Source organism: Anastrepha obliqua, chromosome 2 (assembly GCF_027943255.1).
Source record: "Anastrepha obliqua isolate idAnaObli1 chromosome 2, idAnaObli1_1.0, whole genome shotgun sequence".
Lineage (NCBI taxonomy): Eukaryota > Metazoa > Arthropoda > Insecta > Diptera > Tephritidae > Anastrepha > Anastrepha obliqua.
The window spans coordinates 54,238,898-54,292,919 of NC_072893.1; the positions used below are offsets into that span (position 1 = coordinate 54,238,898).

General features: G+C 39.5%; 6 protein-coding genes across 6 annotated transcripts in view; 5 read left to right on the plus strand and 1 right to left on the minus strand.

The window, feature by feature from the left end:
• LOC129238146 (skin secretory protein xP2-like) overlaps nucleotides 1–8 on the plus strand; it is a 5,150-nt gene extending 5,142 nt beyond the window's left edge. The window contains exon 4 of the mRNA XM_054873182.1: nucleotides 1–8. This exon is cut by the window's left edge and continues 146 nt beyond it. Within this exon, the coding sequence (XP_054729157.1) occupies nucleotides 1–8 (8 nt within the window).
• Nucleotides 9–2,443: 2,435 nt separating this feature from the next.
• LOC129238147 (skin secretory protein xP2-like) lies at nucleotides 2,444–6,410 on the plus strand. The gene is made up of 2 exons (XM_054873183.1): nucleotides 2,444–2,467; nucleotides 4,938–6,410. The coding sequence occupies exons 1-2, from the start codon at nucleotides 2,444–2,446 to the stop codon at nucleotides 6,408–6,410; spliced, it is 1,497 nt and encodes a 498-aa protein (XP_054729158.1).
• Nucleotides 6,411–9,994: 3,584 nt separating this feature from the next.
• On the plus strand, nucleotides 9,995–11,590 carry LOC129238148 (loricrin-like). The gene is made up of 3 exons (XM_054873184.1): nucleotides 9,995–10,024; nucleotides 10,265–10,565; nucleotides 10,944–11,590. Exons 1-3 carry the CDS (start codon nucleotides 9,995–9,997, stop codon nucleotides 11,588–11,590), a joined length of 978 nt encoding a protein of 325 aa, XP_054729159.1.
• A 412-nt stretch (nucleotides 11,591–12,002) lies between these two features.
• LOC129238149 (RNA-binding protein 12) lies at nucleotides 12,003–16,521 on the plus strand. The gene is made up of 2 exons (XM_054873185.1): nucleotides 12,003–12,080; nucleotides 15,658–16,521. Exons 1-2 carry the CDS (start codon nucleotides 12,003–12,005, stop codon nucleotides 16,519–16,521), a joined length of 942 nt encoding a protein of 313 aa, XP_054729160.1.
• Nucleotides 16,522–25,077: 8,556 nt separating this feature from the next.
• LOC129238151 (uncharacterized) lies at nucleotides 25,078–47,459 on the plus strand. Its single transcript, XM_054873186.1, has 3 exons — nucleotides 25,078–25,164; nucleotides 39,368–41,740; nucleotides 46,598–47,459. The coding sequence occupies exons 1-3, from the start codon at nucleotides 25,078–25,080 to the stop codon at nucleotides 47,426–47,428; spliced, it is 3,291 nt and encodes a 1,096-aa protein (XP_054729161.1). The 3' UTR covers nucleotides 47,429–47,459.
• Nucleotides 47,460–47,560: 101 nt separating this feature from the next.
• On the minus strand, nucleotides 47,561–48,237 carry LOC129238152 (uncharacterized). The gene is made up of 2 exons (XM_054873187.1): nucleotides 48,029–48,237; nucleotides 47,561–47,953 (listed from the first exon to the last, which is right to left on the minus strand). Exons 1-2 carry the CDS (start codon nucleotides 48,065–48,067, stop codon nucleotides 47,561–47,563), a joined length of 432 nt encoding a protein of 143 aa, XP_054729162.1. The 5' UTR covers nucleotides 48,068–48,237.
• Nucleotides 48,238–54,022: the final 5,785 nt, after the last annotated feature.

Below are 54,022 nucleotides of genomic sequence, written 5' to 3' on the forward strand. Positions count from 1 at the left end.
AGAAGTAAATCGCTTGGAACTGAAATAAGTAGAACTTTGTATATATTTTAGTGCACCTTAGCAAACATTTTTTTGTAATGCTGAATTACTTAAGGTGCCACATACAAATAAGTCCTTATCACCTAGCTTTTTTCTCCTCCCCAACATGTTGTAAATACCTTTATTTTTTTTAAATACATTTTTGTTTTAGAAAATATTTGTAAAGTTTTTTGATTGGCTATAATTATTTGTTGTGCAATTCATAGACAAGAAAATAAGTCAGAAATTTAGATGGTCTTAGGCCTTTCTTACATATACTATCATGGATCTATTGACTGGATCTTTTAGATTTACACATTATTATTAACTCGTAGCCGCGACGAAAAAATACCGGATATAATATTCAAAAAATATCTTCCATGAAATCGTCTACCAGCCTATAATACAAAAATTTATTCTAAGAATATTTCAGTTCTGTATTATCATTTTAAGCTTTGAAGTTCTTAAAAAAACTCTCTTTATGTCGAACGGGTTTCAGCTATCTTCCATTTTTCGAGCGGAGGTTACTGCAATCGCAATTTGTGGAAGAGTACCATCGAAGCAGACTTTGATTGGGTCCCCACCAATTTGTTGATGCCGTTCCGTCAAAAATCGCCTGGTCTGGTGCCAAAGAAGTTGTTGAGCCAGTTTTTAAGAACCTCTTTGTTATCGAAGGTAACGTCTTTCATATGGTTTGACAGAGAGCGGAAAAGATGGTAATCGTGACTCATGTAGCATGGAACCTGGCATTGTCGTGAAGGAGTATGGTTTGACCATGTTGTCCAGGTGTTTTTAGTCGAATAGTCTAATTCACGCTGCGTAGCTGGGGCAATGTAGGGCTCCTTATTGACCGTGGCATTCTTTTAGAAGATTTCCCAGTGTATTATGAGTTCATAGTCTCCCCAAACACTTGATCTTCTTTGGTTGAACATCCGGCTTGACTCTCGACTTTGGCGTATCTCCTGGAGCCACCTACTCCTTCCTTTGCTTCATATCTATGTAGTATCTCATCTTCCGTGACAATTCGGTACAAAAAACGGTGTTTATGACAACGTGTTGCTCCATGGCAGGCGATCTGCTGAGAAGCGATTTGAAAGCAACTTTCTTCGTTCTTCAACGAATTCACGCGGCCTTCCGGTGCGGGACGTGTCTTTGACGTGAACTTTGCAAACCATTTCCATACTGTACGCTCGTCTACGACACCTTCTCCATAAACTTTTCGAATGTCTCGGGCTGCTTCGGCAGCTTTTTTACTTCGATGAAAAGCAGATAAGAGCAGGTGTCAAAAATATTGAGTTTTACCTTCTGAGTATTCCATTTATTAGCCTCAAAACTAATAAAAAAGTAAATAACTTTTACAAACTTTAGCTCATAATGCTCGAAGTTATATTCGAAATCTTACCATTGGTACCGTCGAACTTACTTTCATTTGCTGTATTACGAAATGGTCGGACGATACTCATCTTAAAGATCTCAATTATTTTCTGGTTGCTCGCAGAATGTCGAGATCTCCGCCAGAGGATAAAGGTGTCATGGTGCATAATTCTGCTGAAACTAAAGATCGTCCAATCCAGTAAACATGACACAGTTGACTGAAATAGCATTTCTAACCTCCAAACGCCACACCCTTCCACATTCTATGAATGCTTTCGCTTCTTAACAAACATTCATAAGTTTTCGAATCCACAGAGTCTGAGATCCAAACTTGGAAGCAATAAGAAATCAGATGGTGGTTTACCTATGTCCTAGAACCCAGATCAGAAAAATATTACTTACACACTCAAGATATTTGATCTCTTCCTTACAGAAGTGGCTTATGGCGTCGTCAGAACCTTAGTCGCGGCTTGACTATCAGAAAAACTTGTAATATCTCCCTCGCTCCCACGTTCCTTAAGCATTTTACATGCCTGCAGGATTGCAAAATCATTTGCCTGATTGGCTGATTTAAAAAAACCCCTGCTCCAACTCCCAATTCCATCGTGGAGCCGTCAGTGAAGACAGAGGTACCAACATCACCATCTTCCCGTCGTTCCAATCCGGTCAACTTGGAAAGATTGCCCTGGCAAGACCTTCCAACTCCAGTTTGCGGATAGAGAAATCTGTATGAGCTTCAGAGAAATACGATGTTACTGCCAAAAAATGCTACCATGTCCATGACAAGTTCTACATGATGCGGTGATGCCAATGCAAACAGTCCGTTGCACCCTCGCAAATTTAGTGGTTTCATAACCTTACCAAAGAACTTCCCAGCAAACCAAGCATCTGTTAAAATTTCACAAGTATATTTGGCCCTAAAAAATGAAAAAAGGTTAAACATTTTTAGAAGAATCGAAGATATTTCACTTTAAAAACTATACCTAAACTGATAGGTTAGTTTGGATTTGGTAGCTATTCGAGAGAGACGAGTTTCGTGTTTTTCGCTAAGATGGCAAAACTGCAGTACCGTTTGGTAATTCCCTTTTTTTTTGTTTTTGGATGGGAAAAATGCGAGGAGATAAAAGCAAAGATGGGTGCTGTCTATGGGGATGCTGTCATGGATTTTTTAGAAAGAGAAAGAACAATCACTGGACAATACTAAAGTGAGTTATTGGACCGCTTTCACAAAAAACTGAAAGAACACGGCCGCATTTGGCGAAAAAGAAGGTGCTGTTTCACCACGATAACGCACCCACACTTTCATCCATAGTTGTGGTCGCCAAACTGCGTGAATTGCGATCTGACTCCCTGCGACTTTTCCGTGTTCCCTAACATAAGGAAATGGCTCGCGGGAAAAAAAAATTAGTTCAAACGAGGAAGTCATCGTCAACACACTGGCGTATTTTAGAGAGTTCTACAAATTCTATTTGTAGGAAGGGTTAAAAAATGGCTGGAGCGTTGGGAGGAGTATATCTTTCTAAACAGGGACTATGTTTAAAAATAAATAAAAATTTTGAAAAAACGTTACCTACATTTCTAACACGGGTACTTATTGAACCCCCCTATATTACTTCCACATCACTTTCTAACAATCGAAGTACTTGGCCTCCTATGAAGATTTTCGTCAAATTTATGCGTCATTTTGCCAACACAAATATTTTTGGCTTTTGGTATGTAATACAACTGTGCCGAACATTATCGGATTTATCTAGCAGCAACCCTATCTGGAATAGCCGGTCATTTATATTAAAACTTAAAGAGAAATGAATGAGGAGAGGAGAAAATCGAGTTCTAGTCACAACTTAATGGTTGAGAGAAAGGGTCTCAGTAGCTTTCCATCAATATGTGGGCATAAGAGAAGAACGAATGTGCTGATCATTATTTTCAAGGCAATGAGTTCCACAGTATTGAATCTTAATTGGCTTGTTTAATTGGAGTCCCGGCTTTAACGAGCGATACTTGATTTATTGGTGCAATGATTTCATTTATCTCCTTTTTTCGCTCCTCTCTGGAGCATAAGACCTCTACAAGACTTTTCCAGCTTGCAGTTATTTTTACAGTATCCTCCGTTATTGCTGCATGTTTGCGGAGAGTTGATCTTCTCAAAGTGTTCTTTAGGCGACCGCGACTTCTGCTTCCTTACATTAACTGATTACTTTTATTGGGTCATAGTGGAACTGCGACCTCTGAAGTGGTCTATTGTGTAAATAATAAATAAATGCTGAATAATTTCATTAAGAAGCTCATCTGTTTAAAATGTAGAGCAGGTTCCATATTATTTTAAGGATTCGATTGTTCGCACGAAACTTTCCACGCGTTCCTTTCCGTAAGATAGTTTTCTGGTTTCTTGAACGCATCAAATACTTCTCGAAATGATTTTTCTCTTTCTTTTTCTTCTGCTGTATATTTCAAATCTATAATTTTGCTCCAATTTCTTTTAAGTATGCAACACTTCCACCCGTATTAAAAAAATTGTGATTTTCCAAGACGGCCATCAACTAAGTGCTGAGAATATTCAGAGTCTGCCAGTCCAGAAGATCTAATTCATCAAAGTTATTCAAATGATTGATTGATTTAGAGTCCTTAAACTTGTTTTGCCTATTGGACTTCTTTACTCAAATGGATTAAGCAAATCAGTTAGAAACAAACAAATTTTTATGTGCTGATACACATACCTAAAAATATATTACCCCCTTTCTTAGCATAAAATGTATTACTTTTTTTAATTTAATAACTAATTCAGAAAGTTTTTTGGAAAAGAAACAGGTGTTGTCAGTTAATCGCTAACCTTTACCTTTCTGCTGATAATGTTGGCCAGCCATATTAAGACGGATCATTCACTTTTAGCGATCATCTCTTTTAACTTACACTTTTATTGCTTTTTCATTCCTTTTTTCATGAGATGGGAGGTAGCATTATTATCAAATAAATTTTACATATGTATTAAAAATAAAAAAATAAAACTTGCTTGCCGGCATCATTGCGTAGCGTGGCTTTCTGCAACTGAGACGGCCTTCGCGGGAAGCGGCAGCTGCGGCGGTTGCTGCGTGTATGCAGATGAGTTGTGCAGCGAAACAAAAAACATATTTTATGTAACATAATTTTCGTATAAAATAGTCAGCCGATATGTGGATCATTATCAGTTCCAACAAAGTCTTCTTTCAGCCAAGTAGACTCATCCTTTCTAATAACCACATCTTATCATCGGAGCAAAATGGTATGTGAACTCATATTTTGAAATTTTTTTTAAATTTATTTAAGTACGATAAAATTAGCTCTTAAATATTGTTGGTGGTTAAAGCGTAACAGTTTTCAAACAAAGTGTGAAGTTTCGGACTCGCAAATTGAATTTCAGTTATGAAATTTCGATGCATCGGCAAACATAACTAGCTACTGCTTTGAAAATTCTCTGCATGCACTTAAAACCCACAATTCGCTATCATTTTATTCGTATATTAGTTGCAATCATCACTTTACACTTCTCTCTTTCCCTTCCGTTGCAGAAACTCTTCCTTGCTGCCACTCTTGCCTTGGTCGCCTTCGTTGCGGCTGACGTCAGCCATTTGTCGAGGACATACTTGCCACCAGCTGCCAACTACGGCGGTCCTTCTTACTCTTCGGGTGGTAGTGGCGGCGGTGCATACTCCTCAGGCGGCTCCGGAGGTGGCTCATACTCCTCAGGTGGTTCAGCAGGTGGTTCATATTCTTCTGGAGGCTCAGGAGCTGGTTCCTACTCCTCAGGTGGTGGCGGTTCCTCCTACTCTGCTCCATCTAACGAATACTTGCCACCTTCTCAAAGCTATTCTGCACCCGCCCCAGCTCCAGTCTATTCAGGTCCATCATACTCCTCAGGTGGTTCAGTTGGAGGTTCATACTCTTCAGGTGGAGCTGCTGGTGGCTCTTACTCTTCTGGTGGCTCAGCAGGTGGTTCATATTCGTCAGGTGGGGCTGCTGGTGGCTCATACTCTTCTGGAGGCTCAGGAGCTGGTTCCTACTCCTCAGGTGGTACCGGTTCTTCTTACTCTGCCCCATCTGATGAATACTTGCCACCATCGCAAAGTTACTCTCCACCCGCTCCAGTTTACTCTGCTCCTGCACCAGCTCCAGCACCAGTATACTCTGCACCTGCCCCATCTCCTGTCTACTCGGGTCCATCATATTCTTCAGGCGGAAGCGGTGGCGGTCACTACAGCGGCGGTGCTGGTGGTTCTTACACTAGCGGTGGTTCTTCCGGCTACTCTGCCCCGGCTCCTGCTCCAGTGTACTCTGCTCCAGCTCCTGCTCCAGTGCACTCTGCTCCTGCTCCAGCTCCAGCTCCAGTCTACTCGGCACCAGCCCCAGCACCGGTATATTCTGCCCCGGCTCCTGCTCCAGTGTACTCTGCTCCTGCTCCTGCTCCAGTGCACTCTGCTCCTGCTCCAGCTCCAGCTCCAGTCTACTCGGCACCAGCCCCAGCTCCGATATATTCTGCCCCAGCTCCTGCTCACGTTTCCTCAGGTCCATCATACTCTTCGGGCGGTAGTGATGGTGGTTATTCTTACCCAAGCAGCGGCTCAGCTGGTTTGTCTGGTGGAGCTGACGGCGATTATTCCGGCTACTCTGGTCCAGCACCTGCTCCAGTGTACTCAGCTCCCGCTCCAGCCCCATCTCCTGTCTACTCGGGTCCATCATATTCTTCAGGCGGAAGCGGCGGTGTTGGAGGTTCTTACTCTAGCGGTGGTTCTTCCGGCTACTCTGCTCCGGCATCTGCTCCAGTGTACTCTGCTCCAGCTCCAGCTCCAGTGTACTCTGCTCCTGCCCCAGCTCCAGCTCCGGTCTACTCTAGTCCATCGTATTCTTCTGGCGAAAGCGGTGATGCTGGATACTCTGCTCCCAGCTATTCATCAGGTGGTTCATCCCACTCGTCGGGCGGCTCATCATACTCTGGTGGCAATGTTGGCACCCAGTATGCTTCCAACGGGGGTTACATCTACTGAAAGAAGTAAATCGCTTGGAACTAAAATAAGTAGAACTTTGTATATATTTTAGTGCACCTTAGCAAACATTTTTTTGTAATGCTGAATTACTTAAGGCGCCACATACAAATAAGTCCCTATCAACTAGCTCATTTCTCCTCCCCAACTTGTTGTAAATACCTTTATTTTTATTAAATACATTTTTGTTTTAGAAAATATTTTAAAAGTTTTTTGATTGGTTATAATTATTTGTTGTGCAATTCATAGAACTGAAAATGAGTCAGAAATTTCGATATACTTCCAATTAGTTATATCCAGGATATTATTGAGCATTGCCTATTTAAATAGAAAAGGGAACCCCTTCATCCATTTTCGAAAAAGGTTAATTTCATGAAACTTAAGAGGAAATAAACGAAGTACTATCCGATGGTCAGACAGATCTGAAATTGAAAGGAAAAGAGTGGACGATGTTGCATCGGGTATTTTTTTGCTGCATGAGAACTATTGTTATCGATAACTACGGTTTCACAGCTGACGGTGGCAAATGGTCTTAACATTTCTGTTCAGTAGGATTTGGCAAGTCATCATGAATCGTTTAAGGCCAGAATATCGCTTCCATATTACGGAAATTTACTTTGAAAAAAAAAAAGAAATTGGTGAAGTTCATAGAGGGAAGCATTGAATAAGACGCTAAAATTTCGACTCGTAGTCATTCTAAACTTCTTATCCTTTATCTTTCGACTACGTGAAATGGTCGCAATGTGCCGCAAATTTACTGGTCGTTTAGATTTATTATTCAGATTTATTGGAAAACGTAGTCAAAAATTTGACTGATCGAATGGCCCATGTAACTCGTAGCCGCGACGGGCATATGCCGGACATAATATTCAAAAAATGAATGCCAAGAAATTATTTACTAGACTATACTAAAAAAAAATGTCCAACAATATTTCGGCTGTGTATTATCATTTAAAGTTCTCAAGTTCTTAAAAACAACTGTGGGAAACTATATTGAACAGGTTTCAGCTATCTTCCGTTTTTCAAGCGGAGGTTACTGCATTCGCAATTTGTGGAAGAGTACCAGAAGGAGAGAAGTAACCTTCATCATTTTAAGGACTTCGTTGTTATCGAAAATAACGCCCTTCATATGGTTTGACAGAGAGCGGAAGAGATGGTAATCGGTCAGTGCAAGGTCCGGAGAATACAGCGGATGCTGAAGAGCCTCTATTAAAGCTCTTGGAGTCCGGCTTTGACGACTCGTGTAGCATGGGACCTGACCTTGCCGAAGGGGATTATGGTTTGACCATGTCGACCAGGTCTTTTCAGTCGAATAGTCTAATTCGCGTTGCGTAGCTGGGGCAATGTAGGGCTCCTTATTGACCGTGGCATTCTTTTAGAAAATTTCCCAGTGTATCATGACCTCATAGTCTCCCCAATCTTCTTTGGATGAATATCTGGCTTAACTCTCGACTTTGACGTGTCTTCTGAAGCCACGCACTACTCTCTTTGCTTCATATTGATGTATACACATAGGTACCATTTCTCATCTGTGGTGACTATTCGGTACAAAAAGCTTTGTTTATGATTGCGTGTTGCTCGATGGCGGGCGAGATGCTGAGAAGCAATTTGACTTTCTTCGTTTTTTTCGTTGAGCTCGTGAGGCACCCAGGTTTCTAGGCTCCCAATTTTTCTGTAAATTCCATTGAATGAATGTGTCTGAGAATCGTTTTATGATCGCAATTCATTATTTCCGTCAATTCACGACTGCTTTGGCGACCGTTTTCCTTCAAAAGTGATATGAGACGTTTTTCAACGAATTCACGTGGCCTTCCGGTACGGGACGTGTCTTTGACGTGAACTTTGCAAACTATTTCCGTGCTGTAGACTCGTCTACGACACCTTCCCTATAAACGTTTCAAATATCTCGGGCTGTTTCGGCAGCTTTTTGACCTCGATGAAATGCAGATAAGAGCAGGTGTGGAAAATGTTGAGTTTTACCTCCTGAGTATTCCGGTTCTACGCCTCAAAATTAATAAAAAAGTAAATAATTCAGAAAAACAATTAACATAGTTTTGTAGACCAGAAAGAATTCTATCGGATGAATACTAACTCTTTCTCAAACAGCACACAAATCGTTGTAGAATTAAAGCAAATATAAAAACGCTATGAACCTAGTCCTGAACAGAAAGTTATTGTGGAAGCTCAATATTGAGAAGAATATTTAGAAGACATAACTTGACTAAGTTTAAAGATGAGAACTCAAAGGGAAAGGTTGGTTGAGTAGTCGTCTTCGAAAAGCTTCACGAATTTAAGAACTAAGTTTTTAATAAAAATATTTTCTCACAATATGGTGGATGAAAATTAAAAAGAAATGGTGTAGACCACATTCGAAGACGCCACTTATCAAAGAAGCTATAGCATACATCTCGATTTCCAGTTGTTGTTCGACCATTTGAATACTCGGATACTCACTCCATCCCCTGGCATCTGCTGTGTTGTATTTCTGTAAAGTGAGGATTATAGTAGACCAAAATATTCGAAGTATCTTCCGACCCGAACTGTAGCTTCTTTACTTGACTTATATTAAATAAATTAAAATTTGTCAATCTGACTTTTTTTTTAACTTTTACAAACTTTAGTTCATAATGCTCAAAGTTATATTCGAAATCTTACCATTGGTACCGTCGAACTTACTTTCATTTGCTGTATTACGAAATGGTCGGACGATACTCATCTTAAAGATCTCAATTATTTTCTGGTTGCTCGCAGAATGTCGAGATCTCCGCCAAAGGATAAAGGTGTCATGGTGCATAATTCTGCTGAAACTAAAGATCGTCCAATCCAGTAAACATGACACACTTGACTGAAATAGCATTTCTAACCTCCAAACGCCACACTCTTCCACATTCTATGAATGCTTTCGCTTCTTAACAAACATTCATAAGTTTTCGAATCCACAGATGCTGAGATCCCAACTTGGAAGCAATAAGAAAGCGGATGTTGGTTTACCTTTGATTGCTGCGTGAATTGGACGTTGTAAGCGAATAATCCAAGATCTTCTGTACAATTTGTATTCGACTCCATAGCGAGTCAATGTTCCCGAACGCATGTACGTTGACGTAGACCGTGAGTATTGTCCATTAGCTAATTACCAAGCGAGTAACAGTCTTACAAACTCGCATACAGCAGGACCACCCTATATTTAGTGTACCGACAAGGATGGCCATCCGTATTACGGCGTATCATTCGCTCTCAGAGCTCATCTTTTAGCTTATAATTTTATTGCTATTCGGCTCGTTTCTTAGATTTTTATGGTATAGTGGGTAGCATTGTTTTGGAATTACTTTGGCATATGCATTGTAAATCAAATAACACGTTTTACGTCCGCAGCATAGCCGTATGCGGTTGGGACGGCCTTCGCGGGTAACGGCAGAAGCGGTGGTTGCTGCGCGTGTGTAGCGAAAAAAAACACATTTTATGTGTAAGCATAGTTTTTGTATAAATTGATCAGTTAATTTGTGGGACAACGTCAGTTCCAATAAAGTCTTCTTTCAGCCAAGTAGTCTCATCCTTTCTAATAGACCACATCTTATCATCGGAGCAAAATGGTACGTGAACTCATATTTTCAAAAACAGTAATCTTTAATTTATTCAAATTCGCTCCCAAGTATTCTTAATGGTTACTGTATAAAAGTTTTCAAACAAAGTGTGAAGTTTCAGACTAGCAAATTAAATTTTAGTTATTTAAATTAAAATATAATATATATAAATTATAAATTTCGATACAGCGGCACACGGTCTCAACCGGAGATCCAAAATATAACTAGCTGCTCGCAATCATCACTTTACACTTCTCTCTTTCCATTCCGTTACAGAAACTCTTCCTTGCTGCCACTCTTGCCTTGGTCGCCTTCGTTGCGGCTGACGTCAGCCATTTGTCGAGGACATACTTGCCACCAACTGCCAACTACGGTGGTCCTTCTTACTCTTCAGGTGGTAGCGGCGGCGGAGCATATTCCTCAGGTGGTTCCGCAGGTGGCTCACACTCCTCAGGTGGGGTTGTTGGTGGCTCATACTATTCTGGTGGCTCAGGAGTTGGTTCTTACTCATCAGGTGGGGGTGGCTCCTCTTATTCTGCTCCATCTAACGAATACTTGCCACCTTCACAAAGCTACTCAGCACCCACTCCAGTATTCTTCGCCCCTGCACCAGCCCCGGCCCTAGCTTCAGCGCCAGTACACTCCGCCCCTGCTCCAACGCCAGTCTATTCTGAACCAACGCCTGCTCCAGCACCTGCCTCTTCTGCACCAGTCCCAGCCCCAGCTTCAGCGCCAGTATACTCTGCACCAGCTTCAGTTCCAATATATTCTACAGCCGGTCCAGTGGCCGCATACTCGGCTTCATCACAGGTTTCAGTTGGTAATAATGGTGGTTATTCGTACTCAAACGGCGGCTCAGCTAGTGTGTCTGGCGGTTCTTCTGAACACTCCTCCCCATCTCCAGGTTTAGTATATTCTGCGCCAGTAGCCGCTCCAGCTCCAGTACACTCTGCGCCTGCTCCGTCTCCAGTATATTCTGCACCAGCCCCTGGGCCTGTTTCTTCAAGTCCATCATATTCTTCAGGCGGAAATGGTGGTGGTTATTCATACCCAAACAGCGTCTCAGTTGGTGTGTCTGGCGGTTTTTCAGAATACTCCGCTCCAGCTCCTGGTTCAGTGCACTCTATTCCAGTACCCGCACCAGCTGCAGTACACTCTACGCCAACACCGTCTCCAGTATATTTTGCACCTGTTTCTTCAAGCGGTAATGATGGTGGCTACTCTTACTCAAGCGGTAGTTCAGCTGGTGTCTCGGGCGGTTCTTCTAGTTACTCGGTCCCCGCTCCTGCTCCAGCCCCAGCGTACTTTACTCCCGCCTCAACTCCCGTGTATTCTGCTCCCGCACCAGCTCCGGTTTACTCGACCCCATCCCAATCCTCCGGCGGTAGTGATGGCGGTTACTCTTACTCCAGCGGTGGTTCAGCTGGTAGCTCTGCTGGTGTTAACTCTAGCGGTGGCTCTGCTGGATACTCTGCTCCTAGCTATTCATCAGGTGGTTCCTCATACTCGTCAGGTAGTTCATCCCACTCGTCGAGCGGATCATCATACTCTGGTAACAATGTTGGTACTCAGTATGCTTCTAACGGAGGTTACATCTACTGAAAGAAGTAAATCACTTGAAACTATAATAAGTCATTTTGTAAATAGTTCTGTTTTTAATAAAAATTTTTTTTAAAATAATTTTTTAAAGTATTTGGATACTGTTATCGTTATGTTATTTTCTTGTTGTCAGTTCATCAAGTTAAAAGCCTGAACCGGCGTCTGAAATGATCAGTTTTTCGGCTTCCCCTTCTAAGTTACTTCCACTCTTAAATCGAAATTAAGTTCAAATGAGAAAACAACACCTTAGGGCCAACTTGAGCTCCAAAACATAAGAGAACTGTCAATGATGTGGATGAGCTGCTTATGAGAAGAGATCTGTTATAAAAACTCGACGAGCAGGACCGGCCTTAGTTGGGCTGAACTTAAGTTATGTTGAAAGATCTTTGAGATGATTTTCCAAAACCTTGGCTGAATGTTGATGGTGCCTGGAGCTTATAACCAACTTGCCCATCTTTACATCAATGCAAATGAAGAAGAAACGAAATTATGGGTTAGACGTAATTTAATTATCTAATTTAGCATAGGAGTGGAGTTGTAGACAGTCTGTTCTGCATAAAATCAGTCCAAAGCCAGATTCAAATAATTCACTAGTACGAGGGGTGCCTTTTATACATAGGGATTTGGCAACCCTGGTGTTGCAATCTGGCAACTGACAGCTGTATCGCAAAGTTTGACATTTTTTGGCTTTTACGTACTCAGAACGTTTTGAAATACCAGCGCTATTTGTGTTATTTACAGTAACTTAAAAGATTCATCTCGGTCCAAAAATGGAATTAAATCGTGAACATTTTCGTGCGATTATTTTTTACAACTTTCGACGTGGATTAACTCAGCAACATGGCATGGATGAACTTAATTCATTTTTTGGCGATGAAGCTCCATCAAGGACCAGTGTTTATCGATGGTATGGTGAATTCAATCGTGGTCGTAGTTCACTCCAAGACGAATTTCGTGAAGGTCGTCCAAAACCGCCGTAAAGTTCTGACTTGGCACCGAATGACTTCTTTTTATTCCCGTACGTAAAAAACAAACTGAGAGGTTAACGTTTTTCGACGGTTGCGGCATGCAGAATGCATGTTTTTGAGGTACTTCATGGCAAAAGTGCTTCGACAATTGGTTCAAACGCATGCAAAAGTGTATAGATCTTCATGGAGAATATTTTAAAAAACAAAAAAGTGATTTTCGATGATTAAAATTTGGTTTTGTTCTCTAATTCCGACATATAAAAGGCACCCCTCGTACCAGTAACTGGAGAATTACGATATCAATCTTTACAGAGATTTTATCAAACATTTATTTAGATCTCCAGACATCCCCCAGGCAGAAAATATAACTGCCTGACTGGCATCTGAGAAGAAACATCGGATCAGAGGTTTTAGAGTGACAACTAAACTGTCCCAAATTCCCTGAAACCACGCACACTGAATCGAACTAGCTGACAAATTGACCAAATGCGCTTCTATAGAACTCTTAATGAAAAACCCCAAAGCAACCCATTATAAGCAACTCTTACACCTGCTAAACAACTACGCCGCATCAGAATTGAAAATTAAGGAGTTATATTCAGGACTGACCTCGAGGCAAAATCAGGGGAGACCACATGAGACTATCTCGGTAACATCGACAGTTATCCTATCTAGCGGAGGAAGGTATTGCAGGACTAGAGAAAATTCCTTCTTAGCGCAACTATTTAAAAGGTGTTTCATGATGATAGCTGGCTCATCATTGTATCAAATAAAATGTCTATTTGTCTACTTCTAGGCATTAGTTATTTGAATAGAGTGAATGCTTTTAATTACACAATGTTGAAGAAAAGATGGTGTTAAAATAAAATGAATAAGACAACAACAATTATGGGTATTATTCGTTCAGTTTTTTGCAACTCTTAGTCCATCCAATTCGTAACATAAAATTTATGCAAACCCATTAATTTGGCGCACCTTGATATGTAAATTAAAAACGAAACAAATCTAAAATGGAATAACAAAGCGCCCACAGATTTATTAGGTTAACGATGGAAAAACAAATGTCAATCAACGAAGTCTGAGCATAAATTTGAGGTTCATCAAAAGTCACACTTCGGCCTGCATTTCGCCGGTTTTGGAATTTTAAAAACTTAAGCATTTATGATATTTGGTGATCTTTTTAGCGGTCAAAGAATATACGAATATGCAATAGCCCTGTAGGAAAAACCTGAGATTAGAGCAACTGTGGTTAGATGATAGTCCCCGAAAGGATGGAAACTCATTTGGAGTAAAAGAAGATACAAAAGGGATACTCGAGCAATGAGGATTAGAAATCAAGCTTGAAAGCTCCTCAAACGTAGAAGCGCTAAAAAGTTAGAGCCAAGATGTCTTAGCCGCGCAAAAGTACGAAGATGCTAGAAGATTCCACCCCATCATTCTTCTGATAAGTACCACAGAAGTGATGGGATGAGATGGATTCCGGTCACACAGCGCCGGTTTAAGGGTATCTACATTATTGATGGTTGCCGCATTGTTATATTTAGGTGATCGCTCTAATGATCTCGAGCGCAAATGGACAAAATGACATTTCGAATAAAAGGGCAGTTCGTTGAAGTTGTCGATTATTAGCAGTAGACCGGGGATCTACGGATGCAACTACTCGTTCAAAAAAAAGATTCATCTATGAATTTTATATTGGCGCAATTCGGTTCTGAATTCGTCTTAGCCCATGCAAATATTTTTTCAATGTCTGGTAATGAGAGCAGCGATTTCTTCAATGTGCTCCGGAATTTGAGGTCTTTTGCACGTGAACGAATCGTGTCTTTCGATACATTAACACCACTTTTCCTTAAAATTGCTTTAGCTTCAGGCAAAGATAAGTTCGGCTTCGGAGAGATATATTTTTTTGGGTCTCGCCCGGGGAAGTCGTGAACGTTTTTAAGCTGAAGCCAGACTTAGATAACTGCATGGCTATTAAAATAAATATTTGCAGGGTGCGGCTTTAACAACGCATTAAGCGCTAGAGTAGGGGTGATCTTTAGTGTCTACTGATTCCCGTGAAAGCCACTTTTTGCACTCTCCCCTGTTGTCTCATAGTTTTCCTCGAAAGGAACCCTAATCTAACCACAGATTAGGTTAGGATACATACATACATGGTGTTTGGCCGAGCTCCTCCTCCTATTTGTGGCGTGCGTCTTGATGTTGTTCCACAAATGGAGGGACCTACAGTTTTAAGCCGACACTGAACAGCAGATAGTTTTTTTTCTGAGGAGCTTTTTCATGGCTTTTTCGGAAGTTTGCCATTGTCTGCCGAAGGACGACCGATATTAGAAAAAACTTTCTTTCATTTTAATGTTTTATGCACGGAGATTCGAATCTACTTACTCCCGAATGGTAGTCACGCACCAACCCATTCGGCTGCGGCGGCCGCCACGCAAGAGGATCCATCTCTAAAAATAGTTATTTCCAGTAGCCATTACAATCAGCTAATGACTTTCCGATAGTCTGCCTTCCAGGTAAGGTTTCTGGTCAGAATCAGGCCTTGGAGCACCCATGTTTGCGATGAACTAGAATACAGTAATCCTGTGTCTACTAGCTGGACTTGGAGGGCAAAAAAAAGACCGAAGCTAATTGATGAGCGGAGAAATATGAGCCTCTCACAATTCGATTTCAATTCCATTGAAGCTAAATAGTTCGATGGTATCGGATTTCCCTACTGGGCTCTTTATAAAACTACATTGGTAGATGCAAACATATATGATGAAGCTCTAAAGTTGCTGCCTACCTGAACTACGCTTAAATCATTTCTATACACCATAAATGGAGTCTTTAGCACTCTTTAATTGGCATTAGAAAGTCACACTAAAGAAAGTTCTCAAGCGTGAAAACCTAAAAGAGACTTGGAACGAATTTGAAGAGTTGAATAACACTTTGGCCTTCAAAAGGTATAAAATAGTCAACTCAAAAGAACTTCGAATTTAGTTCCCATTCTAAGTTCATCGGGCAAGCGAACGCATGCGCATAAAATAAAAATGGTATGTCTTAAATATTTGTGAAGTCAGCAATAGGAAGTCATGCAGGAATCTTTCATATTTCTCACAGCTCACCAAATTTCTTGTACTCCACGCTTTGATTGCATTCAGTGTGGCCGATGTCAGTCACTTAAGTCGTCAATATTTGCCGCCTGCTGCTGCAGCTCAACGTTTAGATCAGAAAATACAGCCGCAGCAACAGGTGCAACATGATGAAGTGCTGCTTGACGAAGCCACAAATGGGAAGGCTCATGTCGTAACGGATGTGCAGCAATCACTGGATAACGCAGCAGATAATCCCGCAAGCGACGGCGCATCCAGCGAAGCAGCTAGCGATCCCTTCACACAACCTGGCCTTGTTGGTTTTGGAGGTTTCCCCGGTTCCAGTCCCGCGTTCTCAGGACAAGGTTTTCCCACATCTACTGTGCCTATTTCGGTTTATGTTGGACAGTATCCAATTTATCCTGGAGAAGGTTTTCCCGGACAAAGCTTTTCTGGACAAGGCTTCCCTGGTCAAGGCTTTCCTGGTCAAGGCTTCCCTGGACAAGGCTTTTCTGGTCAAAGCTTCCCTGGACAAGGCTTTCCTGGACAAGGTTTCCCTGGACAAGGCTTCTCTGGCCAAGGCTTTTCTGGACAAGGCTTTCCTGGGCAAGCCTTTAGTGCTCCGGGATTCCCTGGACAAGGCTTCCCTGGACAAGGCTTTCCTGGACAAGGTTTTTCTGGACAAGGCTTCCCTGGACAAGGCTTCCCTGGACAAGGTTTCCCTGGACAAGGCTTTTCCGGCCAAGGTTTCCCTGGAGGCTTTCCGGGTGTGCCCTATCAAACAAGCAACCAGGAATCCGGCTATGATGTCCGTGACCAAAAAACGCGTCTCATTGCCAGTGATACCATTTACGGAGAAAACGGTGGTTATGTCTACGACAAACCGAAATAATTTTTGATGGCTTTTGATTTTTTATTTTTTTGTTTTAACTGCCAAGTATTAGGTCTAATTTTATTGTTATTATTATTTTTTTTTTTTGTTTTTGTTTTTTTATGGGCTGTTTTTATTGCATCAACTCATTTAGCATTTTATAGCTTGTCCAAGAGAATGCGTGAAACATAACGCCTAAAATGTATGTATTTTTTTCTAATTTATGATTTTTTAGCATTAACATATTTAGGAGTGTGAATATTCCACTAATAAATCTTCCTACAAATGGTTTTGAAATAAATCGCCGAATAAATTAAATCGTAACGTGTAAATATTTTTGCAGTTTGAAGATACTTTAATGGATTGTTGTTGTTGTGAAATAGTTTTTTTTTTTTTGCATATTTGAATGAAAAATAACATTTCGTGCACGCATTTCGTGAGCCACTTACATGCACGCGCCAACGCATTATAGGCTCGGTGACCTCAGCTTGGCGTTACTAAGTGGAGTAGTGGAGTACAGTGTACACTATAAGTATGTTTATAGTGTGCTTGCTCTACCCTTAACTTAATTTTCTCATGGTTAGATGCTTGCTTGAGGTGGACTATATGACGCATTTACGAACGCAGCTAACACCTCAGCTGTAATTATTATGTAGTTAATATGTCCGCTTGACAACAGTCACTGTATGTACAGGTTAATTTGTCTGTTTATACTATTTTGCTTTTAATTGCCGCCATTTACGCGTGCAATTTATGTTTTTCTTCAGGTTTCTGCATTCAATGAATGGAGAGTGAACAGATATTCATTGCCATTATCAGGGACAACATTGAGACCGGTGGCGACTGGTAGCAGACACTGTAAAAATAAACACGCTTCGACGTTTTTTATTTACTAATTTGCAAATAGCTACAATCGCGGTCACCTAACGCTGATAAGAATGCATGCAAAGTAATAAAGAGGATTTTCCATGTATAGCCCGGTTGCACAATGGCATAAAATGCAAAAATCTTGTACTAAAAATAATACCAGATCAGCCAGAAGAATTGCAAGAGCTACCAATGTATCCAGAAAAGGTCACAGTTTGGTGCGGTTTATGGGCTGAAGATATCATTGGACCGTACTTCTTCGAAGATGCTGCGAATCGTAACGAAACTCTGAATGGTGAGCGCTACCGTGAAATGATATCCAACTTTTTTTTGCCCAAAATGCAAGAGCTTGACTTGCATGAAATGTGGTTTCAGCAAGACGGTGCCACATGCCACACAGCACGCGTAAGAATGGACTTGTTGAGAGGCGAGTTCGGTGAACATTTTATTTCACGTTCGGGCCCTGTCAATTGGCCACCCAGATCGTGCGATATAACGCCTTTAGATTATTTTTTGTGGGACTATGTTAAAGCTCATGTCTATTCAGACAAGTCTGCTTCAATTAACGCATTGGCAGACAACATTAATGCATTTATATGTGAGATACCGGCCGAAAGATTGGAAAGAGTATGCCAAAAATGGACTAAGCGGATGGACCATTTGAAGCGCAGTCGCGGTCAACATTGGCATGAAATAATCTTCAAACATTAAATTATATGGACTGTACTATCGATTTAAATAAAAATTTCGTGAATTTTTCTGAATTTTACGTGTGTTTTTTTGAAAACCTTCCTATAGCTCTTAAAAAATCACCCTTTATAATTGGCGCGTACACTCTTTTTGGGTGTTTTGCCGAGCTCCCTTTCCTATTTTTGGCGTGCGTCTTGATGGAGGAGATTTTCTATTGCCTGCCTAGGGGCGACCACTATTAGGGCTATTCGAAAAACCTTTTTCTTCATTTTTTCGTGTTTCAGATTCGAAACGCACCAACCCATTCGGCTACGGCGGTTGTATATTGTATATCAACAATATGATATTATTACATATCAACATAAAAAATTCCAAATTGTTAATGTTATTCACACGGGTTTAATTTTCAAACTGAGGGCTTTAGGATTTCACTCCACTCTTTTAAAATGGATTAAATCCTATCTCTCCTCTCTGAAGTTGTTAATGTTGTTGTTAATGTTGAAGGTGCGTCATCTATTTTTTTATTGCGTCCTCTGGTGTACTCCAGGGCAGTATACAGGGTCCCCTGCTTTTTATAATTTTTGCTAATGACATTTCTAGTTATTTTAATAACGCAAATTTTCTTTTATACTTAGTCCTGCCAGAAGTTCTATTACAATTTATGGTAAGTCCGTTATAGATATGAAATTATAATTTTTTAATTTAAACATGTGAATACTAAAACAAAAAAAATTAAATTTTAATTCGAAAGGGTTACCATTTGCTTTTACACAATTCTTCAAAGGAATAGGCCATTCAGTTGCAGCACGCACGGTTTCCATGGATATTGACGTCGCTCCTCGACCCAAGGTTGTTTGAGACTCTACAAATTTCTGTGAGGCCTTCGTTAGACTTTGTTCTCCAATTCTGGCCACAAACTGTAGTCCAATGGATTCAGATCTAGACTTCCAGACGTCCAATCTTCTACGGCTATGAATACAGAAATATTGTCTTTTAGCCACTGTTGGGTGGTTTTTGCGTTATGTGCTGGAGCGGAATCTTGCTGTAAGATAGAATAAAGTGCTGCTTAACTGCTTCACCATGCCTTCTGAGATATCCTCTTAGTACACTTTTGCCCCGGTCATTACCTCTCTTTCACAGAAATGAAGAGATGTAACGCCTTTACAAGACACTCACCACAAAACCATTACGCAGGCTGGTTGGTGGCCGCGCTGAACCCTTGGAACAACATTTTTTGCGTCTTGAGAAGTTTTAGGATAGATTTTGTAGTTTTGCTTATTGAAAACTTCTTCGATATTGAAAATTTTCCCGCCTGTGAAAAGAATATTTTCATGACCGTTGACTGCGTGCCACCGAAGAAGCTGCTTGCATCTGTCGAGTATAATTTTCTTCAAGCGCGTTCTTAAAATATGGTCAGTTGAGCTTCCGAAGGCTTTCATGTGGAGATCATCTCTAATTAGTCTTGACATGGATCTGGTCGACACATTCATATCCCTGAACATGATTTTCTGCTTTCCAGATGCATTTCTGCGAATTCTTTCTCGAACGGCTTTTATGGCTGTACTGGTCCCAACGCCCACATTTTTTCTGTCTGTCACTTCAGACGCTTGGGAAAAACGATTTATCATGCGGTAAACAAACTTTCTCGAAATATTCAGTTTTTCAGCAAATCGTAAATCTCACTCGCACTTTTACCTCACTTTTTTTAATACAACAAGCGAATTTTGCCACGAAACTGAGTATAATTTATGAGTAGTGAATGCATACGAACAAACGCAAAAATAACGGAACTTTTTCGGCGAATTTGTACTCGCCGTATGCATTGTAAAATCTTTCACAGAATTTATGGCAAGACTAAGTTTGCTGATGATTTAGGGATATAATCACCGAGTACAATTACAGCGGACTCTATAAATCTTCAAACTGATTTAGTTAAAGTCGTTGCTTGGTGTAAAAGAAATAAGTTAGATTTTAATATAAGCACGTGTCTTTATGTTTCTTATCCCAAAGCTTTCTCTGGTATACCCACTTCCCACCACATTGGTGGTTCTAGTTTACCCAATCGAAGTGAAATTATTGATCCTGGTGTGGTATTTCACTCTAGATTCTCTTTTCAAAGACATTTAAATTACATAATTGCAAAATTCTATTTTGCACTTGCTTTGATTCGACGTTTTAGTTCGGACTTTGTTGATCCATACATTTTGAAGCTGTTGTATACCTCTCTGGTGCGTTCGAATACGCCGTATTTATTTGGAGGTCATATTACGTTTGTCATATTAGTAGGCTTGAATGTGTCCAGAAAGCTTTTGTGCGTTATGCTTTACAATCTGTGAATTTCACTGATCCAATTCCTGAAAAAGTCGGTGCTTGCTCATTAATCTAAAAACACTAAATATTAGAAGGATTTATCTCTCCCTCACTTTCGTTTTCGATTTGGTAAGTGGGGCGGTTGACACCCCTTCGCTACTCGGTAAAATAAATTTCAATATTCCTGAGCGAAGCTAATGAAGTTGTGATATTTTCTTGTTAGAGATGGTTAGAACTAATTATGCTTCCAGTGCTCCGAACTCTAGAGCTTTGACAGAATTTAATTCGCTTTCAAATCGCATTGGCCTAGATTTTTCTTCAATAAAATGAAGTGTTGAACTAAATTCTAAGTGTCAGGTCAGTCCATAAGTTCGTGCGTATTTTACCCATAATTTCACTTTTGTATGATTTTTGCATACGAAAATATATTCGCGGAATATAACGGAACTATTTATATTTTCTTTGATATATTGTGCATTCAACAAGTGATTTTAATCGCGGATAGAAGCGCGTTGTTAAAAAATAAAATGGAATCTTCGAACGCGTATAAGAGGAATATTTTGTATTTTTTTATAAAAGTGGTAAAAATGCAACAACTGCTGCTGCAGAAATAAACACTGTTCACGGAGAGGATACCGTGAGTGTAAGGACTGCGCAAAAGTGGTTAGCAAAATTCAGAAGTGGTAACTGCGACGAATTGCTCGAACTCGTGCAAGCTGACAGCCTAGATGATAGATCAGAGGTTAAATTCATCGCATGAACAGTTCACAGGCACCTGGTTTAGTTCGGAAAGGTTTCAAAGCTGGAAAAATGGGTTCCGCATAAACTTTCCGTCGCCCACCTTCAGCAGAGAGTGAATGTGTGTTCTCAGCTGCTGCAACGGCTTGAAAATGAAAGTTTTTTGAACCGTATCGTTACTGGTGATGAAAAATGGGTCCTTTACAATAAACCTGTTCGCAAACGCCAATGGTTAGATAAAGATGAAACACCAGAACCGACCCCTAGAGATGACCTTCACCCCAAGAATATTCTCCTGTCTATTTGGTGGGATATGGCCGGTATTGTTTATTATGAACTTCTGGAACCAAATCAGACGATAACTGCTGATTATTATTCCCATCAGCTATCAAACCTGATTGAGGCACTTAATAAAAATCGACCGTCTTTAGTGAATAGACGCAAAGTTTTGTTTCACCACGACAACGCAAGACCTCATACCAGAAGGCAAACATTAGGCAAGCTGAATGAGCTCGGATGGGAGCTAATGCCGCATCCACCATACTCTCCGGATATTGCACCTTGTGATTATCACCTTTTCCGCGGACTTCAATCCCATATAAGTAACAAGAACTACTCCTCAAAAGATGCTATAAAAAGGGATATCGAAGGCTCCAAGAACTAAAAATTTTTTGAACAGGGAATTAAAAATTTGCCTAAACTTTGGAAAGACATTGTAAATAATGAAGGAAAATTTATTATTGATTACTAAATACTTTAAACATATTTTTTATTGATCTTAAAACCACCTTTAAAAAACGCACGAACTTATGGACTGACCTGATATTATCTAATGTTCTTTCTCCGTAAATTATAAGAAATGTTACATTGTCTTTCATTTATTACATTGAAACAAATAAATTACAAGTTTAATTTATTTTTGATTGAATTATTTAGCATTAATCTGTTTTTCATAGCATGTAAGAGATAATGCATTTTTAGATCATTAAATAAAAAAATAAAAAAATAATTAAATACATAGTCTGTCATTTGAAAAAATCATAAAAATACGCAGAGTCGAGTTTAATGACATATTACATACTCGTAATACTTTTTCATAATGATACTGCCACTAAATCAGAAATTAATCCCACCAGCATAAGTTTTCCCTACAGGCTTTCAAACACAAGAAGTCAACCTGCTGCGTATGCAAATATGTGATACATACCAACATACATCTATAACACTATAAACTTAAATATTTCAAAATTCACAACAAATAATTTACCAAAAATAGAAACAGCTAATAAAAATTTATGAGCTTTTTTATTGTGATTATTCCCAAAATGTTCGATAGTTCGTTCCGTTCATGAAGTAGCTCTCAGTTGCTGATTTACAAATTCGTATAATTTTTTATAATTTTTTTAGCACAAAAATATTTATAATACACAGAGATTGATTGAACTCTTCTACATACGAACATACATGTGGCTTAAGAGATTTATTATGTCAGCAAATCTATGTGTGTGTCTATGTAAGTAGGTGCATAATTAAAACTAGAAATACATCAAAAGTGTGCATGTTGGTATCTGTTTAATCTTAGCCTTGGGTAATAAAAATGTAAACATGTAAACATACAAACATATTAACATACGTACACATTGCATGCAGATTAGTATAACTCAACACCAATTTTATTAATGCCCGCCTAATTGATTTGCTATTTCAAATTAGACAAATGTATTTGCATATGTCAACAATTCAACGAACAGAAAGTTTCCATTGAAAACTAAATGTCTAAATTTGTAATATTTAAAATACTTCTTTCTTGAATGGCACAACGGCAGCCACTAAGCGATGTGACAGATGAAAAATCGTCGTTGAATAAGATGAATATTTATTGGGTATGGGAATCAGTTTCCGTCCTTTCTTAGCCAAAATTACGAATTATTGGAACAATTAAATAATAAATGCATGATGTTAAGTATGTGTCATTGGAAGCTATTTACAACTTTACTCCATCTTTCAGGCAGCATACGGATTCCTCTGACGAAAAATTCGAGTTCTTTTCACTCGACCCATTCATTGAGCCTGTTGCGATGCGCTCTCCAATAACGGCTGCCTGCATTGATCGGAACAGCTGATAATCCGAAGGTGCAATGTCTGGGGAATATGGCGGGTGAGGCGGGATTTCCCAATTCAGTCGCGCTAAATATTTCTGGACCGATTTAGCAACGTGTGGCCTGGCGTTGTCATGCAGCAAAATTAGTTTGTCATGTCTACCGTCCCACCGTCTCACCGTCCCATTCCGGACGCTTTTCTTTGAGAGCTCGATTCAAACGCATTAGCTGCAGTCGGTAACGATCGCCGGTGATCGCAAGTGATGGTTTAAGGGGTTCATAATAGATGACACCCTTCTGATCCCACAAGATGCACAAGATAACCTTTGAAGCATGAATTTTTTTTTTTCGTTGTCGATGCGCCTGGTTCACCTAGCAGGCTCCAACTTTTTCGACGCTTAGGGTTTTCATAATAGATCAATTTTTCATCGAAAAATAACCTTTTCTTTTCTGCCGTGCAAGAGGCATCTCACACGCCACCAAACATCTCTCGATAACCCTCTCCTTCAGTTGTGTGGCACCCAGTTACCTGCTTTCTGAACCATTCCCATCGCATGCAGACGTTTAGCGACTCTTCAGACTTATCATCAAGGGTTTGACGGCACTGCATGCGCCTTCATCCATGAATTGTTGAAGTTGAGTATCTTCGAATTTTTTCGGTGCCCCTTCGCTACCTTTCAGCCGCACTTTTCTTTAAAAGGTAATAATGAAGCATGACTTCCCACAAATGTGGCTTTTTTGGGATGAACTTAAACATTTTTGACGTCGGTAAAAAAGGATCTTTACGCTTCAAACGAGGTATAATTCTGAGAGCGCGGTCTTGTGTGAAGAGCTTACAACTTGTCCTTCCAGACATCGAGTCATTTATTTTTTTTATCCCTCATCGAGTTCAATAAGATCACGAAACTGATATTTGCTAATAATTCCAGCCACAACCGTTGCTTTGAATGCTGATTTTCTAATTCGAGCTGTTTTGGCTATCGCTGAAGTTGGGCTTCTTTATACAGGGTGGGCCATATAGCGTTTGCTTTTTGAACCACCTATTTTTTGAGAATGGTAACACAAATGACATAACAAATGTGTTCATAATTTACTTAAAGGTTTGACATTTACGAAATGGAACGCTATACGCTTCAACAAAATTGGGAAATATTGAAAACCTATTTCCAAAGTGGTGAGTCTACTTCTTCTTCCGCGGTTACAGTAAATGGCGAGCGTTACCGTGACATGCTCAACGAGTTGTTTCCAAAAATTGAAGAGGATGACATGGATGACATTTGGTTTCAACAGGACGGTGCAAATTGTCAACTGCCAAAGTTACACTCGAACTTTTGGCTACCGTTTTTGAAAACCGAATAATCAGCCGAAATTCCGATATCAATTGGCCGCCTCGGAGCTGTGATTTAAGCCCGTTGGACTATTTTTTGTGGGAAGCCGTTAAGGACAAATGCTATGCGAACCATCCACAGACGACTGATGCTTTCAAATATGAAGTCGAAGTTGTCATTCATGAAATTGGAGTGTTTGAACTCGAAAATGTGCTTAAAAATTGGGTTGGTCGAATGGCCTACTGTAAAGCCAGTCGTGGCAGTCATTTGAACGATATTATTTTTCATTCATAAATAACAATGTTCAATCTTCAAAATAAAAAAAAAGTTTGAAAAAATATTGATTATTTTTTTTTAAAGCCGATTCAAAAAGCAAATTTTACATGGCCCACCTATATAACTTAGGTTTTTATATAAGTTGATAATTTTATAAGTTTGGGTAATTTTCAATGGCATTCAGATTCAGTACAAATATTTTCACTAACTTATTCATGGCTCAGTTCTCACATTTAAAATTTATCTGCTGTAACAAAAACAATTCTAATATGAAGAGTGGCTATGGCTGTATTAGTTGGTTTATGGAAACGAGTGCTACTGCATTTGAAAGAGAAGGCTTATCGCTAAACAGCATGGTGAGAAAACGTGACGGTGTGGCCAATATCCGACCGTTAGCCAGTTCTCAGCGAATTTGACAGAATCAGCGGTTGGACTGACGTAGCAGGAGCTATGAATCGGTTTGTTCACGAAAAAACTAAGAATGTGAAGGTGCTGATTTCATCCCCACGAAATTCAAGAACTGCAATTTTTTTAAACTCAGAAGGTCCCTCTAACGCATCCGATCCACATGGCAGTAAATGCCTGGTTTCCCTTTAGATCTTTGGCATAAGGCTCATCTGCGTACCTGGTCGAAAGACTTAACTGACCCAATTTATTTTTCTTTCTCTTAACATATTTTTACTATGTTTTAATATAAGGAGAAATTGCGAAGGGGGCGACTCTAATGGTCTTGCCATTCGAAGGCCAGTGGGAATCGAACCCACAACTTGTGTATTATTAGCCTATGTACCACACACAATCACTCGATTACGGTGCGCTTACATACATACACATGTATATAATATATGTACTACACACACAAAAACCTTATAACATTTCGTAAATATTTATAAATTTTATTTTGCAAAAGTTGCCATGAAAATGCAAATTAACTCCTAATAAATTACAAAAGTCGTTCATTAATGAAACTGATTAGGAGAATAATTTGAGTGTTTATTCAACAGCTGGAAGCAAATTGTTTGCATTTTGATAATTTTTTAGCACGCAACAGGTATTTGCGCATCCACGTAAGGCACAGCGCACGCCCAGCTTCGAAATATCGCGTGGCAGACGAATATGATTTCCTGCTCACGCCATGCAGGCAATGCACAAAAACAATAAGGATGGTCCCTAATGCAAAATAGGTTTCTACATTTTTCAAAGCTTTTTCAAATTTTCGCATATCTTTGCAAGCAATTACAAAATTACTAATTGGTTTGATTCGATTTATGAGTTTCAATTTGTGCAGTAGACGACAGCTAATTTTATGTTTGGATTATTGGATATTTCAAGGCGAATTCGGGTAAACCTTTCAAAATGCAAATTTTTGACATTTCAGTGCGATAGCAAACTGTCACTTTAATTAGATAGTATTTTAAAGTTTTGATGTTGGCGCTTTTATCATCAGCAACGATGGAATGGTTGTTTGTTCAAAGGACTGAATTTGACCAAATCACTTAGATACCGAAGCGGCTTGCAATTTTTTACTTTTGCCTTAGCAGCTCACTTTAATCAGTTAAATCGCTTGGGCTTTTAATTCGCAAATACTCGTAGTGCTTTCGACAGATCGTATTAAGTGATTAGCATATGACCTTACGTCGTTAAAAGGCTGTACCTGTGTGAATGTTTTTTTTTTTCCTTTTTTTTTGATCAAATAAAACAAAAGATTAGTGAGATTTTTTATTTCCTCAGCTTGCAAATTTCATGTCATTTAAATTTTATTGTATGAATAATATATTAACAAGTATGGGCAAACGCTTATCTAGTCGGCTTCTTTTAGAAAACATCTTACAAGACCCTCTCAGTCCCATTTCTTACTACTTTTTCAAGTACAGTTGCCTCTCGTTAATTCAAACCTGCGATATTTCGAACCGCTCATTAATTCAAAGTTATTACGAGCCCCCTACAAAATCTCTTTATTTTTCGAATTATGTCCATACATTTTTATACATTGGGTAATTCGAACGAGAATATCATTGGTACGACGCGGTTATTCGAACTGATATGGTCAAACACTCGACTATTCAAATTTGCAAAGTTTTTTGGTGTGTTAGTAAGAACTTTGAATTTTGGGATTCCCCTGAAAATACCTTAAACATGGGCACGTTGTGACGCACGCTTCCGCACGAATCGCTTCGTTAGTATACAGATAAAAAATGTGTATTAAATATGAGTCCTAAAAAGTATAAATGTTTGACGATTGCTAAAAAGAAGAAACTAATTGAAAAAGTAGAAGAAGGTGAGAAGAAAAGCGATGTTGCAAAAGAATTTAAGATTCCTTTCAGTACTCTCTCAACCGCAATAAAGAGCAAGTAGAAAGTGACTGCTGCTCAAACTGTTGGAGCACGGAAAAGAACAACTAAAGGTGAATTTTCTCGTCTGGAAGAAAACCTGGTAATTTGGCTTAGACAGTGTAGAGCACAAAAAGTATTTATTAGCGGAAAAAGCAAAGGAGATCGCGTCTACTTTAAACATACAAAACTTTGCGGCAATTGAAGGGCGGTTACAAATTTTAAAAAGAGGAATGGAGTCGTGTTTAAAAAAGTTTATGTAGTTAACATCAGCGGTGTGACTATGTTCAAGTGGATGAAGATGTTGCTGTCTCAGGATGACTAACCGATGGTAAAATTTTATCTGCGACAGCTACGAATGTAAAGAGCAACGATGAAAATGAAGACGATGTACCAGAACCATTGGCCGAGGTGTCAGTTAAAGTAGCAAGAGCTTCATTCGATAACTTACAAAGCCTTTGTCTACAAAATGAAACTGATGTAACAGCATATCAGGCACTTTTTCTCCTTAAAAAAATCATTGAAAAAAGCAGTAGCAATGTGCTTCGAAGCAAACCCGTATAAATGAGTTATTTTCAAAGATTAATGAATTCATATTATGAATATGTAAAACATTAGCAGTTAAATAAAAAACACTTGCTAATCCGAAATTTTATTTATTTTCTCTCAAAATTTTCGAACCATTTAATGTTTCCAACACTCGATAATTCGTAATATTTTAAGAGTCCCTCGAATTTCGAATTAACAAGAGTCGACTGTATAAGAACGCTCCAACTGTTAGTTTCCAAGTCAACACTTGTTTTAGGTAATTCAAAACTGAAAAATTACTGATTAGCGGATGTCATTTTTTTGCTTCTTACAATCCCGAAATTTTCGGGATATCGGTATTATAATCCCAGACTAGTCCCGGGATTTAAATATTCATTGTTTTGTAATATTTGAACTGCAAAAAATTACTTCTGTTAGGTGTTTGGCCGAGCTCTTCCTCCTATTTGTGACGTGCGGCTTAATGTTGTTTCCTAAATGGAGGGACCTACAGTTGTAAGCCGACTCCGAACGGCAAATGGGGTTTTTATCAGGAGATTTTTCAACAAACAACAGCAAACCATTGTTCGAGAGTCTAGAACAACTGTCTGACCTAGACGCCAACAACCTAATAAGGTTCTTAAATCGCACCCACTGGATATAGCCGCGCTGTAAATAACCGTTAAACAAGTTGGTAGCGGTGATGTGGCAACAACAATAGTTGGATTGGAGATGAATCACCACGTTAACCAACCAACCAGCGGTCGCCCCTTGACATGCAATGGTAAACCTACATACGTCTCTTTCGCCGAGGTATGCATGCTGTCAGACTTGGAATTGCTTCGAGGCCTTTTTGCATTAGCTTTATGGAGGATGAGGTGGAATGATCTCAGCGCCATCTCTTTATCTGTCCTGCTTTCGTGGGGGGCAAAGATTTAGGTATCTTTAGACTCTCATTTCTTTGCCACTCCTTCAGCAACCTGATGAACTTCATCAGCAGCATGAAGCGGCTAACACAACCGTAACTCAGTCACCGTTCGGTCGTCATCCACAAATACGCAAAACTCTGAGACTGAGATCCCTATAGGGTAGTCACTAATCACAAATAATAGTCCAGAGAAATATTATCACATAGCCCAGACGTTCAACTGTCAGATCGATTTCCAAAAGACGATATATATGTATATATATAATTGGCGAGTACACCCTTTTTTGGGAGTTTGGCCGAGCTCCTCGTCCTATTTGTTTAGTGCGTCTTATTATTATTCCACAAATGGAGTGACTTACAAGCTTCAAGCTGACTCCGAACGGCAGATATTTTTTATGAGAAGTGGTTTCATGGCAGAAATACACTCGGAGGTTTGCCATTGCCTACCGAGGAGACGATAAGCTAACAAAATAATACACCCCAATAAAGCAATGGTTTGATGATTAATATTGGCGGGGAGAACCAAAAATTTACGAAACATTTGACGATCGCACTCACCAACAATGGCTCTATCTTCACTATTGTCACCGAACCCTGGCTTTTCCGTGAAGTAATGGGATATCGAGAGTCTTCTAGACTTATTTTCTCATTCGAAATACGCATTTTGTTGCTAAGGTAAAATGAATCAACTCAAATTCCATCTGATTTTGCCTACAGTCAACGAACGTATGACGCAAGCGATGATGCAGTTGTTGCACTGACTGCACCTATAAGGTCTTATGTATGTATATGTAGGCGTAGGCCAATAATTTTGCTTAAAATCTTAAAATTTTCCTAGTAGGCAGGCGGAGGCCGAGTGGATGAAAAGAACTTTAAAGAAACATCTCAAGGTACGGTCAGATCAATGGTATATGGGGCGCGCTCCCACTAATACTAATACTATAACAATCCTCCCACCTCGGCTAATTCTACCCTGGGATCACAAGAGTATAACATCTGGGTAGAGCCGCGTTGATGTGCGAAGGCACAACAGGTACCTGCGTCCTGCAGGTATACAAAGGCTATGCAGCATCGATAATCCAAATTACTCCCACTGTGTTTATAGGTGATTCTAAAATAAAGGAGACATCGGAAAAGTTACAGTAGTGTTATATTTACCCAGTTTTGTCTTCTGTTCGATATGGTATTGAGTGTTTCACTCAAAAGCCTGTGCTTGTCGTCGGTTCTTCAGAAATTGTCCGCCTTCTCTGCTGCTGTAACTTTTGTTGCATCGCTTTGCGCTCCCAATCAATATGGCGGAGTCGCGTCATGAACTTACCTGCGAACGTTAGGGATGCCTTCCACTTACCGTTGGTTGCGCACATATCTCGTATGAGGGTGCTGGGGATGGTTGATGACCCAGGGCTTGTTCGAGACTAGCTCGTTCCTCTCTGAAGCGGTCGCAATAAAAAATCACGTGTTCTGCGTTTGCACAGTTTGCACAGTAAGGGCCATCTGCCAGCTTAAAACGGTGCAGGTATTCCCGGAAACTGCCATGTCCGATAAGCAAATGCGAAAGGTGATAGCCAGTGTCTCCATGATTTCTCACTAACCACTCATCAACACGTGGAATGAGTTTGTAGGTCCAACGCACGCTTTGTGACTGATCCCACCGCTGCTGCCACCGTCCTATTGTCAGCAATCGCTCAGCTGCTTTTTGTCCTGATGTGGGCCGTGCTCTTTGCACGTTCTAGAGCTAATTCATTTCATCTATCAAAAGGTTTAGAGATATACTTCTAGCTATTACGCAGATTGCATCAGCAGACACCGTTCTATACGCGCAAGCTACACACAGAGCGCCTTGCCTGTATGCCTGGGTGACTTCCCGCAGATTCAAATTTTTGGCCCCCACCCAGATGGGTACTGCATAGAGAATTATGTGACTTCCCTGGGGCCCTCATATTAGGCAGGAGCCGCTTCAAGGCACCAATGACAGAAGCCACCTTCGAACTTATATTTATTAATTGCTGCCTGAAATAAGGTTTTGTGTCTATCCATACCCCAAGATGTTTGATTGCTGTTTTCGAGATTATTCGGCAGCTATCTATTTTGAGCACAAAGGACTTTCGCCCTCATGTGTGGTTTCGAAACTCTTAGCCACCCTGTATAGAGTACAGATTAAGCCCCTTTAGGATAATATTCATTTTTAAAAATTAGAAAAGAGCTACGAGGAAAAAACGTGCGATGAAATGAATTTGGTCTAGATGGAGAAAAAATGTCTATTGTCTAAATAAACAGTTTGAAAGGTCTGGTGTACCAACCTCAAAGCAGAGTACAAAAGAAAACATGATTTCAAAATTTACTAGGCACCACTTCCTCTTCATTTTACGAACTTTTTGGCATCCCTCGTAAATAAAAAAAATGCGAAGTGAGAAGTTATTTCTAAATAAAACTTTAGGCTTCTGAAACATATTACCACTTTAAGCGATGCCAAATTTTTTTGGTATATATGAAAATATATGGCGTGTTTTTTTGCTGCATGAGAACTATTGACGTGTTGACATTTCTGTTCAGTAAGGTTTGGCAAGTCATCATGAAACATTTAATGCCAGAACAACGTCTTCAAATTCTGGAAATTCAATTTGAAAAAAATTAATCTGTTCGCCAAGTTTACGATGGATACTACGCCTTGCTGACTGAATTTTTGTTTCCAAAAATTATACAGTTAAACTTCGACGTCATTTGGTTCCAAGAAAACGGCGCAACTTGCGCGCTTAACAATCGATTTATTGTACTGCTCGAATGGACCATGTAACTCGTAGTCGCGGGGGGCATATGCCGGATATCATATCCAAAAAATACCTATATCCCTTGAATGAATCTACCAGATAATAATACTAAAAAAATTCATACCAAAAATATTTCTGCTTTGTATTATCATTTAAAATGCTCAATATCTTAAAAGACCACCCGATTCTTCTGTTTATTTGTATGAGTTTGGACATCTCCCCTAATTTTTAAGTGACTTTGTTTAGTTCCCAGATTTGTTGTGGTTCATCCGGCCAATTGATTGCCAAAATCGCATTAAATTTAAATAAAATTCGGTCAAAAGAAAAGCAACAAACGAAAAAGCAAAGTTCGCATGCGCGGCAAACATTAACGCAGCTACGCTGCGGTAGCAGTGATCAGTGGGCGTGCATAATTTATATTTTAATTTCTTGTCTTAACCCTTAGAGGCCAATTTTTTTCTTTTTTAGCGAAAAAAATACATTTTTGATGTACTATCCAATTCTAAAGCGCATTTGTTCCTCGGCTGATCTGATAATTGGTTTGTGGATATTTTAAAGGGTTTTGTTGGTTGGCCTAGAGAAAAAAGACAAAAAATAAAAAAACATTAAATTTCTGAACATTTGTTCATCACAAAAAGTTCACCAATTCCTAGTTCTTCCCTTTTTTCCGGAAAAAGTATGATAATTTTTTTTGTGACCCAAAAAGAGTCAAATATCTTAATCGAGCCCCAATGGATTTTGTTAGTCTATAGTTCGTTGAAAACAGAATTGAAAATATGTAATTTATTTTGGTATAAAATGTTTAAATGTTTGTGGTTTTAACTCCTTTAGAATGGCATATAAATGACTAAGTATGAGAAATAATAAAAGTTTTTTGGTTGCGATTTTTTAAACCAGCTTTGGCAGGTGCAATTACATTTCTAGCAAAAGAAAAATTTTGTAGCCAAAACAAAAAAAAAAAACTTATCGCTCATGGCAACCTGATACCTACTTCATTTGGAAAAATTTCTTATAAATTAATTTTTATATCCACGTTTGCGATGTAGTAAGTGAAAAACTAGATTTTCATACAAATCGATCATCCCTATCGCTCGTAGTTGCATGAGTTTATCTCTACAAAGGCACAGCTTTCTCGCGAGTTTTAAGTCTTAAGAGTTTTTCGTCTTTGGGGAACCCAATGAAATTCTCTGCTTAAAGTTTCTGTGGACCACTTTAATCCTTTAACTGGCTTTTTTAATGAAACTTCTTTGCACATGTTTTAAGAAAAGGACAAAGATGCCCATTTAAGCATGAAGCAGAGGATTAAAATGTGCTACAAGAATTTCACTAAATTTTGCCATACAGTCGAAAGAGAAAAATTATATTCCAAGTCTTTTGTACAAAATATCTCCGATAAACTATTTAAACTTTCTCTCAAAATTTTACACTGTAAACTTCTGCATACTCTCTGGCCTAGTACTGTCTGCAGCAAAGTGCACTCTGGAGATAGGCTCTTTCGTAATTATTAGCGTTTGTTCGTGTTGAGTAATATTTTTGTTAAAATTGTTGGACTGCATAATTAATCTCATATAAATTCGAAAGTAGATTTATTGAAACTGTAATAATCGCAGGATGCATGATTGAGCGACGTAACTAAGTATAGAATTCAGTATTGGATTATCTCCTTTTTGATTGGCGCGAAAACCGCTTACGCGGTGTTTACCGAGTGTAACAAAGCGCGCAAGTCGTTTCTTTCTCGTGCTAACGGTCGCCAGTTGGACACACACAATCAAGTCCTTCGTCACCTGTTCTTTCCAACGCAGAGGAGACCTTCCTCTTCCTCTGCTACCACCAGCGAGTATCGTATCGAATGCTTTCAGAGCCGGAGCGTTTGTATCCATTCGGATGACATGACCCAGCCAAAGTAGCCGCTGGATCTTTATTCGCTGTACTATTTCTGAGTCATCGTAAAGCTCATGGAACTCATTGTTACATCGCCTGCGATACTCTCCGTCACAAAAGTGCTAGGGTCCAAAAATCTTGCGCATAATCTTTCTCTCAAATACTCCAAGGGACTGCCTCTTCGCATATTTAATGTAATCGTTCGTATTAGATTGTCATTGACAGTTATTAGCCCGGTGTTCGGTTGAAGCTACCTATCATTGATTTTGATTGCGATAATCGTCTTTGATCGTCTTTATCTTTCCTCTACTTCCTGAATAAGAAAGAAGAAATTACCCATTATTGAGCCACAAAATGGATCAAGGCCAACAAATGGGAAGGCCGCCGTTTTCCTGGCTGATTCATCTGCCATTTAATTCTTATTAATTTCTATGCGCTCTGGAATCCATAGGATACGTATGAGGTTGTTCTGACCTATGATAATCAGCACTTAAAGCATTCAAAACTCTGAAAGCATAACTTTGAACGAATGCTAATATTGATATGAAATTTTACCCAACAGTACTGCCAATTTAAACAAAAATTTGACTGAATTAATGAACGCGCATATTTTAAATTTCGTTATCTTCTTACTTCTGGTATGACATCAAATTAAAATGTTTTTTATCGTAAGTCTCGTAATTTAAGATATTGGGTTGGCAACTAAGTAATTGCGGATTTTTTTAGAAAATCAAATAACTTTATTCTGTAATGTATAGACCATTTTGATCAATGACCTTTACCCATCTTTCAGGCAACATCATAATCAGACGTTCATAAAACTTATGGTTTTTATTAGCAAAAAACTGAATCAGGTACGATTTTTACCATTCAAGGAGTTTTGTAAGAATCGAAAAAAAGTAACCAGATGGTGCAAGGTCAGGACTATATGATGGATGTGGCAAAAAATCCCAACCAAGCTCCATTAATTTTTGCCGAGTGGCCAAAGATATGTGTGGCCTTGCATTGTCATGTTGGAATACAATACTTTTTCGATTTGTCAATTCGGGTCGCTTTTCTTCAACTGCATTGTTGTTCAATGTAGACATCAAAATTGATCATTCGGTGGGTTGGTAAGAGTTCAAAGTAGAAAATTCCCTTGTAGTCCCACCAAACTGATAACAAAACCTTCTTTTGATGAATATCAGCTTTTGATGTTGTTTGAGTTGGTTCATCTGGCCTACTCCACGCTTGATATTGTTGTCAAGAACCCATTTTTCATCGCCAGTTATCATTCGTTTTAAAAATGGATCATTTTCATGACGTTTCTCTAACAAATCGCAACTGTTAATGCGTTGCGTTAAATGCGTTTCTTTCAGTTTGTGAGGAGCCCACGTATCGAGTTTTTGAACATAGCCAAGTTGTTTTAAGTAATTTTCAATGCATGCATGTGATACAGGACGCTTCTCTGCAATCTCACGTGTGGGACTCTGACGTTCCGAAGCGATTATTGCTTTGATTAGGGCATCATTAACTTCAACTGAACGACCAGAGCGTTTTTCATCTTTGAGTGAAAAATCACCAGAAAAAATTTGGCAAACCAATTTTGACACTGCCGTCCTTTTAAGCCTTCGTCACCATAAACAGCACATAACTTTTTATGAGCTTGCGATGCGGTTTTCCGTTTGCGGAAATAAAAAAGCAAAATACGACGAAAATGTTCCTTTTGATTTTCCATTTTTCAACGAATGGCAAACGAAAACTACACAAATAAGAAAATGTGTTTTACATTTGTCCTACGTCTGCAAACCTAAAAATTCAATTAAAACTATCTCACATGATCAATTGTATGTTGCCTGTTTCAGTGTTGGAAAACCATCAGATTTGTTTGTATATTCACCAGGTAATCAAACAAAAAACATTGTATTTATATCATAGAGCACTACAATAAAAATAAAACAGATTTTGGTTAATAATTATGATTCATTTGATTTACAATAAAGCGATTACTGAAAATACTTATATACGTTTTATTTCATTATTCTTTATTATATTGGTTATTAACCCTATGTTAATAATAATAATAATAAATAATTAATTATCTCTATGTTTTGTCATTGAAGCACCCACTTTATAAATATTTGTCACCTTTAGGTTCCCACTATCCCTTTAGATTATTTTTCGATCAGGTTTGAACCTTAAATTTCCCTCTTAGTTTGAAGCCCTCTGGCAGACATCCCAGTCGGGGTTTTTAGTGGGTCCCAAAAGGGTAGCCAAATTTCAAGGAAGCGAAGATACTTAGGTCACCCGAGCTGACACTTTTCTTTAATTCTCCTGAGCAGAACCGTCACCACGATGATAGGGCGATGTGTGAGGATCAGCAGAGTAAAAACATCTTAAGGTCGACTTATAAACTTCCACATTAAAAATCTATTTGACAGAACGAAGTCTGTCGCGTCCGCTAGTATATATATACAATTGGTTCGTACATCCTTTCTGGGTGTATGGCCGAGCTCCTCCTCCTATTTGTGGTGTGCGTCTTGATGTTGCTCAAGCCGACTCCGAACGGCAGATATTTTTATGAGGAGCCTTTTCATGGCAGAAATACACTCGGTGGTTTGCCATTGCCTGCCAAGGGGCGACCGCTATTAGAAAAAACTTTTTCTTAATTTTGGTGTTTCACCGAGATTTAAACCTATGTTCTCTGTAAATTCCAAATGGTAGTCACGCACCAACGCACACCTTATATTGCAACCAAATTGGTTTCTAACAGCACCATTAGTCAATTAAGGGTTAAGTGGCACTTTCCGCAAGAGTGTTTGGACATGTATTAATAAATTTTAATTTACCCAATTTAACGTAGCATCTTTCACTATAAAATCGTTTCATTAAAAAACCCAAAAAACTTAATTATATGCAGTGAGGCAAGAGGAAGAGGATGGACAGCGAGAAATAAATTTAAAAAAAAAAGATAAATTTTAAAACAAACAACTCAACTAACTACGAAAACCCTAAAACAAAGCATCAACAACAAAAACAAACAACTGAACCACTTATGTACGAAGTTTTTTACTCTTTTATATTACGAACATTTTTTACTTTTACGGCCACTGAATCGGCCTAGCAGCGCGATTAGGGTACGAGCTGAACGACACACGCTAAGCGCACTAAACACTTCTTAGCATGGGCCAGTTGGCCTACAGCTTTTCGTTGGATGCTAAGTGCTCGCTGAGTGGCTGTTGAGTTGTTGCATTCGATGCCGCGGGCGCTAAGCAGCTCAATAATATTCAGCTACCTCAGCTGAACTGAAATGCAAATGTAAATCGTGTGAAACGGTAGCGAAATGCGTTATTGCTGTTGTTGCGGGTACATGGCGATGCACAGCCGCTGACACAATGCAAAGGCGCGTGCGTACCTATGGCAGAGTTCGCGAACTTGGCACTGGATTTATTTTGGTCACACGCATTTGCATTTACTCGCTCCGCCTGATGACAATTCAATGCTCAACGGCTCGGCAATGCAGTGGAAGAAGGGTTGTCTATAAATGGCCCAAAGACTCTGGGTTGGAGTATCAGTTGAAGAACTTCAATCGAACAGTTAACCACGCAGTGGCAGCTCAGTGAAGATGGTCAGTAGCATTGGACGGGTTTTTCTGTAATTAAACTTCTTTAATTTACTAAGTACAGTTGTGTTTAATAAATTAGCAGTGCGTGTGTGATGTATAGGAATTTAAAAATGTATATGCATGCAGGGTGGTACATATAGCGTTTTTTTAATCCTATGCAATTTTAACAGTATCAGCTTTTTTCCGCTGCTAATCTTGACAAAAAGTGAATGTCACATTCCCGCGGAAGAAAATGAATTTTGATTTTGAAGCTTGAATAACGTTGAACAATATTTTAAATTTATTACCAAAGTTAATCCAGCTCATCTGGGGATTGGAAAACGCGTACGCAATTGGCAAGAAGCTAATTTCACCTCTTCAGAACAACAATTTGGTGCGAATTTCGGAGCGGTGACATCATTCACCCCTTTTTTTCGAAACTGCTGCTGGAAAGAACACTCCGGTTAATAGTGAGAGCTATATATATGTATACGAGGGGGGTTCAATAAGTACCCGTGTTAGAAATGAAGGCACCATTTTTTCAAAAATTTGCTTTTATTTTTCAAAAATTATATTTCATAGTCCCCTTTTAAAAAGATACACTTCCCCAATCCTCCGGCCATTTTTTAACACGTCGAAAAAAAGGGTTTGTGGAAAATCTCCAAAATACGACTCTGTCTCGGCGATGACTTCCTGGTTTGATCTACATGTTTCCCCGCGAGCTATTTCTTCATGTTAGGGAACAAGAAAATCACATGGAGTCAGATCGGGTGAATAGGGGAGGTGCGGCAGCAATTCAAGCAGTTTGGCGGCGACAACTCCGGATGAAAGTGCGGGAGCGTTATTGTGGGGAAACAGCACCTTCTTTTTCGCCAAATGCGGCCGAGTCTCCTTCAGTTTTTCGTGAAAGCGGTCCAATAACTCACTGTCGTATTGTCCAGTGATCGTTCTTCTTTTTTCTAAAAAAGTCCATGAGGATGACGCCGTTCACATCCTAAAAACTTGTCGCCATGACCTTTTCGGCCGATGTGACTGTCTTCGCCTTCTTTGGAGCAGATTCACTGGGAGAAATGCATACATTGTTATGATTGTTGCTTAGTTTCTGGTGTGAAATGTTGAATCCAGGTTTTATCAGCGCCAGGTTTCGCTAACTTATCATGTAAAATATTAATTACCCTTCCGGTCGACACACCTATGGCCTCTGATACTTTGCACACTTTCGTTCGACGATCAGCGAGAATCATGTCATAGGCTTTTTTGAATGATTTCCTCGGTAACCACGTTTGCCGGGCATCCTGGTCGTCGCTTATCAAATCCGGATGTTCGCCAACGTTTAAATTCGTTGAATCAAAATCTAACTGTGGTAATAGATGGCGAAGCGTACCCATAGATAGCATCCAACTTTGCAGTTTTTTCCCATCCAAAAACTAAAAGCGAATTACAGAACGATGCTGCTGTTTTTCCATCTTAACGAAAATCACGAAACACGTCTCCCTCGAATAGCTATCAAATTTAAACTAACCCTTAAATCAATCTGAAATTTGTTTTTGCCGTCGTTTGATAGATGGGAGCACACGATGCTAACACCAACTTCTCTCAGGAGCGCCCTCTGTCATCAAGCATGGATACTATTGAACCGCCCTCGTATATATAACAGGCGCTTACACCCTTTTCTGGTATTTGGCCGTACTCCTCCTCCTATTTGTGGGGTGCGTCTTGATGTTGTGCCACATAATGGAAAAACCTACAGTTTTAAGCCGATTCCGAATAGCAGATTTTTTATGAGAACCTTTTTTAATGTCACTTCCGAAGGTTAGTCACGCACCAAACCATTCGGCTACGGCGGCGGCATGATAACTAAATTTTTGTAGTCGAAAATGATCGAAACATCGACTTCGAGGATCTTTGGATACAGTAGGATGGCTCGCTAAGCTATAGAGGCAATGCCAAAATGAACTTTTGCGCGCTAAATTCGATAATCGTGTCTCGGCAATGTCAATACGCCCCCTCGGGCTTGCGATTTGATACCGTTAGACCTCTTGGTGTGCCGTGAACCATGACAGATTTTATGCGAACAATCCACTAACAATTCAGGACCTTAAGGAAAATATGAAACGAGGCATTCGTGAGATAGAGCTAGAAACCATCATCAAGTTTTGGAAAATTGGGTTTATATGATGCGCTGCCGCAAAGCCAGCCGAGGTAGTCATATGAATGAATTCGTATTCCATAAATAATGGGAACGTTTGCTCTTGCTCACCTCCAATAAACTAATTTTTTTAGTCCTTTTTTGATTTTAAAAAGTAACCACTGTACGGGCTACCCTTTACAATTTACTAAAAATATGTAATTAAGTAACTTGAGTGAATTAAAAAATCAGTACAATTTTCGTAGCGATTGCCGCAATTAATAAGATAATGATTTTTTACTGCATTAAAACATATTTTTTACCATTAGACGTATAATATTATAAAATTTGTTTCAAATTGAAATAACAAATATTTCTACACAAATACTAAAAACATTATTTTATCTTCGTCACAGAAGCTCTTCGTTATTCTCAGTTTTACGCTGGTAGCAAGCCAAACTGTTAACGCCGATGTTAGCCATTTATCCAACAACCAGTACTTGCCGCCAACCCCGCACAACGAAAGGCATTCAAACGACTTTGCGGTCAATCACTTTCAGCCACCGACACACCAGCAACACTCCCAAAAGGGTTTCCTACACAGCGGCGTTGAAATCATCAGATCGATCCCTATTGCCAGTTACACATTGACAACTATTGTTCCAGTACAAGAGGCGCATGCACCAAGCATAGCTGGTACTAATAACTTTCAAACGCCTCAAAGCAGCTATCAAGCTCCACAAAAAGACTATCGGACACATCTCCAATATCAGCCCCAATCTCAACCAGTCTACCGGACAGCTCCTCAGTTGGCAGGACAACAAAACGATGGCTTTTATACGTACGACACCCCAGCACCTGCTCCAGTGGTGCAAGGGTTTGCCGCACTCGGTCCGGCAATAAGTCCAACTTACTCAACTGACTCTCAGCAAACATACTCTGATCCTTCAGTTCCGCAGACAAAAGCCGAACACGCGCAAAATATTGACACTTTCAACTATGCTGCCCCAGTTACAGCGCCCAAGGTAGTCCCAATAGTTGCATCAAGTCCTCCTTATTCTGGTGGAGCTCACCAGTCTGGCTCGTACAACTTTGCTCCAGTTGGTCCCGCTCAACAGAGATATTCTGCTTCAGCAGCGCCATCTAATGAATATCTGCCTCCAGCGTCAGCGTATTCCCCACAAGCTTATTCCCCTCCGGCTGTGCCTGTACAACAGACTCATAATACTCCAGCACCAGTTGCGCTATCATATTCGGCTCCATCTCAGCAATCTTATGCTGCAACAGGTTCAACACCGCTTCAAGATAATTATTCACTGCCAACCCCTCAAATTGCAAATAAGTATCGCCCACCAGCATCGCCTCCTGTACCACAAGCGTACACGGCTCCAGCTCAGACTCCATTTCAATTTCCAGCTGCCGCTCCTCAGGTTTCCACACAAACATTTCACCCTGCAGCTGAGCCCGGAAACTACAATACGCCCGTTGAGCAGTCCTATTCTGCACCATCTCCCCACGTTTCACACGAGTACCTTCCACCTGCATCAGCGCCACTAGCAAAAACTTTCTCGACTAATCAGCAAACTGGCTCAAGCGATTCTGGGAATGAACAAAAAGAGAGTGAATCCGGTAGCGCGGTCCTAAGTGAAACTGTTGTTAAATCCACATCGGGTAATGAGGGAGACACTGCTCCAGTGGAGCAGCCGGCTCAAGCTTTGGAACAGCAATCGCATACAGAACAACAACAATCTGATGAAAATTCCGGCTCTGACAATTATGAAACCGCAGCTCCTGCTGAACAAAACCGCGCAACTCATGCCCCTGCCCAGCAGACTTATCCAGCACCTGCTTCCGCTTTGGTAGCTCTTCCTCTGCGGCAATCATATTCGTCTCCTCGTCAACAGTCAGATTCAACACCAGCTCAACAAACATACATTGCGCCTGCGCCTCCGTTACAGCAATCACATGTCTCCTCAGCGCCGATAGCTCAAGAATATTCATCTGCTTCACAATCACCTGCGGCTCCATATCATTCAGCTCCAGCTCAACATTCACAAACTGCATCAGCCCCTGCTCCCGAAGCTTTGTCCGCACCGCCTTCAGCTTCAGTTAGCCAGGAATATTTACCACCTGCTCCACAAAAGCAACCTTATGCCCGACCAGCTGAAGAGCCAATCAAACACCACTCTAATTTAGCTCCTGTAACAATTTCATCTCCAGCTGCAGTTCCAGTGGACTCATCGTACCGCACTCCAGTGCAAGCTCCAGTCAGCCAACAGCCTAATTCTCTGATTTCAACTAGCCAGCAACCTTGTTCAGCTCCTTCACTAGCACCATTACCTGCTCCGGTACAAATTAGTCAAGAATATCTGTCTCCAACGCCAGTAAAACAATCTCAACCTAAACCAGCGCTAACCACAGTGAGTCGGCAGTCTTATTCGACTCCTGCATCAGCTCCTGCTTCATCTTTCGCACCACCTACTTTATCCTACTCCACTCCACATGCACGAACTCTCACAGTTAACCAAAACTATTTCCCTCCAGCTCAGGCAGCGCACAGTTATATGGCACCTAGCCCTGCCGCCACTGCCGCTCCAATTCAACGAAGCAGCCATTCAGGTGCTGCTGCCTTAAGTCAAACCTCATCGGACTACCAGTCGGGGAGTAATGGCCAAGCTCAGTTCAACCAACACGTAGTTGCAGCGTCACAAAAGTACTCCTCTCCTCCAGCGCCTGCTGCGCACACTAACAACAACTTTCAATCGTCATTTGCCGCATCGGCAGCGGAAGTTACTAACCGAGGAACCGGCACTATTTATGGCAGTAACGGTGGCTACATATACAAAAAGTATAAGTAAGGGGAAAAAGAAAGGAGATGTAAGATGAGTAGCGCCCGTAGTCGTGTAGTAGTTTGTAGTATTCGAACTTGTATTAAATCATTAAAAGCTTCTTAGAGCTTCTTATTGCCATGACGTCAGCTTATAGCTGCGTGTTTGTTGTATCATCAAATTTTGTTTACCTGTTATTACCTCATCTGTAAATAAAACTTTTCGCTTTTATAATTTTCATAAATAAAATACATCTTTTTTACCAATTAATCATCTTCGATCCTCGTTAAATGGAATCCATTAATAAATATTGAGAGTTTTCGATATGATTTATGGTGATTTGAATTGATAGAACCACACCCAAGAACTATAGACTATACTCCAGTGAGCTTAGCAGCCGAAATAGGAGGCAACTGAATATTAATTTCACCAAAAACTTAGCAAAATTTTCATAAAACTTATTATCAAGATGAACTTCATTAAACAATTTATTCGCACCTATAAAATAAATCCAGAACTAACGCCAAATTGAGACGCTGTCATTAAGAATAAAGAATGCGTTTGCTATTAATTTCCCCTTCTCGCACTTTATGCTATAAAACGTGCAAATGCCATGCCAAATTTTTACGACTAGTTAAAATTGCAAAACAAAAAATCCAGTTTAACTATCTACTAAATATCTAATTAGCATCCAAAGCGCATGCGTGAAGTTCTGAATTTTGAATCGCTTCAAGAAGAACAACAATTTCCTTTTTTTGAAACAAGTCAGTCAACTAAATGGTGCAACATTTTCAGATAACAATCATTTGGCTAATGATCTTCGCCCACCGAGTAATGTCTTCAATGCAGCAACACCACTTAAATGATGGCCTAGGCATTGGCATGGGTTCATACTAATTAACATATTTATGTGCCTGCGTTTACACTGTGCTACATAGATTTTACTGCCTTTGTGCTGGATTACTTTGATAGAATTTTTTTCCCAGGAGCATTTTTTCTCTACCACTTTTTCGACGCCTTACTGTAGCTCTTCTTCTTTATTGGCGCGATGACCGTATACACGATTTTGGCCGAGTTCAACAAAGCGCGCCATTTTTTTTCTTGTCCTAACCAAAGCCAGTTGGATACACCAAGTGAAGGCACTGATATTTCTAACACAGAGGTGGCATCGAATACTTTCAGAGCCGGAAGGTTTTTATTAATTCTGTATGTAATATTTTCTCAAAGACTCCAAGGGACGCCTCATAGGATATTGTATCCTCCCAGCTATTGCGCAATACGATAGGTTGGGAAAGAGGACAACCTTATAAAGTATTAATTTTGGTCATCGAGAGAAGACTTTACTACTCAGTTACCTACTTAGTCCAAAGTAGCACTTGTTGGCAAGACGGATTCTATGTTGGATTTCAAATCGGTGTTAACGCCGGTTCCTAGATAAACGAAGTCTCTTACAAACTCGAAGTCGTAACTGTCAACAGTGACGTGGGTTGTCGATACGAGAGTGCGCCGACTATTTATTCGCCAAAAATTGTACGGTCTGCCGCTCGTACGATCTTTTTCAGCATTAGGTTAAAGAATTCACATAATAGAGTCACCTTGTCTGAAACCTCGTTTGGTATCAAACTTACTGCAAGTATTGCGCAACGTCATTTTGCATAGCCGTATTAATTTTACGGGGATAGCAAATTCAGACATTGCCGCATATAGGCAACTTCTTTTCGTACTGAAAAATGTAGATTTAAAATTATCCTTTCGTGGGTATTTTCCAAGACTTAGCGTATTGTGAATATCTGGTAAATGATGGATTTTCCAGGTTCAAAGCCACACTGATAAGGTCCAATCAGGTGGTTGATGGTGGGTTCAGCCTGTCTCTCAATACGCTCACTAGGGCCTTATAAGCCATATTTAAAAAACTAATCCCGCTGTAATTGGCACATATTGCAGCATCACTCTTCTTGTGGATTAGGCAGATCAAATAGGAGCTGATGTCTGCAGCTTACCAGCTCCTCAGCCGGCAGTCCGACAGCGCTCGCAGCTTTGTTGTTCTTTAGCCGCGTTATCGCTATTCTCACCTCGTCATGGTCTGAAAGCGGAACGACCGTGCCATCGTCAACGATTGGGGTATCGGGATCTTCAAACTCTTTGTGACATGCGCAGTTGTCACCCATTAGCAGGTTTGAGAAGTGTTCCCTCTAAAATTCAAGAACGTTCTGTATGTCAGTCACCAGATCGTCTTTGTTCTTACAGGAAATCGCCCTAGTCTTAAAACTTTGCGAAAGCTAGTTGAGACTCATTTAAATTGGTTGCTTAGTTTCTTTCCGACCCTACCCAGAAGTTTGCGCTACTTGAATCTGGACGAATTAGCACTTAAAACAACCAACCCAGAAGTTTATGATAATCAAAAGACGAAAAACGCGCTTCAAAGTCCCGCACCCTTCGAAGCTATCAAGAGTGTCATGCGTGCCTTGGCACTTGGCATGAGTCGGTTAATTGCTTTACTTGAGGACAGGAGATACTTTACCCAACCCTCGTTTACCTTCAGAACCATTCGCTTCACTTATTTATTCCGTTAAAAAAAGATGTTTGTTTTTTCAGTATTAAGTTTATGCTTACAAAATCTGACAGACTAGAGGTAGCGGCCACTATAGACGAATGGATTGGTGCCTGACTACCGTTCGGAGTATGATATTCGAACATTGCATGGATCACCAATATGAAGAAACAAGTTTTTTATAATAGCGGTCGCCCCTCGGCAGGCAATGGCAAACCACCGAGTGGGTTCTGCCGGTTACCGTACACTTTTCCCAATCAATTTTTCCCAAAAGTCATTTTTCCCAAAACTTTTGTTCCCAATAAAATAACTCCCAAACCAATTTTCCCAAAACCATTTTCCCAATTCAATTAAAATCCTATTTTTCCCAAACCTGTTTTATGGAACACGTACGAAAAAAAATAGGATTTTAATTGAATTGGGAAAATGGTTTTGGGAAAATTAATTTATTTTCCCAAGACTTTTTTCCCAAATACATTTTTTTCCAAAGAGCAAAACATTATTTATTAAATAAAAAATACGCAATCCACTGTATTTTTGCATAGAACTCCTTTTCGCCTTGGCGGCCTTCGGCCGCGCTTCAAAAAAATAACCCTCATCAGTCCGACTCCGGCTACGCAATCCACCGTATTTTTGCGTAGAACTCCTCTAAAGAATTTTTACACATTTTATAATTTTTATATCATTAATAAATAATTTTTTGCTCTTTGGAAAAAAATTTATTTGGGAAAAACAGTTTGGATGAAAAAATTTGGGAACATTTGCCTTTGGGAAAAGTAAGCATTGGGAAAAAAGTTTTGGGAAGAATGGATTGGGAAAACTGGTCGGCAACGGGTTCTGCCATAAAAAAATCCTCATAAAAAATATCTGCTATTCGGAGTCGGCCTGAAACTGTAGATCGGTCCATATGCGAAAAAACTTCAAGACGCGCGCCACAAATAGGAGGAGGAGCTCGTCCAAACACGCCAATTATTTATTTATTTTAAATTTAAATCCAGTTTATGTTATTTAAAATTTTATCATGTAACGGAAAGGGAAAACGCAAAACTCTTTGGGGTATATTGAAACTTATCCTCTCCAGTAAATCCGAACAGATAAAAATTCGTGAGTGTACCACATCATACGCCTTGAGGAAAGTGATTTTAATTTCATTGACATACGGGGCCCGGTGACAGATAATTGAGGCTGGTTAAAATTAAGAGATTGTAGAGCAAACCGGACAAAGCTGCCTGAAATTCTTTCGGTCCTTTGGGAAAAAGACAGATGTCGGCATACATACATCGCGACAACGCAAAATAATAACTTATATTATGCTACACAGTTTATTTGTGTAGTTTAATTACCTTTTTTTTAGTATTCCCATTAAAGTGGCTGACTGTCCGCGCAACTTTTAAATAAAAGCATAAAATAAATTCAACAAAAGAACACAAAGAAATGTAGAACAAAAGGAAGGAAAAACAAGCATAAATTAAGTTAAGGCAAACATACATCCATACATGTGTGCTGCACACTAACACACTAAAAATATATATTTTTTAATTTTTTGCAAAAAGTTTGCTTTAAATGTAGTTTTTACTATATATCTTATGCTGACGCATTGCAAACCAAAAACCGCGACTCTTCGGCACAAATTATGAAGCCAGTGATGAATCGAATTTATACGATTTTTATTGTTCTTATTTTTATATTTGGCGTTAATTTAAAAGTTTAGATTATTTCATAGTAAATATTCGCAAGTTGCTGTATGCAGATTACTTATTTAATTTTTTTTACGGCTTATTTATAGAACGAGATGGGTGCTAGTACAGGATTCTGATCTCCTAAAAATTAGCATAATAACCAGCATATTAACTTATGCTTCTGGCTGCTGGCACTACTTAAATAAATGCTGGTGAAATGTATATAAATATGCCGGTGAATAGAAGTTCGGTATTAGTTGAAAACGCCTGATTGAGTGAAGTGTAGCCAACTGTCAAAGAAGACCTAAATTAAAATGGTTAGTGTGAAGAATATACGAGTACGAGTATTATGCAATCAAAGTTTTGCCTAAAAAGTGATGTGTTCGGCAAAGCAGCCTAACTTAAAAATTAACTTAACGAACAAACAAATATTCAGCAGTGTTCAAATGTGTCCAAGGAATTTAAGAATTGGCAACTGCTGTTTGAAAATCCTTAAAAATTAAAAACTAAATGAAAATGTGATGTTTTTGTTTATACTCAATACCTACAATCTACATTAAACTCCTTTCTATTGTTTTTCTTCGCCAGAAATTGTTCGTCGCCATCGCATTTGCCGTCATTGCCAGCGTTGCTGCCGATGTCAGCCACCTGAGCAACACTTATCTGCCACCATCCCAGGCTGCTGCTAGCTCAATTTCCTCAGAGTACCTGCCACCGGCTGCCAGTTACTCAGCGCCAAGCTACTCGGTTGCTGCTTCAGCACCAAGTGTATCGTACGCGGCTCCAGCTCCAGCTCGCTCAGTCTCCTACTCGGCGCCTGCTCCAGTTGCTTCTTATTCCGCACCCAGCTACTCGGTTGCTGCTTCGGCACCAAGTGTATCGTACGCTGCTCCAGCTCGCTCAGTCTCCTACTCGGCGCCTGCTCCAGCTGCTTCTTACTCCGCACCAAGCTACTCGGTTGCCGCCTCGGCACCAAGTGTTTCATACGCTGCTCCAGCTCCAGCTCGCTCAGTCTCCTACTCTGCACCTGCTCCAGTTGCTTCTTACTCCGCACCAAGCTACTCGGTTGCTGCTTCGGCCCCAAGTGTATCGTACGCTGCTCCAGCTCGCTCAGTCTCCTACTCTGCACCTGCTCCAGCTGCTTCTTACTCCGCACCAAGCTACTCGGTTGCTGCTTCAGCACCAAGTGTATCGTACGCTGCTCCAGCTCCAGTCTCCTACTCGGCCCCAGCTCCAGCTGCTTCATACTCGGCACCAAGCTACTCGGTTGCCGCCTCAGCACCAAGTGTATCCTACTCAGCTCCAGCTGCCAGCTATAGCGCTCCAGTCGCTGCTGCTTCCTACTCCTCGCCCTCATACTCCAGCGGTGGCACCGCTTATGGTTCCAACGGTGGCTACATCTACCGCAAACGTCACTAGAGCACCAAATTTTTGTGTTTTTTTGGTTAACCTCTACGTACTAGTTATATGTATGTGTTCAGTAAGAGATATGACTACTAACGAAACGAAATAAAAGTGTGTTATTGTTTACATTTTAAAAGATGTCTGATTTTATTCTAAAACTTTATTCTCGGATACACTGAGGTTGGACTGATTTTGCGGCATTATCGGCAATGCGAGATATAAAATATTTTGTTTCTGTTTGAGTTTTACATCGGAGAGATTCTCGCGCTTGCGAAAGTAAATAGGTTGTGAGCTGACTTCAGCGGTGGCGACCAAATCGATGGGCTTGTGGACGTGTCCATTCATGACGCCCGGATATGGCCAATCAGTTATGAGTTGCAAGCGATGCCGCGTTATAAGATCCGTTGGTTTGACGTAAACGTGCGGAGGTGTACCATCACCTGGGCGCGGATAGAAGTAAATATGCTCGGTCATAGGCTCATGTACCGTTTGCGTTAGCGCTGTGGTCCAGAGCAACGCAAGCAAAGCGAGGCACAACATCTGCAAGAAAGTAAATTTTTTTTATTTTCTTTTTTTCAGAAAAAATGTGTCAGTTATACGCAAGTTACTACCAACCTTGTTACTCAAAACATTTCCTGCGCGTGAAGGCAACATTCCAAACGCACAATAAACATCCGACTAAGTCTTTGAGTTCACCTCCACATATCTTTTATACGATGCGTACGTTAATTTCCCCATTTTCGCTGTTTTCTTCCTTGGTTTTCAGCGCCACAAAGTAAAAATAAAAAATAAAAATAAAAAAGTTAATTAAGCCAATTTGCGCATAAACGCCGTTTAATCTCGGTCACACGCTACATCGACACCTGAACGCGCTTTGCGGCCTACATGCGTCCGCTGCCCAGAGCCAACAAGCGTGCGCTGCCAACACCCAGCGGTGGTCGGGTTTAACGAGTTTGCACAAAGTCTACCTGAGCAGGCAGCCTCGCAATTGTTTTCCGTTTCATTCTACAACAATTTTTGTTATAATTCTTGACTTTTTTGCTGCAGTTAACCTTAATTCTTCAACGCGTTTAATTCTTTGCAATAACAAACAACAAAACGAGCCGCTTTGTCTCGGCTTGCGAGCGTGGCGTGTCTTAAAAATTTCGTTGAAATTAATTAAAAAATACATACATATTTGGTAAATAATTGATAAATCAGGCAAAAAATTACACAAAAAATGGCAAAATGTTTATTCAATTGCATTATGTAAATGAGATTTTAAGGCTTACATAACAAACGCCGTCTTACTTTCTAATTGTGAATCAAAATTTATTTATTTTGTTTCCTTTTTTTTTAATTTGGTATTTTTGGTAAAAAGTGATGAGAATATTTCGGTTAACGGGACAATGCCGCAAAATTGGGCTCTCCAGGTAGCCGGGACGTTTCGTGTTGTTGATCTCATTTTTAAAACAACTTTCACATTTGCAAACTTCTAACAAAGAATATTTATTTGGTTGTAGCGACTTTAGGGTTTAATTCAATAAGTCCTGATTTTTATAGAAAAAAGTTTATATTTCAGATTACTTCAAATGCTTCAACTGTGATTAATATTTTCAATATTGCACTCTAATCCAGCAATTTGAAACTTGACAGCAAGAAAGCTTTAACTCGATTTAAGTGGTTTTGTCACAAATACACAGCTTTGCATTGTATGTATGTTTATATTTCGTAAGCTGCAATTTAATTTATAATTATTTTATTTATTCATTTCAACAGCTTATAATTCAATAACTGGTCATTCAAATACTGTCCAAGTCAAGCTGATATTAACCGAGATATTCTAAAAAATTTAATGACTGGAAATTTTATATGGATTGGTTCAATTAGTTTAATTTGATTGGCTGACGTCGCTTGGATGTGTTTACAAAAAAATGCGATTCCGTTGGTGATAAATTAAAAAATCAACACATTGTCACTTTCTTGCCATCTGAACGACTAATCCCAAATGACGTAGCACCCGAAGCTCTCCTCACAATTTTCTTTTTCACCATAGTTAAAGAGCAAACCTTGTAAATCTATAATCCTTGAGTAAAAAGGGCGAGTGAAAGAAAAGGAGAGGGGAAAAACAAGTATGAGTTAAGACAATTCTGTCACTTTATGCTTTACAGCATTGCCATTTAGGTAGAAACCCCACCAAAAGTGATAACTTTTACATTCACAAATTTGACTTGGTAACTTTTTGGTAGACTTTTTATGGTAACGTCCACCTACTAATTCCACCATTGCTTGCAAATGCCGGGCATCTTTTAACGAGGTGGCGGCATAACGTCGCATTCATTTGAAATGGGGCCAGGACGTAGTGACATGCAAGAAGATTGTAAGGCTGACGAATTGGCGAGAGAAGGCACTACCATTCGCCTCCCTCTTAATATGGAGATTGTAGGTAAACCCCTCTCTACCTACAAACTGAGTGATACCAGTCAGTAATTCACCGCAGCCAACACAAGGTGGGGTGATAGTCTGACATTTAACGCTACAAAAAGAATTTGGTCAGCATGGAATGTCAGTCGCTCAAACGCGCTACTCAATCGGTCAAGGAAAAGCGTCTCTATGTTAGTTGCTTTAATCATTGGCCACAGTCTCCTAGGTCGACTTGCACAAAGATTGAATGTACCTCATTTAGAATATGCTGAAGCTGCAAGAATGAGAAGGAGGAAGAGTCTGTCAGACATTTTCTTTGTCCCTGCGTGGCATGCCATTAGGTTTGGATACTTCGGCTCTTCATACTGATGATCTTAAGGATATATGTATGTTAAGTGTCAGCAAGACCAATGGATTTGGATTAAAGGGGAGTAGCAGGTCAACTGCTACTGTGGTACCACAATGGGTCAGCAACGGTCTAAGTGAGTTGGTTTTAACTCCGACTACCATTTCTACTTACCTACCAAAGATTCCTTCTATGAACGCTTGGAACGTTCCTATGAGCGCTGCCCCGCCACGACATAAAAATCGTGCTTGGCAACTACGCAAAGAATGTTCAACATCGAAAAGCTGCAATCCCAACAGACAGCCAGAAGATTCGCCACTCGACTCTCACTTCTACTCTCAGAGAGTATTGCCCAACAAACCGATATGCACGAACAATGGAGCAACATTTCTCGTTCTCTACGTACCGCCGCCGAAGAAGAATAGCCAGAAATCAACGGTATATCATAGTAAATTGAGAACTGCACTTTGTTATACTAAAAATCAATGGGCTATAAAACTGCATACCCAGAAAAATTCTAAAGTTAAAAAGTTGAAAGTTTTGTTGAAATTTTGAAAAAAAAATTTTACATAGTTTGGAACTTCGCATGATATGGTTTTTGTTGGAGTGCGAGTTATATTTTTATAAAATACAAAAGAGCGGTGTGTTTATAATTTTTCAACGGGGTGTATATGAGAAGGAATTCTATGGGTACGAATTAATAGTAGTTAGAGCAGATTTATAGTCACTTGCAAAATTATAAAGCAACACATACTGACAGGTTTTGATTACTATTTATTGATTTTTTAGTTTCAACTTTTTTCTAATATAGTTCATTGTACAGCAAAGTTCATTTTTATCCAAGTTTCAAACTTTTTACACGATTTATAAAAATTCGACAAACTTTCAAACCTTTTAATCAAAATTACAAAAAAAAAATTTTTTTGGTACGAGGTTTAACAGCTCATGAAATTTTTGTATAATTAAGTGCAAGTTCGGAGTGTCTATACGGAAGTTTCGTGCATTTGTTGTAGGGAAAAACTGCTCAACACCAGAACGGAAAAAAATTATCATACATCAATGAGAGTTTTCAGACACCTCAAACTTGCTTTATAAATACTAAAATTTGATAGACTATAACACTGCATACCCCAATTTTTTTCAAAAATTCTGAATAAAAAGTATGAAATTTGATGAATGTTTAACATTTTGCACGAAATTGGGTAATTGGTTTATGCCGGTTTTGTTACAAGGATGATAAATTTACCAGGTTTGGCTAATAACTATGGTGAAAAACAAAATTGTGAGGGGAACTTCGCCTGCCACGTCACGGTGGTGATTCGCCTGCCGAATTCTACACGATCTTTCCACATGTACTCACACACTCGTCCGATCAGTTGTTTTTCGGATAGCAACGAAGTGTCATTAGTTGTTTTTTTTTTTTTTTTTGTATATCACCAACACAATCTCAGTTTTTTTAGTAAGCGAACCGATTATAACGCCCATCAGCTGATTCTGATAAATTCGCTGAGAGCCGGTGAACGATCTGATATTGGCTGAACCTATAAAAAATTGTTCAGCATGGCTTTGGTTTGGTTCAGGTATATAATGAAATATATTTTTATATAAAAAGATTTTTTGAATTGATTCGTAACAAAATAAATATTTTCGAAACTTATCAACTTGTTGCTGAAATAATCTCAATCAATTTTTTTTAGTGATTTATTTCATTTGTACTAAAACGAACGCTTTCACTGTGTTTCTAAGTTTTTGCAATTTTTTTTTATTTTTTTAAATTCTTTGTTAAAATCTTGGTAAGAAAAAAATATGACTTTGTGCGAATAGTTTGAAATAGTCAGAGTTGTTCTACTATTATAATTAAATTTACAACTTGGTATCTTAGTACTAATTACCGATTATCTACCGGCTTAGGTAATGAATTTTACAGGTAGAAGTGTTTGCCGAAGGCAGTCGCTAAGCTAAATCGGGACTGATTACGTTTGATAAGCGTATGCCGTTGGCCCTTAGTGTCTGAGTTTGGGATGTTGGTCAGCGAAAACTAAGTTACCGGTAAGCTAACTAACGGGGGTTCCTTGTGTTCAAGTGAGGATTGGGTTCTAACCCCAATATAACTCATATACAGGTGCATTTATCACCTGCAGCTTCAATATAATCTGGCGTACGGCGTCAGGTTACAAAATTACCAAACTCATCTGGGATGAGTATAGACTTAAGGACATCCAATGTGCACAGAAGGTATTCAAAAACTCAGGCCTAGTGTTGTGAGGCTCGTCGTCGTTCTGGTCTTAGGCCTATTAGCACCTACTCCAGAAGGCTAAGCATTAGTTAGATCGAATACTCTAGAACCTGCAAGGATGAAAAGAGCACCTTTTGGTAAATGCAAAGCTGTAATAGAAAAAACGTAAAGGAAGTCCAGATATGCTTAGAGATAACTGGTAATATGCAGCTTGACCGTCACTTTGCAGAACGACATCAAGACGCACGCCACAAATAGGAGGAGAAGCTCGGCTAAACACCAAGCAAGGGTGTACGTGCCAATTATATATATATATATATTTATGTCTTCTGAAAATATAAGTAAGTGGTACCTCAATCGATGAAAAAGACGATAAAATCATGTGAGCACTCATTTCATAACCCAGGAATTAAAAAAACTTTGATACCATTTTGGTTCGTCAAAGCTGGTTTAAAAATGAAGCTCGATGTATGGATCTGCACGAATTAAAACAAAAGAGCCTTTTGCCGAAAGCTAGAATGACAACTAGCGAATTAAACCCGAATCTGGAAAACTCTCGAAAATCATCATGATAAAGGCGTAGAGAGCCGACCCAAACGGTTGTCAAGGACGGATTAACCGTCCGATTGAAAGGAATCATCCATTAAGAGCTGCTCTCACTGGCTCAAATGCTCAATTTTTACTTCTCCTCTCAGCAACTTAATCTTCTAAGTGAGTGAAGTGTCAAAATTATAGTACAGGAAGGATGCCAAGATAAAGCTAGAGCGCACAGATTTTTAATGACCCAGCAGAAGTTATTAAGTAACGAAATATCGGTTTTTTATTCAGGTTTTAAATCATTTAAGCGCAACTCAACCGAGAAAAGTCCGAATTATAAAAAAACACTACAAAACACACACTAAACTGAAAAATTACTGGATATCGAATTAAATTTAATTGCATTTAATTACAAAAAGAAACTGAATAGATTTAAATAGCCTTTTACTCTTCTTAGGAGTCAAAGACAATATTCAGAATCGATTTTGTTTAGCCATCCGATTAAAAAAAAAACTAAGTAACCACTTTCAAGTTTTTGCTACGCCAAAAAAACGATGAACGAAGAAATTATAAAAGAAAATATTGAAAAACATGACTAACCAATTGGAAAAAAGGTTTTTATTAACACGGTTCTCTTTTGAAAATACATAGAAGCTACGAGATATAGGATGGGCGCTTCTTTCGCATCCGTAATTTAATGGATACCTGACGCCAAGTGATTCGATAATTTATTGGGTATGGAAATAAGTTTCCGCCGTCATAAAAGAGGTGTCGCTGGTGATACTATTTTTGTTTTCGTTCTAGTAATATACTGGTGATTTGAAGTTGTATATGTGAGGTCTCGATCGCAGAAGTTGATATTCGTTTGAAGCGTAAAGATCCCTTTTTATCTGACGTCAAAAATGTCTACGTTCGTCCTGAGAAAACAGCATTTACGGGAAGTCATCCCTCACTATTACCTTTTAAAGAAAAATGCAGCTGAAATGTGTCGTATATTGATCAATATTTATGGTAATCACGATCCATCAAATACAACTTGTAAAGAGTGGTTCCGACGCTTCCAAAGTGGCAATTTCGAGTGAGTGAT

Coding starts and splice junctions, on each gene's coding strand:
- LOC129238147 (XM_054873183.1), top strand. CDS start 2,444: ATGGCAAAACTGCAGTACCGTTTG. Junction 2,468..4,937: donor CAAAACTGCAGTACCGTTTG/GTAATTCCCTTT, acceptor CTTCCGTTGCAG/AAACTCTTCCTTGCTGCCAC.
- LOC129238151 (XM_054873186.1), top strand. CDS start 25,078: ATGAAGAGTGGCTATGGCTGTATTAGTTGGTTTATGGAAACGAGTGCT. Junction 25,165..39,367: donor GCTTATCGCTAAACAGCATG/GTGAGAAAACGT, acceptor TCTTCGTCACAG/AAGCTCTTCGTTATTCTCAG. Junction 41,741..46,597: donor TTGCCGCATCGGCAGCGGAA/GTTACTAACCGA, acceptor TTTCTTCGCCAG/AAATTGTTCGTCGCCATCGC.
- LOC129238149 (XM_054873185.1), top strand. CDS start 12,003: ATGTTGATGGTGCCTGGAGCTTATAACCAACTTGCCCATCTTTACATC. Junction 12,081..15,657: donor AAGAAGAAACGAAATTATGG/GTTAGACGTAAT, acceptor TATTTCTCACAG/CTCACCAAATTTCTTGTACT.
- LOC129238152 (XM_054873187.1), bottom strand. CDS start 48,067: ATGTTGCCTTCACGCGCAGGAAATGTTTTGAGTAACAAG. Junction 47,954..48,028: donor GAAATGTTTTGAGTAACAAG/GTTGGTAGTAAC, acceptor ACTTTCTTGCAG/ATGTTGTGCCTCGCTTTGCT.
- LOC129238148 (XM_054873184.1), top strand. CDS start 9,995: ATGGTACGTGAACTCATATTTTCAAAAACA. Junction 10,025..10,264: donor AACTCATATTTTCAAAAACA/GTAATCTTTAAT, acceptor ATTCCGTTACAG/AAACTCTTCCTTGCTGCCAC. Junction 10,566..10,943: donor GCCACCTTCACAAAGCTACT/CAGCACCCACTC, acceptor TACACTCTGCGC/CTGCTCCGTCTCCAGTATAT.